Here is a 72,089-nt window from a genome sequence, read left to right as displayed (position 1 = left end):
GGTCCACACACTCGGTTCATAAGGTCCATGAACACAGCTGGTGCATTAGTTAAACCAAACGGCATGACCATAAACTCGTAATGACCGTAACGTGTTTTGAAAGCAGTCTTTGGAATATCATCTTCTTTCACCCTCATTTGATGATACCCGGAACGTAAGTCAATCTTTGAATAAACAGACGAGCCTTGTAGTTGATCAAATAAGTCGTCGATTCTCGGTAGTGGGTAGCGGTTCTTGATGGTAAGTTTGTTCAACTCTCGGTAGTCGATACACAACCTGAATGTACCATCTTTCTTCTTGACAAACAAAACAGGAGCTCCCCACGGTGATGTGCTTGGTCGAATGAAACCACGCTCTAAAAGTTTTTGTAATTGGCTTTGCAGTTCTTTCATCTCGCTGGGTGCGAGTCTGTAAGGAGCACGAGCTATTGGTGCAGCTCCTGGTATAAGATCTATTTGAAATTCAACGGATCGCTGTGGGGGTAATCCCGGTAATTCTTTCGGAAATACATCGGGAAATTCTTTTGCAATGGGAACATCATTGATGCTCTTTTCTTCAGTTTGTACTTTCTCGACGTGCGCTAGAATAGCATAGCAACCTTTTCTTATTAGTTTTTGTGCCTTCAAATTACTAATAAGATGTAGCTTCGTGTTGCCCTTTTCTCCGTACACCATTAAGGGTTTTCCTTTTTCTCGTATAATGCGAATTGCATTTTTGTAACAAACGATCTCTGCTTTCACTTCTTTCAACCAGTCCATACCGATTATCACATCAAAACTCCCTAACTCTACTGGTATCAAATCAATCTTAAATGTTTCGCTAACCAGTTTAATTTCTCGATTCCGACATATATTATCTGCTGAAATTAATTTACCATTTGCTAATTCGAGTAAAAATTTACTATCCAAAGGCGTCAATGGACAACCTAATTTAGCACAAAAATCTCTACTCATATAGCTTCTATTCGCACCCGAATCAAATAAAACGTAAGCAGATTTATTGTCAATAAGAAACGTACCCGTAACAAGCTCCGGGTCTTCCTGTGCCTCTGCCGCATTAATATTGAAAACTCTTCCGCAGCCTTGTCCATTCGTGTTCTCCTGGTTCAGGCAATTTCTAATAATGTGGCCCGGTTTTCCACATTTATAACAAACTACATTGGCATAACTTGCTCCGACACTACTTGCTCCGCCATTACTCATTCCGACACCATTTGTTCCTTTCGTTCTATTAACCCCTGGTCCGTAGACCTCACACTTCGCCGCGCTATGACCATTTCTTTTACACTTGTTGCAAAATTTGGTGCAGAACCCCGAGTGATTCTTTTCACACCTTTGGCATAGCTGCTTCTGATTGTTGTTGTTGTTGCGGTTATTATTATTGTTGGGATGATTGTTGTGGTTGCTGTTGTTGTTGTTGTTGTTGTTGTTGTTGTTGTTGGGCCGTTTGTTGTAGTTGCGATTGATGTTGCGATTGTTGGGATAATTGTTGCGATTATTGTTGTAATTGCTGTTGTTGTTGTATTGGTGATTCTTATCACCGTTTTCCTCCCACTTTCTTTTGACTTGCTTCACATTGGCCTCTTCAGCAGTTTGTTCTTTAATTCTTTCTTCAATCTGGTTCACTAGTTTATGAGCCATTCTACATGCCTGTTGTATGGAGGCGGGCTCGTGTGAACTTATATCTTCTTGAATTCTTTCCGGTAATCCTTTCACAAACGCGTCGATCTCCTCTTCCTCATCTTCGAATGCTCCCGGACACAATAGGCACAATTCTGTGAATCGTCTTTCGTACGTGGTAATATCAAATCCTTGGGTTCGTAACCCTCTAAGTTCTGTCTTGAGCTTATTGACCTCGGTTCTGGGACGGTACTTCTCGTTCATCAAGTGCTTGAATGCTGACCACGGTAGTGCGTACGCATCATCTTGTCCCACTTGCTCTAGATAGGTATTCCACCATGTTAATGCAGAACCTGTGAAGGTATGCGTAGCGTACTTCACTTTGTCCTCTTCAGTACACTTACTTATGGCAAACACCGATTCGACCTTCTCGGTCCACCGTTTCAATCCGATCGGTCCTTCGGTTCCATCAAATTCCAAAGGTTTGCAGGCAGTGAATTCTTTGTAGGTGCATCCTACACGATTTCCTGTACTGCCAGATCCAAGGTTATTGTTGGTATGTAGCGCAGCCTGTACTGCGGCTATGTTTGAAGCTAGAAAAGTACGGAATTCCTCTTTATTCATATTCACGGTGTGTCGAGTAGTCGGTGCATTTCCTTCAAAATAGTCAAATGGAACAAGTTAATCATACAGAATATTAAGAGTAGTTAATAGTATTTCGTAGCATAATATGAACTCATTTATAAAAGCTTTTTCTTCATATTAGCGTTTTATAAGTTTAAATTTGGGTAGTACCTACCCGTTAAGTTCATACTTAGTAGCTAATATACAATTCAACTACTACAATTCTATATGAAAAACTGATTGTAATAATATTTCGCGTTCAAACTTTTGTACAATATTTTACAAACTTACAATACCGCTTATTTTACATAAAGCATGAAATATAGCACACAATAACTTTGATACAAGATAGTTGTGAAGATAATTCTAGCTAGTACACAAGTCGTTCAGCAAAGGCAATAAAGACACTTAATTCATACTTCCAGAAACAAGTCATGCATTCTGGTTTTACTAGGACTACTTCCCATCCTTGGTCTTGTGGAACATAACCGTTATGGCTGTTGATAAGACAGCGTGTTGTAACATCGTCAAAGGGACGAGGGTTACGTAATGTCCAATAGTCCCGTAACAATCTAAAAACCTCATTTCTTACCCCAATTACCGACTCCGTCACTTGTGGGAATGTTTTGTTTAATAGTTGTAGCCCGATGTTCTTGTTCTCACTTTGGTGAGAAGCGAACATTACTAATCCGTAAGCATAACATGCTTCTTTATGTTGCATGTTAGTCACTTTTTCTAAATCACGAAGTCCAATATTCGGATATATTGAGTCAAAATAATTTCTTAACCCATTGCGTAAAATAGCATTTGGGTTCCCCGCAATATATGCATCAAAGTAAACACATCGTAACTTATAGATTTCCCAATGTGATATCCCCCATCTTTCGAACGAAAGCCTTTTATAAACCAAGGCATTCTTGGAACGTTCTTCGAATGTCTTACAAACTGATCTCGCCTTAAATAGTTGTGCCGAAGAATTCTGACCGACTCTAGACAAGATTTCATCAATCATGTCTCCGGGTAGGTCTCTTAAAATATTGGGTTGTCTATCCATTTTGTGTTTTTATACTGTAAAATAGACAAGAGTTAGATTCATAAAAAAAATACTTATTAATACAAGCAATTTTTACATATATCATATAGCATAAGCACACTATATTACTTATATTACACCACACGAATACAACTATCTTATTCCGACTCGCTTGTTTCTTCTTCTTCGGTTTTGGTTCGTTTTGCCAAGTTTCTAGGGATATATGATGTTCCCCTAATACGAGCCATCGTTATCCACATTGGTTTAGAAAAACCTGGTGGTTTAGAGGTTCCCGGGTCATTGTTACAACTTAAGGACTTCGGGGGTTGACGATACATATAAAGTTCATCGGGGTTGGAATTAGATTCCTCTATTTTTGTGCCCTTTCCCTTATTATTTTCTTTTGCCTTTTTAAATTCAGTTGGGGTAATTTCTATAACATCATCGGAATTCTCGTCAGAATCCGATTCATCGGAGAATTGGTAATCCTCCCAATATTTTGCTTCCTTGGCGGAAACACCATTGACCATAATTAACCTTGGTCGGTTGGTTGAGGATTTTCTTTTACTTAACCGTTTTATTATTTCCCCCACCGGTTCTATTTCTTCATCCGGTTCCGATTCTTCTTCCGGTTCCGATTCTTCTTCCGGTTCCAACTCTTCTTCCGGTTCCTCTTCGGGAACTTGTGAATCAGTCCACGAATCATTCCAATTTATATTTGACTCTTCATTATTATTAGGTGAGTCAATGGGACTTGTTCTAGAGGTAGACATCTATCACATAATATCAAACGCGTTAAGAGATTAATATATCACATAATATTCACATGTTAAAAATATATAGTTTCCAACAAAATTTGGTAAGCAATCATTTTTCAAGTAAACACGGTCGAAGTCCAGACTCACTAATGCATCCTAACAAACTAGATAAGACACACTAATGAAAAATTCTGGTTCTCTAAGACCAACGCTCGGATACCAACTGAAATGTCCCGTTCTTATTGATTAAAAACGTTCCATATTAATTGATTTCGTTGCGAGGTTTTGACCTGTATATGAGACGTTTTTCAAAGACTGCATTCATTTTTAAAACAAACCATAACCTTTATTTCATAAATAAAGGTTTAAAAGCTTTACGTAGATTATCAAATAATGATAATCTAAAATATCCTGTTTACACACGACCATTACATAATGGTTTACAATACAAATATATTACATCGAAATCAGTTTCTTGAATGCAGTTTTTACACAATATCATACAAACATGGACTCCAAATCTTGTCCTTATTTTAGTATGCAACAGCGGAAGCTCTTAGTATTCACCTGAGAATAAACATGCTTTAAACGTCAACAAAAATGTTGGTGAGTTATAGGTTTAACCTATATGTATCAAATCGTAACAATAGACCACAAGATTTCATATTTCAATACACATCCCATACATAGAGATAAAAATCATTCATATGGTGAACACCTGGTAACCGACATTAACAAGATGCATATATATAAGAATATCCCCATCATTCCGGGACACCCTTCGGATATGATATAAATTTTGAAGTACTAAAGCATCCGGTACTTTGGATGGGGTTTGTTAGGCCCAATAGATCTATCTTTAGGATTCGCGTCAATTAGGGTGTTTGTTCCCTAATTCTTAGATTACCAGACTTAATAAAAAGGGGCATATTCGATTTCGATAATTCAACCATAGAATGTAGTTTCACGTACTTGTGTCTATTTTGTAAATCATTTATAAAACCTGCATGTATTCTCATCCCAAAAATATTAGATTTTAAAAGTGGGACTATAACTCACTTTCACAGATTTTTACTTCGTCGGGAAGTAAGACTTGGCCACTGGTTGATTCACGAACCTATAACAATATATACATATATATCAAAGTATGTTCAAAATATATTTACAACACTTTTAATATATTTTGATGTTTTAAGTTTATTAAGTCAGCTGTCCTCGTTAGTAACCTACAACTAGTTGTCCACAGTTAGATGTACAGAAATAAATCGATAAATATTATCTTGAATCAATCCACGACCCAGTGTATATGTATCTCAGTATTGATCACAACTCAAACTATATATATTTTAGAATCAACCTCAACCCTGTATAGCTAACTTCAACATTCACATATAGAGTGTCTATGGTTGTTCCGAAATATATATAGATGTGTCGACATGATAGGTCGAAACATTGTATACGTATCTATGGTATCTCAAGATTACATAATATACAATACAAGTTGATTAAGTTATGGTTGGAATAGATTTGTTACCAATTTTCACGTAGCTAAAATGAGAAAAATTATCCAATCTTGTTTTACCCATAACTTCTTCATTTTAAATCCGTTTTGAGTGAATCAAATTGCTATGGTTTCACATTGAACTCTATCTTATGAATCTAAAAAGAAAAAGTATAAGTTTATAGTCGGAAAAATAAGTTACAAGTCGTTTTTGTAAAGGTAGTCATTTCAGTCGAAAGAACGACGTCTAGATGACCATTTTAGAAAACATACTTCCACTTTGAGTTTAACCATAATTTTTGGATATAGTTTCATGTTCATAATAAAAATCATTTTCTCAGAATAACAACTTTTAAATCAAAGTTTATCATAGTTTTTAATTAACTAACCCAAAACAGCCCGCGGTGTTACTACGACGGCGTAAATCCGGTTTTACGGTGTTTTTCGTGTTTTCCAGATTTTAAATCATTAAGTTAGCATATCATATAGATATAGAACATGTGTTTAGTTGATTTTAAAAGTCAAGTTAGAAGGATTAACTTTTGTTTGCGAACAAGTTTAGAATTAACTAAACTATGTTCTAGTGATTACAAGTTTAAACCTTCGAATAAGATAGCTTTATATGTATGAATCGAATGATGTTATGAACATCATTACTACCTTAAGTTCCTTGGATAAACCTACTGGAAAAGGGAAAAATGGATCTAGCTTCAACGGATCCTTGGATGGCTCGAAGTTCTTGAAGCAGAATCATGACACGAAAACAAGTTCAAGTAAGATCATCACTTGAAATAAGATTGTTATAGTTATAGAAATTGAACCAAAGTTTGAATATGATTATTACCTTGTATTAGAATGATAACCTACTGTAAGAAATAAAGATTTCTTGAGGTTGGATGATCACCTTACAAGATTGGAAGTGAGCTAGCAAACTTGAAAGTATTCTTGATTTTATGTAACTAGAACTTGTAGAATATATGAAGAACACTTAGAACTTGAAGATAGAACTTGAGAGAGATTAATTAGATGAAGAAAATTGAAGAATGAAAGTGTTTGTAGGTGTTTTTGGTCGTTGGTGTATGGATTAGATATAAAGGATATGTAATTTTGTTTTCATGTAAATAAGTCATGAATGATTACTCATATTTTTGTAATTTTATGAGATATTTCATGCTAGTTGCCAAATGATGGTTCCCACATGTGTTAGGTGACTCACATGGGCTGCTAAGAGCTGATCATTGGAGTGTATATACCAATAGTACATACATCTAAAAGCTGTGTATTGTACGAGTATGAATACGGGTGCATACGAGCAGAATTGTTGATGAAACTAAACGAGGAGGTAATTGTAAGCATTTTTGTTAAGTAGAAGTATTTTGATAAGTGTATTGAAGTCTTTCAAAAGTGTATAAATACATATTAAAACACTACATGTATATACATTTTAACTGAGTCGTTAAGTCATCGTTAGTCGTTACATGTAAGTGTTGTTTTGAAACCTTTAGGTTAACGATCTTGTTAAATGTTGTTAACCCAATGTTTATAATATCAAATGAGATTTTAAATTATTATATTATCATGATATTATCATGTATGAATATCTCTTAATATGATATATATACATTAAATGTCTTTACAATGATAATCGTTACATATATGTCTCGTTTAAAAATCATTAAGTTAGTAGTCTTGTTTTTACATATGTAGTTCATTGTTAATATACTTAATGATATGTTTACTTATCATATTATCATGTTAACTATATATATATCCATATATATGTCATCATATAGTTTTTACAAGTTTTAACGTTCGTGAATCACCGGTCAACTTGGGTGGTCAATTGTCTATATGAAACATATTTCAATTAATCAAGTCTTAACAAGTTTGATTGCTTAACATGTTGGAAACATTTAATCATGTAAATATCAATATCAATTAATATATATAAACATGGAAAAGTTCGGGTCACTACATCAGCTGGTTGTGAAGACATAGCAAGGACTGTTGTGACAGAAGACCCGGCCAGAAGTGTGCGGTGAAATGTCTCGTTCATATCGATTATAAATGTTTCATATTAATTGATCTCTTTGCGAGGTTTTGACCTCTATATGAGACGTTTTTCAAAGACTGCATTCGTTTTTAAAACAAGCCATAACCTTTATTTTATCGACAAGATTAAAATGACACCACCTAGATTATCAAGAAATGATAATCTAAAAATATCACACATACACACGACCAATACATATTGGTTTACAATATTAATATGTTAAAACAAAGTAAATCTTGAATGCATTTTTAAACAATATTATACAAGAATGCTGACACCGAATCTTGTCCATATTTTAGCATGCAACAGCGGAAGTTCTTAATAATTACCTAAGAATAAACATGCTTTAAACGTCAACAAAAATGTTAGTGAGTTATAGGTTTAACCTATATATATATATATATATATATATATATATATATATATATATATATATATATATATATATATATATATATATATATATATATATATATATATATATATATATATATATATATATCAAATCGTAATAACATACCACAAGATTTCATATTTCAATATACATCCCATACATAGAGATAAAAATCATTCATATGGATTGAACACCTGGTAACTAACATTAACAAGATGCATATAAGAATATCTCCATCATTCTGGGACATTCATCGAACATGATATAACTCGAAGTAGTAAAGCATTCGGTACTTTGGATGGGGTTTGTTAGGCCCAATAGATCTATCTTTAGGATTCACATCAATTAGGGGTGCACTAATTCTCAAAATTAGTGATGTTTCCTAATTCTTAGGCTACCAAGAAAAAAGGGGCATATTCGGCTTCGATCATTCACCCATATAATGTAGTTTTGATTTCTTGTGTCTATTCCGTAAAACATTTATAAAACTGCATGTATTCTCATCCCAAAAATATTAAATTTTTTTAAAAGTGGGACTATAACTCACTCTCACAGATTTTTACTTCGTCGGGAAGTAAGACTTGGCCACTGGTCGATTCACGAACCTATAACAAATATGTACATATATATCAAAGTATGTTCAAAATATAATTTACAACATTTTTAATATGTTTTACTGTTTTAGGTTTATTAAGTCAGCTGTCCTCGTTAGTAACCTACTACTAGTTGTCCACAGTTAGATGTACAGAAATAAATCGATATATATATTATCTTGAATCAATCCATGACCCAGTGTATACACGTCTCAGGCTAGATCACAACTTAAAGTATATATATTTTTGAAATCATCCTCAACCCTGTATAGCTAACTCAAACATTACTGCATATAGAGTGTCTATGGTTGTTCCAAATAATATATATACATGGGTCAATATGATATGTCAAAACATTTGTATACGTGTCTATGGTATCCCAAAATTACATAATATATTAGAATACATGTATAATACAATATAAGTTAGCTAGGATATGATTAATATAGATTTGTTACCAATTTTCACGTAGCTACAACAAGCAAAATTATACAATCTTGTTTTACCCATAACTTCTTCGTTTTAAATCCGTTTTGAGTGATTCAAGTTGCTATGGTTTCATATTGAACTTAAGATTATGAATCTAAATATAAAAATTATAAGTTTATAGTCAAAAATACAGGTTACAAGTCAATATTATAAGAGGTAGTCATTTCAGTCGAAAGAGCGACGTCTTGATGACCATTTTGAAAAACATACTTACACTTTGAGTTTAACCATGATTTTTGGATATAGTTTCATGTTCATAAGAAAAATTATTTTCCCAGAAGAACAACTTTTAAATCAAAGTTTATCATAGTTTTTAATTAACTAACCCAAAACAGCCCGCGGTGTTGCTACGACGGCGTATATCCGGTTTTACGGTGTTTTTCGTGTTTTCAGGTTTTAAATCATTAAGTTAGCATATCATATAGATATAGAACATGTGTCTAGTTGATTTTAAAAGTCAAGTTAGAAGGATTAACTTTTGTTTGCGAACAAGTTTAGAATTAACTAAACTATGTTCTAGTGATTACAAGTTTAAACTTTCGAATAAGATAGTTTTATATATATGAATCGAATGATATTATGAACATCATTATTACCTCAAGTTTTGTGGAAAAACCTACTGGAAATGAAAAAAATAGATCTAGCTTCAAAGGATCCTTGGATGGCTTGAAAGTTCTTGATGTAGAATCATGACATAAAAACAAGTTCAAGTAAGATTTCTACCCGAAATAAGATTGTTATAGATATAGAAATTGAATCAAAGTTTGAATATGAGTATTACTTTGTATTAGAAATATATGTTACTGTAAATAAGAAAGATTTCTTGAGGTTGAATGATCACTTGAAATGGATTTGCAAGATTGAAAGTAAGCTAGCAAACTTGAAAGTGTTGTTGGTGTGTTCTTGAGTAGTTGTTTTGTAACTTGGTTTATGTATGGATTTATGAACTAGATTGAGCTAGGTTTTATTGAAGATGATGAAGAACACTTAGAACAATGGAAGAGCACTTGAGAGAGTTTAGTTTGATGCATAAAAATTGAAAAATGAGAGTGTTTGTGTGAGTGCTAGAAAATGTGATCTTCATGGTGTCATATAGTCTCCATTAGTTTGTTATTTTGTTAGATATTTCTTGCTAGATGTTAAATGATGGTTCCCAGATGTGTTAGGTGACTCACAAGGGCTGCTAAGATCTGATCATTGGAGTGTATATACCAATAGTAAATACATTTAGAAGTTGGGTATTGTACGAGTACGAATACGGGTGCATATGAGTAGAATTGTTGATGAAAATGAACAAGGATGCAATTGTAAGCATTTTTGTTAAGTAGAAGTACTTTTATAAGTGTCTTAAAGTCTTTAAAAAGTGTATGAATACATATTAAAACACTACATGTATATACATTTTAAGGGAGTCGTTAAGTCATCGTTAGTCGTTACATGTAAGTGTTGTTTTGAAACCTTTAAGTTAACGATCTCAAGTAATGTTGTTAACTTAATATTTATTATATCTAATGAGATGTTAAATTATTACATTATCATGATATAATGATGTATGAATATATATTAATATGATATATATACATTTAAATGTCGTTACAACGATAATCGTTACATATATGTCTCGTTTCGAAACCCTTAAGTTAGTAGTCCTGTTTTTACATATGTAGTTCATTGTTAAGAAAATTAATGACATGTTTATTTATCATTTATCATATTTAAACATAGTGTAATAATATCTTAATATGATTCATATGTAATTAGTAAGGCGTTGTTATAACAATAATCGTTATATATATCGTTTCGAGTTTCTTAATTCAATAAACTCATTTTTATGTATATCACTCATTGTTAATATACTTAGTGAGATACTTACTTATCATAATCTCATATTAACCATATATATGTCTATATATATAACATCATGTAGTTTTTACGAATTTGTAACGTTCGTGAATCGCCGGTCAATTTGGGTGGTCAATTGTCTATATGAAACCTATTTCAATTAATCAAGTCTTAACAAGTTTGATTGCTTAACATGTTGGAAACATTTAATCATGTAAATATCAATTTCATTTAATATATATATATATATATATATATATATATATATATATATATATATATATATATATATATATATATATATATATATAAACATGGAAAAGTTTGAGTTACTACAGTACCTACCCGTTAAATAAATTTCGTCCCAAAATTTTAAGCTGTTGAAGGTGTTGACGAATCTTCTGGAAATAGGTGCAGGTATTTCTTCTTCATCTGATCTTCACGCTCCCAGGTGAACTTGGGTCCTCTACGAGCATTCCATCGAACCTTAACAATTAGTATCTTGTTTTGTTTAGGTTTTTTAACCTCACGATCCATTATTTCGATGGGTTCTTCGATGAATTGAAGTTTTTCGTTGATTTGGATTTCGTCTAATGGAATAGTGAGATCTTCTTTAGCAAAACATTTCTACAAATTCGAGACGTGGAAGGTGTTATGTACAGCCATGAGTTGTTGAGGTAACTCAAGTAGGTAAGCTACTGGTCCGACACGATCAATAATCTTGAATGGTCCAATGTACCTTGGATTTAATTTCCCTCGTTTACCAAATCGAACAATGCCTTTCCAGAGTGATACCTTAAGCATGACCATCTCTCCAATTTTAAATTCTATATCTTTTCTCTTAATGTCCGCGTAGCTCTTTTATCTACTTTGGGCGGTTTTCAACCGTTGTTGAATTTGAATGATTTTCTCGGTAGTTTCTTGGATTATCTCTGGACCAGTAATTTGTCTATCTCCGACTTCACTCCAACAAATCAGAGACCTACACTTTCTACCATAAAGTGCTTCAAATGGCGCCATCTCAATACTTGAATGGTAACTGTTGTTGTAGAAAAATTCTGCTAACGGTAGATGTCGATCCCAACTATTTCCAAAATCAATAACATATGCTCGTAGCATGTCTTCAAGTGTCTGTATCGTCCTTTCGCTCTGCCCATCAGTTTGTGGATGATAGGCAGTACTCATGTCTAAACGAGTTCCCAATGCTTGCTGTAATTGAAAGGACCCATTCATATACATTATAAACGATTCACAATACTAGATTACATCGCGAGGTATTTGACCTCTATATGATACATTTTACAAACATTGCATTCGTTTTTAAAAGACAAACTTTCTTTACATCGAAAATTGACAGACATGCATACCATTTCATAATATCCACTATCCAACTATAAATTGACTTAATAATAATCTTTGATGAACTAATGACTCGAATGTAACGTTCTTCAAAATATGCTATGAAAGACTCCAAATAATATCTTTAAAATGAGCAAATGCATAGCGGAAGATTTCTTTAATACCTGAGAATAAACATGCTTTAAAGTGTCAACCACAAGGTTGTTGTGTTCATTAGTTTATCATAATCATTCATTTTCATCATTTTAATATACCACAAGAATTTCATTTCCAGTTTTCATAAATATACGTCCCATGCATAGAGACAAAAATCATTCATATGGTGAACACCTGGTAACTGACAATAACAAGATTCATATAAGAATATCCCCTATCATTCCGTGAAATTCTTCGGACATGATAAAAATGAATTCGAAGTACTAAAGCATCCGGTACTTTGGATGGGGTTCGTTATGCCCAATAGATCTATCTTTAGGATTCGCGTCAATTAGTAGATCGGTTTACTAATTCTTAGGTTACCAAGCAAAAGGGGCATATTCGGCTTCAATAATTCACCCATATAATGTAGTTCAATTACTTGTTTCTATTTCGTAAAACATTTATAAAAATTGCGCATGTATTCTCAGCCCAAAAATATAAAGGGTAAAAGGCAAATGAAACTCACCATACTGTATTTCGTAGTAAAAATACATATAACGTCAATGAACAAGTGCAAGGTTGGCCTCGGATTCACGAACCTAAATTAAGTATATATTTATATGTTGGTCAATATTTGTATAGCAATTTAGGTCAGGTCATAGTGTACCACAATCCTAATGCTCGAGTCTAGTATGCAAAAGTCAACAAAAGTCAATTTGACTCAAAATAATTTCCAAAATTTATACAAGATTATTATATAGTTTAAATATCGTCATTTTATATTTTTAAAAGATTTTATTAGAGTAAATAATATAATTCATTTATTATTAAAATTTATATAATAAAAATATACTTTTATATATCTTAAGTAATAAAATTTATAAAGTTCATTTAATATAATATGATAGGTAGCATTAACGTAATTATATTACACCTAGTAAAATATCTTTGTATTACATATTTATTTGATAAAATAACATTGATAATAATAATAAGCAAAACTTGTATTATTTTGTAATAATAATAATTATTATTATTCTATTAATAAAAATATCAATATTTATATTTACTAAAAGTGATATTATGAATAAACGATAATTCTAATTATGATAACTTTAATATTTACGATACTTTTAAATATTAACTTTAAAATAATAACTCTATTTAAAATGGTAAAAAAATAATGATATATTATAATAACAATGACATTTCTATTAAAATGATAATTTTCGTTAAAAATAATAGTTTTAATACTAACGATACTTTTAATAATAATAATAGTAATAATAAGAACGGTAATTTTATCTAAATCAATATCTTACAATATTTTAATTTCATCATGATAAACATACACATTATTTCCTTATCGTTTCGTTTAATAGCTTTTAATCGACTTTTATATCGTGTTCATAATAATGTAATAATAGTAATCAAAAATATTAGGTGTTACTAATATTAGTTTTAATTACAATAATACTAATAATGATAATTACTATGACATTATTAACGATAATACTAATAATTATTTTAATGATAATAATAATAACAATAACAATAACAATAACCATTTTTAAATAATGATATATATATTAATAATGATAATAATAATAATGATAATAATAATAATAATAATAATAATAATAATAATAATAATACTAATTATAACTTTAACGATAATAACGATAGTAATAATAATAAAAATAACAATTTTTAATGATAAATCCTTTTATTGATAAAGATAATAATAATAATAATAATAATAATAATAATAATAATAATAATAATAATAATAATAATAAGATAAAACTAGAACGACGATAATAACGACGATAATAATAATCATTTTTAATAATACTACAAAAATTCGATTAACTATAACTTCAAATCCGTTCATCGAAACCATTCGATATCTAAAGGAAAAGTTCTTAATTTTTCACTAGCTTTCCAACGACATGCATATCTTATACCTTATCTCAACCGCATACGTAACTAATTCAGGATTCAACATATCCTATCTAATGGAAATATCAAAAGTACAAGCATGAATAATCGTATATTATCAAGCACTAGTCAGGGATACACTATTACTATGTAAAAATTAAATAATGAGTACTCACGTATCAATATTGACATTCAATATTGCAGGAAAGGTACGTAGATGCAACGGAGATGATAAACACTAGATTGACCTCACGAGCATACCCATGAACCATACCCATCACCTCTATAGCTATAATCCATAATTTCCTTAGTCCTATCCCACACGTAAAACCCATGTTGCAACAACTCGCACGTACCCATCGTCGTAGTACTTTATGTATAAATACTAATAATAATAATACCTAATACTCCTAATAATAATAATAATAATAATAATAATAATAATAATAATAATAATAATAATAATAATAATAATAATAATAATAATAATAATAATAATAATAATAATAATAATAATAATAATAATAATAATAATAATAATAATAATAATAATAATATAAATATAAATATAAATATATACGGAGTAATATAGATAGATATGTGATATGTGTGTGTAAACTGACTAAAAACCGATCGAATTTAAAGACTTCTCCTGACATCTATCCTCATCCGATCGCATGGGATATGTATGGGGAAGCCATGCGATCGCATGAGCCCCCAAGACAGCTGACATCCATTGTTTTACTCTGCCGACACTCTTAATTATTATTATATATAATTAATTATTTAATTTATATAATTATTTATATACTATATTATATTTACATATATGGTAAAAATGTAATTTTTACCCAAATGACACGGACGTTGTCACTCGACTCAAGTACCACTTTCGGTATATCGAACGCACTTTCGTACGTTTAGAAAACTAGCTTTTTACGTGACGCGACGTGTACCCTTATCAAAATATAGTCTTAAATCATTAACAAACAATATTACACAAAGTGTAACTTATGCATTTGAGTGTTGTGGTTATTTTCTTCTATAAATCAAAGTCTCGTTTGTTTATTAAAATACGTTTAATAATATCAAAACATTTTAAGTTATACATTAACGCGTTTGTAAAATATATATATATTCTTACTTAAAATAATTTTGTATATCTCATATATAATTGAAATATCTATCTAATAATATAATGTTTAGTTTTTTAAAACTAATTACTTTTCAAAGTTCATTTCAAAATCTTTTAAGTAATGGAAAGTATTATGTCGTAACACATTTACGTTTTCAAAACAATATGTAATTTATAAGACAAAACTTTAATTAAGTTCTTTAAAACTTATGAACGAATTATCTTATAAAACATTTTAATAATAAAGTTCTTTTAAACCAAACTATTTTTGTACGTTTGAAACAGTATTAAATAAATATGAAAACTTTGTTTTTCCAAAATTAAATATATTTAAGAATCATTTTACTAAAGAGGTTATAATTGTTATATCGTAAACGTTTTAAGAAAATAAGATTAAATATACTCTTAATAGGTTTCAAGCATTTAACGTTTGTTGGTGCAACGTGATATAAAGTCTAAAGGTTAGATAAACGTACGAAATCATCTTAATGTAAAATGTCAATATCCAATGCCTAAGTTATTTACATTCCATATTCCAACTTTAAGATGAAGGTTAAAATAGTTATCTTATTAAAATAACGAGGAAAAAAATGTTGTAAAGTATGAATTGAAAATCAAATAGGAATCTTCACTAACTCTTGTCTAGTTCCTGTTAATTGACACTTTGTTCTTATTTGTAAAATCACTTTACCATTTTCCGAATATGGTTAAAAAAGGAAAGGTTTCCTAAATCAAAGTGGACCTCTCTCAACAGAGACTCGTAATCATACAATGTATCTGATAACTCAAACATTTGATATCATCTTCTAATTCCATCGATAATCATTTTGAAACAAATACAATCATGTAAAATATTAAATCTAAAATTTTGTTTACGTTTTAAGTTATAATATATATACACATACATATATAATCATATTCATTTAATGGTTCATGAATCGTTGGAACTTGGTCGAGGTTTAAATGAATGTATGGGCACAATTTAAAATTCTTGAGATTCAACTTAACAAACTTTCCTTATCGTGTCGGAAACATATAAAGATTAAAGTTTAAATTTGGTCGGAAATTCCCGGGTCGTCACAGTACCTACCCGTTAAAGAAATTTTATCCCGAAATTTGATTGGGATGGTCATCGCTGCCAACAAATATGTTTTCATGACGCATATAAGCTGAAAATTAGGGTTTTATCATCATTGAGTAATATGGATAAAAACCTTTTGATTTTGTGAAGAGTACGAGTGAAGCTATCACCAAAAGAGTGAAATGAGTAGGTATAGATTCATCATATCTTTTGACGTGGATAGGATTGATTTTCAAGTTCAAGAGATTTGGAGAAAATCTTCGTAATAAGATTTGATTCTCCGGTAACCAAAGGAATTAGGATCTGCTTTAAATGCGATCATCTATTCTGATTTATCTGTCGGTTATTTTACTATAAATCTACCTCCTTCGTTTCCTTTTAACTCACACCTTCCATTATTTCTAACTCATACTTTAAAGCATTCATCAATATGCTCTATCCAGTTCTGCTTCTTGATATATTCCTAACCTTCATATCGGTCATTCTTCTATTTCATCTACCGCCGGAAGAATCTATTTACTTCTACTATACACTTGGTTTTATAGTGTTTTTAGTTCTCCCGTGTCTTTATATTGCTATATATATTGATATATACGGTTTATAATTTCTGGGTGGTTGTTAGGTTTTATATCTTCCTTTATATTTCGATGTTCCTGCTTCTGACTTCTATAATTCTTGTCATTCTCATTTAATGCTTTCTTGGAGATTTATACTCCCATTTCTATTTCGAAGCTTTGTCCTTTCATTTCTTCTTCTTGCGATTAAGCATCGCTTATAATGGGCCAGAATTCGCAGATATAAATTTCGGAATGAATATTGTTAATATTCTAAGAAGGAAATGGTAATGGCACGATCTTGATTTATTAAATTACCAGAATACCCTGGAAAAGACCGAATCTTCAAGAAATTATTTTATTGATATTTAGAGGTTAAATAGAATACAAGAGTCGTGTAACATGGTACATGATGACGTTATGATCTGTGAATCATCACGTTCCATTTAGAAACTCAGCATAACTTACTGTAATATAATCACTTTGATCAAGTGTCATTATATTATACTAATTCATGCTTCAGTTCCCAATACTACTTCAAAAATATTCTTATTTTAAACTCGAAGGTTTCAGAATTTAGAAACTAAAATAGTTTCTTTTATGATTTAACACAGATAATGCGAGGAGATAAATGATTTCAGATAAGAATAGCTATGAAAATATCTTCAGAAATATGGAGGATATTTATAGTGAAAGATACGATGATATCTTAGAATTTCTAATATCAAAGGATGATGAAGAATATTGTCTATTGGGGTTTAGTGTCAGGAGCGAGGTATTCGTTAATGACTTCAGCAGACACTGAATCATTTGGATTCTTTGAAGTCAGGTTCAGTCTTTGTGATTTGTCCACAGCCTCCTTCATACTTTGCTCAATCCGTTTTTCAGTTCCAAAACTTCTGTTTTTCTGAGCTTTGCCAATACACTATTCTTTATCATCAAACTTTTTACTGTTAAGATCGTTTATAGTTGTTGCTGCTTCGTCAGCATTTCAAGAACTAGTTCACAGTTCAAGGTGTTTTTCAGAAACTTCACATTCAAAGTATGTAAGTCTTGGAGATAGACGTTGTACGTACACATATAACTATTGGCGTAGACATGCTGCGAGATTTCAAAATACTGATTGCTAATTCCCGATGATTCGTATAGCAATTCTCGTTACAAGATACGAAGTAGTAAATGATGGGGTTTCGATAAATATAATGATTCTTCAGAAATTCAAAGATCCGTGAAGTTGTGAATAAGTTTATTGCTAATGTGGTGGAATATGAAAGGTTCCCTAGTAACAATAAAAGAGCACGCATATATCAGGGTTATAATAAGGTTGTGTCGAATGAAGAGTCGAAGTTGACTTGCTGGAGCTGTGACAAAACTGACTACTTTGGAAAGGAATTGAAAAGTCATTTTTGCTAATAAATGTCAAAGGATTTGACACAGATATGTGTTGAATTATGACTTTGGTTTCGAGAGCTTTTTAAGTACATAACTGTGTGTAATATGTGGTTGGATCATCATCTCAATTGCTCATTATTTGAAGTGTCTTCAGAAATTTTCGAAGGGTTTGAACATAGATTGTAATCGTTAATATACATTTGATGTTCTAACACAGTTTTGAAGTCAAAGTATAGCTTTGAAAGATGTTGGAATCTAAAAGTGATGGTACCGGTTATATCTTGAATTGAATTCTGAGGTTTCAAAATCAGAATATGTAATTGGGTCTGAATGAGTATGGTTGTTTTGATTTCTATAAAGGAATGTATATTATTGTGAAAGTAGGAAGTATAGTTGATAATTTACTTAAATCTGATTCGAAGAATGTATCATATTAATTGTGAATATATATCTCTCGGGTATTACCTACTCGTTAAAAAAAAATTCACAATTAATATTTTGTACAAAAGAATTTTATTATAGTCTTTATGAAAATATATGTGTATATATTCTCTTCAGATGTAACATAGATTTCAATGAGTCAATTCTAAATTAAACTCATTCGATTTATGGTTGAAACCAGAATTGAATAATCCCTTGAAGGCTTTAGAGATTACATAAGTATTTCTTCAATAATATTGAAATTATGAATCAATACTTCTTTATTTGTTGAGATGTGATGTTGGTTTTCCTTAAATTCTTGGGAACTTCGCAAAGTACGAATGATGTTATCTAAAAAGTTTCGGTTACATCAATGATGAAGTGTAAAATCAAATATATACTTGATTTATTAGGAATTGGAATTTGTTGAATTGAGACAGAGATTGTAGTTAACGATGGTTAAGTTGCGGGCGAAGGACGTACATTATTGCATATTTGTAATATGAATTAACCGAGTAGTTAAGATTCACACACAATAGCTTAGCACGGAAAGATCTATTTTTATTTCAATATATATATATATATATATATATATATATATATATATATATATATATATATATATATATATATATATATATATATATATATATATATATATATATATATAAAATAAACATATAATTTCTTCAGAGGGAATGAGTTAATTCTTCATAACTTGTTAATACAATATACGCGTTATTGATTCGTAATGATGTCCACAGTGATTCTTGAGCTGACGGAGTTTGTGATGTTACAGGTGTTGTTGATTCTGATGTTGACAGTACTGACGATGCTGTTGACGCTGACGGTACTATTGATGCTGTTGGTAAAACAAGTTTAGCTTATTAATCACACACCATTTTTGTCAGAGTTTCTACTCTTCCTTCTATCATTTTGGTTCTGTTAACTAATTTATGGTTAAGGCTAGATTAGATAATCTCTAAGACTTTAGAGATTACATAATTGCCGCGGAGTGTTTCTCCAATGAAGTTATGAGTTAATACTTTGTCAGTTATTGTTGTTGGTACCCCTTGGTATCTATGGTGCGTATGACGTTGATGCTCGTGGGACAGATTGTGAAGTTGAGGTTAATGACGCGGTTGTGGTTGGAGGTGGTAATAGTACTGTTAACGTTGATGATGGTGGTACTGGTTATGCTGTTGGTGCTGCTGCTGGTGTTTGTAATCTCTGCACCATATTCTCCAAAGCCACTACCCGAGCGCGAAGCTCGTTGACTTCTTCTATTACACCAGGGTGATTGTCGGTTCGGACGAGTGGATAAATAAAATCTAGAATTTGATGTAATATATAATCGTGACGAGATACTCTGGAAATGAGAGAGAAAATGGAGTTTCAGACAGGTTTGCCGGTAAGTGCTTCAGGTTCTTGGTCAAGAGGGCAATGTGGTGGATGGAAAGGATCGCCATCTTCTTGTCTCCAATGATTGAGGAGGCTACGAACCCATCCCCAATTCATCCAGAATAGGTGATGACTTATTGGTTGATCCATTCCAGTCACACTGCTTTTGGAGCTTGAGTGAGATTCCATTTCGGAATCCGAGTGACTTGAACTGATGACAAATTCCATTTCGCACGATTGGATAAAGGATTTTTCGATACAAATGATTTTCCGGCTATCGGGTGGTATTCTATTTAGATAAGATATCTATATATATAGATCAAAATATTTCGTAGATTACGGAGGAATTTGCGGGATATGTCAGGCAAAGTTTAAAGTAACGGATACGATAAGATATGATTTAGCAGATACGCTAAGATATGAATTTTGTCTATACACTACTCATGCAATTAATGTAGCAAGATGTGTCTAGACTAATAATGATAAGTAGGTAATTTCCTAAGGATGATAAGCAGTTGATTTTCGACTAAAAATGATAAGCAAAACTTTTGACATGCAGACACGGTCGAAGTCCAGACTCACTAATGTATCCTAACGACTTATCAGTTAGACACACTAATGCAGACCTGGTTCGCTAAGACCACCGCTCTGATACCAACTGAAAGGACCCATTCATATACATTATAAACGATTCACAGTAGTTGATTACATCGCGAGGTATTTGACCTCTATATGATACATTTTACAAACATTGCATTCGTTTTTAAAAGACAAACTTTCTTTACATCAAAAATTGACAGGCATGCATACCATTTCATAATATTCACTATCCAACTATAAATTGACTTAATAATAATCTTTGATGAACTAAATGACTCGAATGCAACGTTCTTTCGAAATATGCCATGAAAGACTCCAAGTAATATCTTTAAAATGGGCAAATGCATAGCGGAAGATTTTTTTAATACCTGAGAATAAACATGCTTTAAAGTGTCAACCAAAAGGTTGGTGAGTTCATTAGTTTATCATAATCATTCATTTTCATCATTTTAATAGACCACAAGAATTTCATTTCCAGTTCTCATAAATATACGTCCCATGCATAGAGACAAAAATCATTCATATGGTGAACACCTGGTAACCGACATTAACAAGATGCATATAAGAATATCCCCTATCATTCCGGGAAATCCTTCGGACATGATAAAAACGAATTAAAAAGTACTAAAGCATCCGGTACTTTGGATGGGGTTCGTTAGGCCCAATAGATCTATCTTTAGGATTCACGTCAATTAGTAGATCGGTTTACTAATTCTTAGGTTACCAAGCAAAAGTGGCATATTCGGCTTCGATCATTCACCCATATAATGTAGTTTCAATTACTTATGTCTATTTCATAAAACATTTATAAAAATTGCGCATGTATTCTCAGCCCAAAAATATAAAGGGTAAAAAGGCAAATGAAACTCACCATACTGTATTTCGTAATAAAAATACATATAACGTCAATGAACAAGTGCAAGGTTGGCCTCGGATTCATGAACCTAAATTAAGTATATATTTATATGTTGGTCAATATTTGTATAACAATTTAGGTCAGGTCATAGTGTACCACAATCCTAATGCTCGAGTCTAGTATGCAAAAGTCAACAAAAGTCAATTTAACACAAAATGATTTCCAAAATTTATACATGATTATTATATAGTTTAAATATCGTCGTTTTATATTTTTAAATATTTTTAAAAGATTTTATCAGAGTAAATAATATAATTCATTTATTATTAAAATTTATATAATAAAAATATACTTTTATATATCTTAAGTAATAAAATTTATAAAGTTCATTTAATATAATATGATAGGTAGTATTAACGTAATTATATTACACGTAGTAAAATATCTTTGTAATACATATTTATTTGATAAAATAACATTGATAATAATAAGCAAAACTTGTATTATTTTGTAATAATAATAATTATTATTATTCTATTAATAAAAATATCTATATTTATATTTACGAAAAGTGATATTATGAATAAACGATAATTCTAATTATGATAACTTTAATATTTACGATACTTTTAAATATTAACTTTAAAATAATAACTCTATTTAAAATGGTAAAAAAATAATGATATATTATAATAACAATGACATTTCTATTAAAATGATAATTTTCGTTAAAAATAATAGTTTTAATACTAACGATACTTTTAATAATAATAATAGTAATAATAAGAACGGTAATTTTATCTAAATCAATATCTTAAAATATTTTAATTTCATCATGATACACATACACATTATTTCCTAATCGTTTCGTTAAATAGCTTTTAATCGACTTTTATATCGTGTTCATAAGAATGATAATAATAGTAATCAAAAATATTAGGTGTTACTAATATTAGTTTTAATTACAATAATACTAATAATGATAATTACTATGACATTATTAACGATAATACTAATAATTATTTTAATGATAATAATAATAACAATAATAATAACCATTTTTAAATAATGATATATATATATATATATTAATAATGATAATAATAATGATAATAATAATAATAATAATAATAATAATAATAATAATAATAATAATTAGATAATAATAATAATACTAATTATAACTTTAACGATAATAACGATAGTAATAATAATAAAAATAACAATTTTGAATGATAAATCCTTTTATTGATAAAGATAATAATAATTATATTAATAATAAGATAAAACTAGAACGACGATAATAACGACGATAATAATAATCATTTTTAATAATACTACAAAAATTCGATTGACTATAACTTCAAATCAATTCATCGAAACCATTCGATATCTAAACGAAAAGTTCTTAATTTTTCACTAGCTTTCCAATGACATGCATATCTTATACCTTATCTCAACCGCATACGTAACTAATTCAGGATTCAACATATCCTATCTAATGGCAATATCAAAAGTACAAGAATGCATAATCCTATATTCTCGAGCACTAGTCAGGGATACACTATTAGTATGTAAAAATTAAATTATGAGTACTCACGTATCAATATTGAGATTCAATATTGCAGGAAAGGTACGTAGACGCAACGGAGACGATAAACACTAGATTGACCTCACGAGCATACCCATGAACCACACCCATCACCTCCATAGCTATAACCCATAATTTCCTTAGTCCTATCCCACTCGTAAAACCCATGTTGCAACAACTCACGCGTACCCATCGTCGTAGTACTTTATGTATAAATACTAATAATAATAATAATACCTAATACTCCTAACAACAACAACAATAATAATAATAATAATAATAATAATAATAATAATAATAATAATAATAATAATAATAATAATAATAATAATAATAATAATAATAATAATAATAATAATAATAATAATAATAATATAAATATATACGGAGTAATATAGATAGATATGTGATATGTGTGTGTAAACTGACTCAAAACCGATCGAATTTAAAGACTTCTCCTGACATCTATCCTCATGCAATCGCATGGGTTATGTATGGGGAAGCCATGCGATCGCATGAGCCCTCAAGACAGCTGACATCCATTGTTTTACTCTGCCGACACTCTTAATTATTATTATATATAATTAATTATTTAATTTATATAATTATTTATATACTATATTATATTTACGTATATGGTAAAAATGTAATTTTTACCCAAATGACACGGACGTTGTCACTCGACTCAAGTACCACTTTCGGTTTATCGAACACACTTTCGTACGTTTAGAAAACTAGCTTTTTACGTTACGCGACGTGTACCCTTATCAAAATATAGTCTTAAATCATTAACAAACAATATTACACAAAGTGTAACTTATGCATTTGGGTGTTGTGGTTATTTGCTTCTATAAATCAAAGTCTCGTTTATTTATTAAAATACGTTTAATAATATCGAAACGTTTTAAGTTATACATTAACACGTTTGTAAAATATATATATATATATATTCTTACTTAAAATAATTTTGTATATCTCATATATAATTGAAATATCTATCTAATAATATAATGTTTAGTTTTTCAAAACTAATTACTTTTCAAAGTTCATTTCAAAATCGTTTAAGTAATAGAAAGTATTATGTCGTAACTCATAACACATTTACGTTTTCAAAACAATATGTAATTTATAATACAAAACTTTAATTAAGTTCTTTAAAACTTATGAACGAATTATCTTATAAAATGTTTTAATAATAAAGTTCTTTTAAACCAAACTATTTTTGTACGTTTGAAACAGTATTAAATAAATATGAAAACTTTGTTTTTCCAAAATTAAATATATTTAAGAATCATTTTACTAAAGAGGTTATAATTGTTATATCGTAAAACGTTTTAAGAAAATAAGATTAAATATACTCTTAATAGGTTTCAAGCTTTTAACGTTTGTTGGTGCAACGTGATATAAAGTCTAAAGGTTAGATAAACGTAAGAAATCATCTTAATGTAAAATGTCGATATCCAATGCCTAAGTTATTTACATTCCATATTCCAACTTTAAGATGAAGGTTAAAAAAGTTATCTTATTAAAATAACGAGGAAAAAAAATGTTGTAAAGTATGAATTGAAAATCAAATAGGAATCGTCACTAACTCTTGTCTAGTTTCTGTTAATTGACACTTTGTTCTTATTTGTAAAATTACTTTACCATTTTCCGAATATGGTTAAAAAAGGAAAGGTTTCCTAAATCAAAGTGGACCTCTCTCAACAGAGACTCGTAATCATACAATGTATCTGATAACTCAAACATTTGATATCATCTTCTAATTCCATCGATAATCATTTTTAAACATATACAATCATGTAAAATATTAAATCTAATATTTTGTTTACGTTTTAAGTTATAATATATATACACATACATATATAATCATATTCGTTTAATGGTTCGTGAATCGTTGGAACTTGGTCGAGGTTTAAATGAATGTATGGGCACAATTTAAAATTCTTGAGATTCAACTTAACAAACTTTGCTTATCGTGTTGGAAACATATAAAGATTAAAGTTTAAATTTGGTCGGAAATTCTCAGGTCATCACAGTAATGTCTGCCAAAACCTTGAAACAAATATGCCATCCCTATCAGAGATAATAGAGATTGGTATTTCATGTCTGGAGACAACTTCCTTCAAATATAATCGCGCCAACTTCTCCATTTTATCATCTTCTCTCATTGGCAAAAATTGTGCTGATTTGGTGAGACGATCGACTATTACCCAAATAGTATCATAATCACTTGTAGTCCTTGGTAATTTAGTAATGAAATCCATGGTAATGTTTTCCCATTTACATTCCGGGATTTCAGGTTGTTGAAGTAGACCTGATGGTTTTTGATGTTCAGCTTTGACCTTAGAACAATTTTAGCATTCTCCTACATATCTTGCAATATCAGCTTTCATACCCGGCCACCAAAAGTGCTTCTTGAGATCTTTGTACATCTTTCCCACTCTGGGATATATTGAGTATCTGGTTTTATGTGCTTCCTTAAGTACCATTTCTCTCACATCTCCAAACTTTAGTACCCAAATTCTTTCAGCCCTATACCGGGTTCCGTCTTCCCGAATATTAAGATATTTCTCCGATCCTTTGGGTATTTCATTCTTCAAATTTCCCTCTTTTAAAACTCCCTGTTGCGCCTCCTTTATTTGAGTAGTAATGTTAGTATGAATAATTATATTCATAGCTTTTACTCGTATAGGTTCTCTATCCTTTCTGCTCAAGGCGTCGGCTACCACATTTGCCTTCCCCGGGTGGTAACGAATCTTAAAATAGTAATCATTCAACAGTTCAATCCACCTACGCTGTCTCATGTTTAGTTGTTTCTGACTAAATATATGTTGGAGACTTTTGTGGTCGGTATATATAATACTTTTGACCCCATATAAGTAGTGCCTCCAAGTCTTTAATGCAAAAACAACAGCGCCCAATTCCAAATCGTGAGTCGTATAATTCTGCTCGTGAATCTTCAATTGTCTGGATGCATAAGCAATTACTTTCGTTCGTTGCATTAATACACAGCCAAGGCCTTGCTTTGAGGCATCACAATATATCACAAAATCATCATTCCCTTCAGGCAATGACAATATAGGTGCCGTAGTTAACTCTTTATTCAACAATTGAAACGCTTTCTCCTGCTCATCCTTCCATTCAAATTTCTTCCCTTTATGCGTTAATACAGTCAAGGGTTTTGCTACTTTAGAAAAATCTTGGATGAACCTTCTGTAGTAACCAGCCAGTCCTAAAAATTAGCGTATATGCTTCGGAGTTTTTGGGGTTTCCCACTTTTCAACGGTTTCAATCTTTGCTGGATCTACTTGAATACCTTCTTTGTTTACTATGTGTCCGAGGAATTGAACTTCTTCCAACCAAAATGCACACTTTGAAAACTTAGCGTACAGTTTTTCTTTCCTTAACAACTCTAGCACTTTTCTCAAATGTTCTTTGTGCTATTGGTCAATTTTTGAGTAAATAAGTATGTCATCGATGAAAACAATGACAAACTTGTCAAGGTATGGTCCACACACTCGATTCATGAGGTCCATGAACACAGCTGGTGCGTTAGTTAACCCAAACAGCATAACCATAAACTCGTAATAACCGTAACGCATCCTAAAAGCAGTCTTTGGAATATCATCCTACTTCACCCGCATTTGATGGTACCCAGAATGTAAATCAATCTTCGAATAAACCGACGAGCCTTGTAGTTGATCAAATAAGTCATCGATTCTCGGTAGTGGGTAGCGGTTCTTGATGGTAAGTTTGTTCAACTCCCGATAGTCGATACATAACCTAAATGTACCATCCTTCTTCTTGACAAACAAAATAGGAGCTCCCCACGGTGATGTGCTTGGTCGAATGAAACCACGCTCTAAAAGTTCTTGTAATTGACTCTGAAGTTCCTTCATTTCACTGGGTGCGAGTCTGTATAGAGCACGATCTATTGGTGCAGCTTTCGGTACAAGGTCTTTTTGAAATTCAACAGATCGGTGTGGAGGTAGTCCCGGTAATTCTTTCAGAAATATATCGGGAATTTCTTTTACGACGGGAACATCATTGATCTTTTTTTCTTCGGAATTGACTTTCTCGACGTGTGCTAGCACAGCATAGCAACCCTTTCTTATTAGTTTTTGCGCCTTCAGGTTACTAATAAGATTTAACTTCGCGTTGCTCTTTTCTCCGTACACCATTAAGGGTTTTCCTTTTTCTCGTAAAATGCAAATTGCATTTTTGTAACAAACGATCTCTACTTTCACTTCTTTCAACCAGTCCATACCGATTATCACATCAAAACTCCCTAACTCTACTAGTATCAAATCAATCTTAAATGTTTCGCTAACCAGTTTAATTTCTCTATTCCGACATATATTATCTGGCGAAATTAATTTTCCGTTTGCTAATTCGAGTAAAAATTTATTATCCAAAGGCGTCAATGGACAACTTAATTTAGCACAAAAATCTCTACTCATATAACTTCTATCCACACCCGAATCAAATAAAACATAAGCAGATTTATTGTCAATAAGAAACGTACCCGTAACAAGCTCTGGGTCTTTCTGTACTTCTGTCGTATTACTAATGAAAACTTTTTCGCGGCCCTGCCGATTAGTATTCCCCTGATTCGGGAAATTTCTAATAATGTGGCCCGGTTTTCCACATTTATAACAGACTACGTTGGCATTACTTGCTCCGACACTACTTGTTCCGACATTACTCGTTCTGACATTATTTGTTCCTTTAGTTCTGTTATACATTTGTCTGTAGACCTCACACTTTGTCGCGCTATGACCATTTCATTTACACCTATTGCAAAATGTTGTGCAGAACCCCGGGTGATACTCTTCACACCTTTGGCATGGCTGTTTCTGATTATTGTTGTTGTTGCAGTTGTTATTGTTGTTGGGACGATTATTGTAATTGTTGTTGTTGAGACGTTTGTTGTAGTTTTTGTTGTTGGGATTGCGATTGTTGTTGTTGCGATTTATGTTGCGGTTGTTGGGATAGTTGTTGCGATTGTGGTTGTAATTGTTGTTGTTATTGTACTGGTGACTCTTGTCACTGTTTTCCTCCCACTTCCTCTTGAGTTGTTTCGTGTTGGCTTCTTCGGCCATCTGCTCTTTAATTCTTCCCTCAATCTGATTTATGAGTTTATGAGCCATTCGACTTGCCTTTTGTATGGAAGCGGGCTTGTGTTAACTCACATCTTCTTGAATCCTTCCTGGTAATCCTTTTACAAATGCGTCGATGTTCTCTTCTTCATCTTCGAACGTTCCCGGACACAATAGGCACAACTCTGTGAATCGTCGTTCATACGTGGTAATGTCGAACCCTTGTGTTCGTAACTCTCTAAGCTCTGCCTTGAGCTTATTGACCTCGTTTCTAGGACGGTACTGTTCGTTCATCAAGTACTTGAATGCTCACCACGGTAGTGCGTAAGCAGCATTTTGTCCTACCTGTTCGAGATAGGTGTTCCACCACATTAACGCAGTACCTGTGAAGGTATGCGTGGCGTACTTAACTTTTTCCTCTTCAGTACACTTGCTTATAGAAAACATCGATTTGACCTTCTCGGTCGACCGTTTTAATCCAATTGGACCCTCGGTTCCATCGAATTCCAGAGGTTTGCAGGCAGTAAATTCTTTGTAGGAGCATCCTACATGATTTCTTGTGGAATTAGTTCCACTGCTAGATCCAGAGTTATTGTTATTTTGTATCGCAGCCTGTATTGTGGCTATGTTTGCTGTAAGGAAAACACAGAAATCTTCCTCGCTCATGTTCAAGTTCTGACGAGTCGCCGGCGCCATTTTCTTCAAAAATAGCCAAAAGAATTGAGTTAATTATATATAATTTAAGAGTAGTCAATAATATTTCGTAGCATAATATGAACTTATTTATAAAATCTTTTTCTTCATATTAGCATTTTATAGTTTTAATTCGGGTAGTACCTACCCGTTAAGTTCATACTTAGTAGCTACTATACAATTCAACTACTACGATTCTATATGAAAAACTTTTTACAATAATATTTCGCGTTCAAACTTTTATACAATAATTTACAAACATACAATACCACTATTATACATATAGGATGAAATATAGCACATAATAACTTTAATACAAGGCAGTTGCGAAGACAAATCTAGTTAATACGCAAGTCATTCAGCAAAGTCAATAAAGACATGTAATTCATAAGTCCAGAAACAAGTCATGCATTCGGGTTTTACTAGTATTATTTCCCATCCTTGGTCTTGTGGAAAATAACCGTTGTGACCGTTGGCTAGATAGCATGTTGTAACGTCGTTAAAAGGACGAGGGTTACGTAATGCCCAACAGCCTCGTAACAATCTAAAAACCTTGTTTCTCACCCCAACTACTGAGTTCGTCACTTGTGGGAACATTTTATTTAAAAGTTGCAACCCAATGTCCTTTTTCTCAATTTGTTGAGAAGCGAACATTATTAACTCGTAAGTATAACATGCTTCTTTATGTTGCATGTGTAGTGACCCGAACTTTTCCATGTTTATATATATTAATTGAGATTGATATTTACATGATTAAATGTTTCCAACATGTTAAGCAATCAAACTTGTTAAGACTTGATTAATTGAAATATGTTTCATATAGACAATTGACCACCCAAGTTGACCGGTGATTCACGAACGTTAAAACTTGTAAAAACTATATGATGACATATATATGGATATATATATATAGTTAACATGATACTATGATAAGTAAACATATCATTAAGTATATTAACAATGAACTACATATGTAAAAACAAGACTAATAACTTAATGATTTTTAAACGAGACATATATGTAACGATTATCGTTGTAAAGACATTTAATGTATATATATATATATATATATATATATATATATATATATATATATATATATATATATATATATCTATATATATATATATATATATATATATATATATATCATATTAAGAGATATTCATACATGATAATATTATGATAATATAATAATTTAAAATCTCATTTGATATTATAAACATTGGGTTAACAACATTTAACAAGATCGTTAACCTAAAGGTTTCAAAACAACACTTACATGTAACGACTAACGATGACTTAACGACTTAGTTAAAATGTATATACATGTAGTGTTTTAATATGTATTTATACACTTTTGAAAGACTTCAATACACTTATCAAAATACTTCTACTTAACAAAAATGCTTACAATTACATCCTCGTTCAGTTTCATCAACAATTCTACTCGTATGCACCCGTATTCGTACTCGTACAATACACAGATTTTAGATGTATGTACTATTGGTATATACACTCCAATGATCAGCTCTTAGCAGCCCATGTGAGTCACCTAACACATGTGGGAACCATCATTTGGAAACTAGCATGAAATATCTCATAAAATTACAAAAATATGAGTAATCATTCATGACTTATTTACATGAAAACAAAATTACATATCCTTTATATCTAATCCATACACCAATGACCAAAAACACCTACAAACACTTTCATTCTTCAATTTTCTTCATCTAATTGATCTCTCTCAAGTTCTATCTACAAGTTCTAAGTGTTCTTCATATATTTTACAAGTTCTAGTTACATAAAATCAAGAATACTTTCAAGTTTGCTAGCTCACTTCCAATCTTGTAAGGTGATCATCCAACCTCAAGAAATCTTTGTTTCTTATAGTAGGTTATAATTCTAATACAAGGTAATAATCATATTCAAACTTTGGTTCAATTTCTATAACTATAACAATCTTATTTCAAGTGATGATCTTACTTGAACTTGTTTTCGTGTCATGATTCTGCTTCAAGAACTTCGAGCCATCCAAGGATCCGTTGAAGCTAGATCCATTTTTCTCTTTTCCAGTAGGTTTATCCAAGGAACTTAAGGTAGTAATGATGTTCATAACATCATTCGATTCATATATATAAAGCTATCTTATTCGAAGGTTTAAACTTGTAATCACTAGAACATAGTTTAGTTAATTCTAAACTTGTTCGCAAACAAAAGTTAATCCTTCTAACTTGACTTTTAAAATCAACTAAACACATATTCTATATCTATATTATATGCTAACTTAATGATTTAAAACCTGGAAACACGAAAAACACCGTATAACCGGATTTACGCCGTCGTAGTAACACCGCGGGCTGTTTTGGGTTAGTTAATTAAAAACTATGATAAACTTTGATTTAAAAGTTGTTATTCTGAGAAAATGATTTTTATTATGAACATGAAACTATATCCAAAAATTATGGTTAAACTCAAAGTGGAAGTATGTTTTCTAAAATGGTCATCTAGACGTCGTTCTTTCGACTGAAATGACTACCTTTACAAAAACGACTTGTAACTTATTTTTCCAACTATAAACCTATACTTTTTCTGCTTAGATTCATAAAATAGAGTTCAATATGAAACCATAGCAATTTGATTCACTCAAAACGGATTTAAAATGAAGAAGTTATGGGTAAAACAAGATTGGATAATTTTTCTCATTTTAGCTACGTGAAAATTGGTAACAAATCTATTCCAACCATAACTTAATCAACTTGTATTGTATATTATGTAATCTTGAGATACCATAGACACGTATACAATGTTTCGACCTATCATGTCGACACATCTATATATATTTCGGAATAACCATAGACACTCTATATGTGAATGTTGGAGTTAGCTATACAGGGTTGAGGTTGATTCCAAAATATATGTAGTTTGAGTTGTGATCAATACTGAGATACGTATACACTGGGTCGTGGATTGATTCAAGATAATATTTATCGATTTATTTCTGTACATCTAACTGTGGACAACTAGTTGTAGGTTGCTAACGAGGACAGCTGACTTAATAAACTTAAAACATTAAAATATATTAAAAGTGTTGTAAATATATTTTGAACATACTTTGATATATATGTATATATTGTTATAGGTTCGTGAATCAACCAGTGGCCAAGTCTTACTTCCCGACGAAGTAAAAATCTGTGAAAGTGAGTTATATTCTCACTTTTAAAATCTAATATTTTTGGGATGAGAATACATGCAGGTTTTATAAATGATTTACAAAATGGACACAAGTACGTGAAACTACATTCTATGGTTGAATTATCGAAATCGAATATGCCTCTTTTTATTAAGTCTGGTAATCTAAGAATTAGGGAACAGACACCCTAATTGACGTGAATCCTAAAGATAGATCTATTGGGCCTAACAAACCCCATCCAAAGTACCGGATGCTTTAGTACTTCTAAATTTATATCATATCCGAAGGGTGTCCCGGAATGATGGGGATATTCTTATATATGCATCTTGTTAATGTCGGTTACCAGGTGTTCACCATATGAATAACTTTTATCTCTATGTATGGGATGTGTATTGAAATATGAAATCTTGTGGTCTATTATTATGATTTGATATATATATATAGGTTAAACCTATAACTCACCAACATTTTTGTTGACGTTTTAAGCATGTTTATTCTCAGGTGATTATTAAGAGCTTCCGCTATCGCATACTTAAATAAGGACGAGATTTGTAGTCCATGCTTGTATGATATTGTGTAAAAACTGCATTCAAGAAACTTATTTTGTTGTAACATATTTGTATTGTAAACCATTATGTAATGGTCGTGTGGAAACAGGATATTTTAGATTATCATTATTTGATAATCTACGTAAAGCTTTTTAAACCTTTATTGATGAAATAAAGGTTATGGTTTGTTTTAAAAATGAATGCAGTCTTTGAAAAACGTCTCATATAGATGTCAAAACCTCGCAACGAAATCAATTAATATGGAACGTTTTTAATCAATAAGAACGGGACATTTCAGTTGGTATTCGAGCGTTGGTCTTAGAGAACCAGAATTTTGCATTAGTGTGTCTTATCGAGTTTGTTAGGATGCATTAGTGAGTCTGGTCTTCGACCGTGTTTACTTGAAAAATGATTGCTTAACAAATTTTGTTGGAAACTATATATTTTTAACATGTGAATATTATGTGATATATTAATCTCTTAACGCGTTTGATATTATGTGATAGATGTCTACCTCTAGAACAAGTCCCATTGACTCACCTAATAATAATGAAGAGTCAATTGTAAATTGAAATGATTCGTGGACTGATTCACAAGTTCCCGAAGAGGAACCGGAAGAAGAGTCGGAACCGGAAGAAGAATCGGAACCGGAAGAAGAATCGGAACCGGATGAAGAAATAGAACCGGTGGGGGAAATAATAAAACGGTTAAGTAAAAGAAAATCCTCAACCAACCTACCAAGGTTAATTATGGTCAATGGTGTTTCCGCCAAGGAAGCAAAATATTGGGAGGATTACCAATTCTCCGATGAATCGGATTCCGACGAGAATTCCGATGATGTTATAGAAATTACCCCAACTGAATTTAAAAAGGTAAAAGAAAATAATAAGGGAAAGGGCATAAAAATAGAGAAATCTAATTCCAACCCCGATGAACTTTATATGTATCGTCAACCCCCGAAGTCCTTAAGTTGTAACAATGACCCGGGAACCTCTAAACCACCAGGTTTTTCTAAACCAATGTGGAAAACGATGGCTCGTATTAGGGGAACATCATATATCCCTAGAAACTTGGCAAAACGAACCAAAACATGGAAGAAGAAACAAGCGAGTCGGAATAAGATAGTTGTATTCGTGTGGTGTAATATATGTAATATAGTGTGCTTATGCTTTATGATATATGTAAAAATTGCTTGTATTAATAAGTATTTTTTTTTATGAATCTAACTCTTGTCTATTTTACAGTATAAAAACACAAAATGGATAGACAACCCAATATTTTAAGAGACCTACCCGGAGACATGATTGATGAAATCTTGTCTAGAGTCGGTCAGAATTCTTCGGCACAACTATTTAAGGCGAGATCAGTTTGTAAGACATTCGAAGAACGTTCTAAGAATGCCTTGGTTTATAAAAGGCTTTCGTTCGAAAGATGGGGGATATCACGTTGGGAAATCCATAAGTTACGATGTGTTTACTTTGACGCATATATTGCGGGGAACCCAAATGCTATTTTACGCAACGGGTTAAGAAATTATTTTGACTCAATATATCTGAATATTGGACTTCGTGATTTAGAAAAAGCGGCTAACATGCAACATAAAGAAGCATGTTATGCTTACGGATTAGTAATGTTCGCTTCTCACCAAAGTGAGAACAAGAACATCGGGCTACAACTATTAAACAAAACGTTCCCACAAGTAACGGAGTCGGTAATTGGGGTAAGAAACGAGGTTTTAAGATTGTTACGGGACTGTTGGACATTACGTAACCCTCGTCCCTTTGACGACGTTACAACACGCTGTCTTATCAACGGCCATAACGGTTATGTTCCACAAGACCAAGGATGGGAAGTAATCCTAGTAAAACCAGAATGCATGACTTGTTTCTGGAAGTATGAATTACGTGTCTTTATTGCCTTTGCTGAACGACTTGTGTACTAGCTAGAATTATCTTCACGACCATCTTGTATCAAATTTATTGTGTGCTATATTTCATGCTATATGTAAAATAAGCGGTATTGTAAGTTTGTAAAATATTGTGTAAAAGTTTGAACGCGAAATATTATTATAATCAGTTTTTCATATAGAATTGTAGTAGTTGAATTGTATATTAGCTACTAAGTATGAACTTAACGGGTAGGTACTACCCGAATTTAAACTTATAAAACGCTAATATGAAGAAAAAGCTTTTATAAATGAGTTCATATTATGCTACGAAATACTATTAACTACGCTTAATATTCTGTATGATTAACTTGTTCCATTTGACTATTTTGAAGGAAATGGCACCGACTACTCGACACACTGTGAATATGAATGAAGAGGAATTCCGTACTTTTCTAGCTTCAAACATAGCCGCAGTACAGGCTGCGCTACATACCAACAATAACCTTGGATCTAGCAGTACAGGAAATCGTGTAGGATGCACCTACAAAGAATTCACTGCCTGCAAACCTTTGGAATTTGATGGAACCGAAGGACCGATCGGATTGAAACGGTGTACCGAGAAGGTCGAATCGGTGTTTGCCATAAGTAAGTGTACTGAAGAGGACAAAGTGAAGTACGCTACGCATACCTTCACAGGTTCTGCGTTAACATGGTGGAATACCTTTCTAGATCAAGTGGGACAAGACGATGCGTACGCACTACCGTGGTCAGCATTCAAGCACTTGATGAACGAGAAGTACCGTCCCAGAACCGAGGTCAATAAGCTCAAGACAGAACTTAGAGGGTTACGAACCCAAGGATTTGATATTACCACATACGAAAGACGATTCACAGAATTGTGCCTATTGTGTCCGGGAGCGTTCGAAGATGAAGAAGAGAAGATCAACGCGTTTGTGAAAGGATTACCGGAAAGAATCCAAGAAGATATAAGTTCACACGAGCCCGCCTCCATACAACAGGCATGTAGAATGGCTCACAAACTAGTGAACCAGATTGAAGAAAGAATTAAAGAACAGACTGCTGAAGAGGCCAATGTGAAGCAAGTCAAAAGAAAGTGGGAGGAAAACGGTGATAAGAATCACCAATACAACAGCAACAGCAATTACAACAATAATCGCAACAATTATCCCAACAATCGCAACATCAATCGCAACTACAACAAACGGCCCAACAACAACAACAACAACAATCATCCCAACAACAATAATAACCACAACAACAACAACAATCAGAAGCAGCTATGCCAAAGGTGTGAAAAGTATCACTCGGGGTTCTGCACCAAATTTTGCAACAAGTGTAAAAGAAATGGTCATAGCGCGGCGAAGTGTGAGGTCTACGGCCCAGGGGTTAATAGAACGAAAGGAACAAATGGTGTCGGAACGAGTAATGGCGGAGCAAGTAGTGTCGGAGCAAGTTATGCCAATGTAGTTTGTTATAAATGTGGAAAACCGGGCCACATTATTAGAAATTGCCCGAACCAGGAGAACACGAATGGACAAGGCCGCGGAAGAGTTTTCAATATTAATGCGGCAGAGGCACAGGAAGACCCGGAGCTTGTTACGGGTACGTTTCTTATTGACAATAAATCTGCTTACGTTTTATTTGATTCGGGTGCGGATAGAAGCTATATGAGTAGAGATTTTTGTGCTAAATTAAGTTGTCCATTGACGCCTTTGGATAGTAAATTTTTACTCGAATTAGCAAATGGTAAATTAATTTCAGCAGTTAATATATGTCGGAATCGAGAAATTAAACTGGTTAGCGAAACATTTAAGATTGATTTGATACCAGTAGAGTTAGGGAGTTTTGATGTGATAATCGGTATGGACTGGTTGAAAGAAGTTAAAGCAGAGATCGTTTTTTACAAAAATGCAATTCGCATTATACGAAAAAAAGGAAAACCCTTAATGGTGTACGGAGAAAAGGGCAACACGAAGCTACATCTTATTAGTAATTTGAAGGCACAAAAACTAATAAGAAAAGGTTGCTATGTTGTTCTAGCACACGTCGAGAAAGTACAAACTGAAGAAAAGAGCATCAATGATGTTCCCATTGCAAAAGAATTTCCCGATGTATTTCCGAAAGAATTACCGGGATTACCCCCACATCGATCCGTTGAATTTCAAATAGATCTTGTACCAGGAGCTGCACCAATAGCTCGTGCTCCTTACAGACTCGCACCCAGCGAGATAAAAGAACTGCAAAGCCAATTACAAAAACTTTTAGAGCGTGGTTTTATTCGACCAAGCACATCACCATGGGGAGCTCCTGTTTTATTTGTCAAGAAGAAAGATGGTACATTCAGGTTGTGTATCGACTACCGAGAGTTGAACAAACTTACCATCAAGAACCGCTACCCACTACCGAGAATTGATGACTTATTTGATCAATTACAAGGCTCGTCTATTTATTCAAAGATTGACTTACGTTCCGAGTATCATCAAATGCGGGTGAAAGAAGATGATATTCCAAAGACTGCTTTCAGAACACGTTACGGTCATTACGAGTTTATGGTCATGCCGTTTGGTTTAACTAATGCACCAGCTGTGTTCATGGACCTTATGAACTGAGTGTGTGGACCATACCTTGACAAGTTTGTCATTGTTTTCATTGATGACATACTTATTTACTCAAAGAATGACCAAGAACACGGTGAACATTTGAGAAAGGTGTTAGAAGTATTGAGGAAGGAAGAATTATACGCTAAGTTTTCAAAGTGTGCATTTTGGTTGGAAGAGGTTCAATTCCTCGGTCACATAGTGAACAAAGAAGGTATTAAGGTGGATCCAGCAAAGATAGAAACTGTTGAAAAGTGGGAAACCCCGAAAACTCCGAAACACATACGCCAGTTTTTAGGACTAGCTGGTTACTACAGAAGGTTCATCCAAGACTTTTCCAGAATAGCAAAACTCTTGACTGCATTAACGCATAAAGGGAAGAAATTTGAATGGAATGATGAACAAGAGAAAGCGTTTCAGTTATTGAAGAAAAAGCTAACTACGGCACCTATATTGTCATTGCCTGAAGGGAATGATGATTTTGTGATTTATTGTGACGCATCAAAGCAAGGTCTCGGTTGTGTATTAATGCAACGAACGAAGGTGATTGCTTATGCGTCTAGACAATTGAAGATTCACGAACAAAATTATACGACGCATGATTTGGAATTAGGAGCGGTTGTTTTTGCATTAAAGACTTGGAGGCACTACTTATATGGGGTCAAAAGTATTATATATACCGACCACAAAAGTCTTCAACACATATTAAATCAGAAACAACTGAATATGAGGCAGTGTAGGTGGATTGAATTATTGAATGATTACGACTTTGAGATTCGTTACCACCCGGGGAAGGCAAATGTGGTAGCCGATGCCTTGAGCAGGAAGGACAGAGAACCCATTCGAGTAAAATCTATGAATATAATGATTCATAATAACCTTACTACTCAAATAAAGGAGGCACAACAAGGATTTTTAAAAGAGGGAAATTTAAAGGATGAAATACCCAAAGGATCGGAGAAGCATCTTAATATTCGGGAAGACAGAACCCGGTATAGGGCTGAAAGGATTTGGGTACCAAAATTTGGAGATATGAGAGAAATGGTACTTAGAGAAGCTCATAAAACCAGATATTCAATACATCCTGGAACGGGGAAGATGTAAAAGGATCTCAAGAAACATTTTTGGTAGCCGGGTATGAAAGCCGATGTTGCTAAATACGTAGGAGAATGTTTGACGTGTTCTAAGGTCAAAGCTGAGCATCAGAAACCATCAGGTCTACTTCAACAACCCAAAATCCCAGAATGGAAATGGGAAAATATTACCATGGATTTCATCACTAAATTGCCAAGGACTGCAAGTGGTTTTGATACTATTTGGGTAATAGTTGATCGTCTCACCAAATCAGCACACTTCCTGCCAATAAGAGAAGATGACAAGATGGAGAAGTTAGCACGACTGTATTTGAAGGAAGTCGTCTCCAGACATGGAATACCAATCTCTATTATCTCTGATAGGGATGGCAAATTTATTTCAAGATTCTGGCAGACATTACAGCAAACATTAGGAACTCGTCTAGACATGAGTACTGCCTATCATCCACAAACTGATGGGCAGAGCGAAAGGACTATACAAACACTTGAAGACATTCTACGAGCATGTGTTATTGATTTCGGAAACAGTTGGTATCGACATCTACCGTTAGCAGAATTTCCCTACAACAACAGCTACCATTCAAGTATTGAGATGGCGCCGTTTGAAGCACTTTATGGTAGAAAGTGCAGGTCTCCGATTTGTTGGAGTGAAGTGGGGGATAGACAGATTACGGGACCTGAGATAATACAAGAAACTACCGAGAAAATCATCCAAATTCAACAAAGATTGAAAACCGCCCAGAGTCGACAAAAGAGCTACGCGAACAGTAAAAGAAAAGATATAGAGTTTGAAATTGGAGAAATGGTCATGCTTAAGGTTTCACCTTGGAAAGGCGTTGTTCGATTTGGTAAACGGGGGAAACTAAATCCAAGGTACATTGGACCATTCAAGATTATAGATCGTGTCGGACCAGTAGCTTACCAACTGGAGCTACCTCAACAACTCGCGGCTGTACATAACACTTTCCACGTCTCAAATTTGAAGAAATGTTTTGCTAAAGAAGATCTCACTATTCCGTTGGACGAAATCCAAATCAATGAAAAACTTCAATTCATTGAAGAACCCGTCGAAATAATGGATCGTGAGGTTAAGAGACTTAAACAAAACAAGATACCGATTGTTAAGGTTTGATGGAATGCTCGTAGAGGACCCGAGTTCACCAGGGAGCATAAAGATCAGATGAAGAAGAAATACCCGCATTTATTTCCAGAAGATACGTCAACACCTCCAACTGCTTAAAATTTCGGGACGAAATTTATTTAACGGGTAGGTACTGTAGTGACCTGAACTTTTCCATGTTTATATATATTAATTGAGATTGATATTTACATGATTAAATGTTTCCAACATGTTAAGCAATCAAACTTTTTAAGACTTGATTAATTGAAATATGTTTCATATAGACAATTGACCACCCAAGTTGACCGGTGATTCACGAACGTTAAAACTTGTAAAAACTATATGATGACATATATATGGATATATATATATAGTTAACATGATACTATGATAAGTAAACATATAATTAAGTATATTATCAATGAACTACATATGTAAAAACAAGACTACTAACTTAATGATTTTTAAACGAGACATATATGTAACGATTATCGTTGTAAAGACATTTAATGTATATATATATATCATATTAAGAGATATTCATACATGATAATATCATGATAATATAATAATTTAAAATCTCATTTGATATTATAAACATTGGGTTAATAACATTTAACAAGATCGTTAACCTAAAGGTTTCAAAACAACACTTACATGTAACGACTAACGATGACTTAACGACTCAGTTAAAATGTATATACATGTAGTGTTTTAATATGTATTTATACACTTTTGAAAGACTTCAATACACTTATCAAAATACTTCTACTTAACAAAAATGCTTACAATTACATCCTCGTTCAGTTTCATCAACAATTCTACTCGTATGCACCCGTATTCGTACTCGTACAAGACGCAGCTTTTAGATGTATGTACTATTGGTATATACACTCCAATGATCAGCTCTTAGCAGCCCATGTGAGTCACCTAACACATGTGGGAACCATCATTTGGAAACTAGCATGAAATATCTCATAAAATTACAAAAATATGAGTAATCATTCATGACTTATTTACCTGAAAACAAAATTACATATCCTTTATATCTAATCCATACACCAATGACCAAAAACACCTACAAACACTTTCATTCTTCAATTTTCTTCATATAATTGATCTCTCTCAAGTTCTATCTTCAAGTTCTAAGTGTTCTTCATATATTTTACAAGTTCTAGTTACATAAAATCAAGAATACTTTCAAGTTTGCTAGCTCACTTCCAATCTTGTAAGGTGATCATCCAACCTTAAGAAATCTTTTTTTATTACAGTAGGTTATCATTCTAATACAAGGTAATAATCATATTCAAACTTTGGTTCAATTTCTATAACTATAACAATCTTATTTCAAGTGATGATCTTACTTGAACTTGTTTTCGTGTCATGATTCCGCTTCAAGAACTTCGAGCCATCCAAGGATCCGTTGAAGCTAGATCCATTTTCATATTTTCTAGTAGGTTTATCCAAGGAACTTAAGGTAGTAATGATGTTCATAACATCATTCGATTCATATATATAAAGCTATCTTATTAGAAGGTTTAAACTTATAATCACTAGAACATAGTTTAGTTAATTCTAAACTTGTTCGCAAACAAAAGTTAATCCTTCTAACTTGACTTTTAAAATCAACTAAACACATATTCTATATCTATATGATATGCTAACTTAATGATTTAAAACCTGGAAACACGAAAAACACCGTAAAACCGGATTTACGCCGTCGTAGTAACACCGCGGGCTGTTTTGGGTTAGTTAATTAAAAACTATGATAAACTTTGATTTAAAAGTTGTTATTCTGAGAAAATGATTTTTATTATGAACATGAAACTATATCCAAAAATTATGGTTAAACTCAAAGTGGAAGTATGTTTTCTAAAATGGTCATCTAGACGTCGTTCTTTCGACTGAAATGACTACCTTTACAAAAACGACTTGTAACTTATTTTTTCGACTATAAACCTATAATTTTTCTGTTTAGATTCATAAAATAGAGTTCAATATGAAACCATAGCAATTTTATTCACTCAAAACGGATTTAAAATGAAGAAGTTATGGGTAAAACAAGATTGGATAATTTTTCTCATTTTAGCTACGTGAAAATTGGTAACAAATCTATTCCAACCATAACTTAATCAACTTGTATTGTATATTATGTAATCTTGAGATACCATAGACACGTATACAATGTTTCGACCTATCATGTCGACACATCTATATATATTTCGGAATAACCATAGACACTCTATATGTGAATGTTGGAGTTAGCTATACAGGGTTGAGGTTGATTCCAAAATATATATAGTTTGAGTTGTGATCAATACTGAGATACGTATACACTAGGTCGTGGATTGATTCAAGATAATATTTATCGATTTATTTCTGTACATCTAACTGTGGACAACTAGTTGTAGGTTGCTAACGAGGACAGCTGACTTAATAAACTTAAAATATTAAAATATATTAAAAGTGTTGTAAATATATTTTGAACATACTTTGATATATATGTATATATTGTTATAGGTTCGTGAATCAACCAGTGGCCAAGTCTTACTTCCCGACGAAGTAAAAATCTGTGAAAGTGAGTTAATATTTTTGGGATGAGAATACATGCAGGTTTTATAAATGATTTACAAAATAGACACAAGTACGTGAAACTACATTCTATGGTTGAATTATCGAAATCGAATATGCCCCTTTTTATTAAGTCTGGTAATCTAAGAATTAGGGAACAGATACCCTAATTGACGCGAATCCTAAAGATAGATCTATTGGGCCTAACAAACCCCATCCAAAGTACCAGATGCTTTAGTACTTCGAAATTTATATCATATCCGAAGGGTGTCCCGGAATGATGGGGATATTCTTATATATGCATCTTGTTAATGTCGGTTACCAGGTGTTCACCATATGAATGACTTTTATCTCTATGTATGGGATGTGTATTGAAATATGAAATCTTGTGGTCTATTATTATGATTTGATATATATATAGGTTAAACCTATAACTCACCAACATTTTTGTTGACGTTTTAAGCATGTTTATTCTCAGGTGATTATTAAGAGCTTCCGCTGTCGCATACTTAAATAAGGACGAGATTTGGAGTCCATGCTTGTATGATATTGTGTAAAAACTGCATTCAAGAAACTTATTTTGTTGTAACATATTTGTATTGTAAACCATTATGTAATGGTCGTGTGGAAACAGGATATTTTAGATTATCATTATTTGATAATCTACGTAAAGCTTTTTAAACCTTTATTGATGAAATAAAGGTTATGGTTTGTTTTAAAAATGAATGCAGTCTTTGAAAAACGTCTCATATAGAGGTCAAAACCTCGCAACGAAATCAATTAATATGGAACGTTTTTAATCAATAAGAACGGGACATTTCAGCATGTTAGAAGCTCTTTCTATAGAACAGAGTCCTATGTTGGGATGTGTTGAGTCAAAATAGGTTCATAACCCGTAGCGTAAAATTGCATCTGGGTTTCCCGCACTAAATGCCTTAAAGAAAACTTGGCGTAACTTAAAGTCTTCCCAATGTGATATACCCCATCTTTCAAAGGAAAGCCTTTTATAAACTAAGGCATTCCTGGAATGTCTTTCAAATGTTTGACAAGTTAATTTCGCCATAACTAATTGTGCTGATGAATTCTGACCGACTCTAGACAAGATTTCATCAATCATATCCTCTGGTAGGTCTTCTAAAATATTCGGTTGTCTACCCTTAATGTCCATTTTGTGTTTTTATACTGTAAAATAGACAAGGATTAGATTCGTAAAAGATAATTAACAAACAATACAAGCAATTTTTGCATAGAACATAAAAGTACAAGCACACTACAATACATATAATACACAACATGATTACAACCCTCTAATCTGAATCACTGGTTTCTTCTTCTTCAGTCTTGGTTCGTTTTCCTAATTTTCTAGGGATATATGGTGTTCCTCTAATACGAGCCGTCGTTTTCCACAATGGTTTAGAAAACCTGGTGGTCTAGAGGTTCCCGGGTTATTGTTACAATTTAGGAAATACGGATGTTGCCGATACATATAAAGTTCATCGGGGTTGGAATCAGGTTTCTCTATTTTTACACATTTTCCCTTATTATTTTATTTTTCTTTATTAAATTGGGTCGGGGTAATTTCTATACCATCATCGGAATTCTCATCGGGATCCGATTCATCAAAAAATTGATAATCTTCCCAATATTTTGCTTCCTCAACGGAAACACCATTGACCATTATTAATTTTGGACCATTGGTTGAGGATCTTCTTTTATTTAATCGTTTTACTGTAGGTATTAATATTTCATTCTCCGAAACCTCTTCTTCTTCCGGTTCCTCTTCTTCCGGTTCTTCCTCTTCCGGTTCCTCCTCTTTCGATTCTTCCTCTTCCGATTCTTCCTCGGGAATTTGTGAATCTTTCCAAAATATATTCGACTCTTCATTATTATTAGGTGAGTCGATGGGATTTGTACTAGAGGTAGACATCTATCACACAATATCAAACACATTAAGAGATTAATATATCACATAATATTTACATGTTAATAATATATAGATTCCAACAAAAAGTGTTAATCAATCGTTTTTAAAGAAAACACGGTCGAAGTCCAATGCATCCTAACAAACTCAGTAAGACACACTAATGCAATTTTCTGGTTTTCTAAGACCAACGCTCGGATACCAACTGAAATGTCCCGTTCATATCGATTATAAACGTTTCATATTAATTGATCTCTTTGCGAGGTTTTGACCTCTATATGAGACGTTTTTCAAAGACTGCATTCGTTTTTAAAATAAACCATAACCTTTATTTTATCGACAAGATTAAAAGAACACTACCTAGATTATCAAGAAATGATAATCTAAAAATATCACACTTACACACGACCAATACATATTGGTTTACAATATTAATATGTTATAACAAAGTAAATCTCGAATGCAGTTTTAAACAATATTATACAAGTATACTGATACCGAATCTTATCCATATTTTAGCATGCAACAGCGGAAGCTCTTAATAATTATCTGAGAATAAACATGCTTTAAACGTCAACAAAAATGTTAGTGAGTTATAGGTTTAACCTATATATATATATATATATATATATATATATATATATATATATATATATATATATATATATATATATATATATATATATATATATATATATATATATATCAAATCGTAATAATAGACCACAAGATTTCATATTTCAATAAACATCCCATACATAGAGATAAAAATCATTCATATGGATTGAACACCTGGTAACCGACATTAACAAGATGCATATAAGAATATCTCCATCATTCCGGGACATCCATCGGACATGATATAAAAACTCGAAGTACTTAATCATCCGGTACTTTGGATGGGGTTTGTTAGGCCCAATAGATCTATCTTTAGGATTCGCGTCAATTATGGGTGCACTAATTCTCAAAATTAGTGATGTTCCCTAATTCTTAGGCTACTAAGCAAAAAGGGGCATATTCGGCTTCGATCATTCACCCATATAATGTAGTTTTGATTTCTTGTGTCTATTTCGTAAAACATTTATAAAAATGCATGTATTCGCATCCCAAAAATATTAAATTTTTTTAAAAGTGGGACTATAACCCACTCTCACAGATTTTTACTTCGTCGGGAAGTAAGAATTGGCCACTGGTCGATTTATGAACCTATAACAAATATATATATATATATATATATATATATATATATATATATATATATATATATATATATATATATATATATATATATATATATATATATATATATATATATATATATATATCAAAGTATGTTCAAAATATAATTTACAACATTTTTAATACGTTTTACTGTTTTAAGTTTATTAAGTCAGTTGTCCTCGTTAGTAACCTACTACTAGTTGTCCACAGTTAGATGTACAGAAATAATTCAATATATATTATCTTGAATCAATCCACGACCCAGTGTATACACGTCTCAGGCTAGATCACAACTCAAAGTATATATATTTTTGGAATCATCATCAACCCTGTATAGCTAACTCAAACATTACTGCATATAGAGTGTCTATGGTTGTTCCAAATAATATATATACATGGGTCGATATGATATGTCAAAACATTTGTAAACATGTCCACGGTATCCCAATATTACATAATATATTAGAATACATGTATAATACAATATAAGTTAGCTAAGATATGATTAATATAGATTAGTTACCAATTTTCACGTAGCTACAACAAGCAAAATTATACAATCTTGTTTTACCCATAACTTCTTCGTTTTAAATTCGTTTTGAGTGATTCAAGTTGCTATGGTTTCATATTGAACTTAAGTTTATGAATCTAAATATAAAAATTATAAGTTTATAGTCAAAAATACAGGTTACAAGTCAATATTATAAGAGGTAGTCATTTCAGTCGAAAGAACGACGTCTTGATGACCATTTTGAAAAACATACTTACACTTTGAGTTTAACCATGATTTTTGGATATAGTTTCATGTTCATAAGAAAAAATTTTTTCCCAGAAGAACAACTTTTAAATCAAAGTTTATCATAGTTTTTAATTAACTAACCCAAAACAGCCCGCGGTGTTACTACGACGGCGTATATCCGGTTTTACGGTGTTTTTCGTGTTTTCAGGTTTTGAATCATTAAGTTAGCATATCATATAGATATAGAACATCTGTCTAGTTGATTTTAAAAGTCAAGTTAGAAGGATTAACTTTTATTTGCAAACAAGTTTAGAATTAACTAAACTATGTTCTAGTGATTACAAGTTTAAACCTTCGAATAAGATAGTTTTATATATATGAATCAAATGATGTTATTGTAACATCCAGCCTTTTTCTGTTTACTTTCCGTTTATTTATTTAGAGTCCGTTATATGATTATAACATCTTCCGTTAAAATGCACTTTAAATTATCTCGTTTAGGTAATTCATGCACCCACTTTGAAACTTGAGGGACTAAACTTGCCAAGAGGGCAAAGAGATGACTAGGTCAACTAGTCAACTCCATCCTCCTCCATTCATTCATCTTTCACTTTCTCTCTTACTTTCAACTTCTCTATCAAATAACCAACTTAAAGATTCATCATATATTTTCGATCTAGCAAGCATCAACCAAAACAAATCACATATTCGGAATCCTTGCATCTTCCTCTTTGAATCCATACCAACTTTATTACATTTGGGTAACTTTCTAAAATCACTAGATTTTGTGTTCTTGATAATTTTGACTTATAAAAGTGTTAATTAGTATCTATGGCTCAAGTCTAACATGAATATGTGATTTATATGCTTGATCTTGTTGTTTTGAGTAACTAGCATGAACTTGATATATGGGTGTGTTTGATCTTGAGATTTAGTTGTTTAAATGTTGTTAGATGTTAAAAGTGAATGTATTAAATGTGTTACTAGCATCACTAGCTCCAATTTGATGTGTAGGTTGACTTGAAAAGACTTCATAAACTTAATTGCAAAAGTTGTGATTTTGAGTTGGGGTTTGATAGAAGTAAAGTGGATTTTTGATGCACCAAATGCTATGCAATGTTGTTTGTAAGTGTTTAGTTGTATTGTATGCGTAATTACCTACGAAACGGCGTATTGTATGTGTGCATTTAATTCCCGAATCATCAAAGTGCATCTATGAACTTGAAGGCATTTATGGTGAACATTTAATGAACTATCAACTTGGAAATTCAATTTTTTCAAATGATGCTTTTGATTGATGAAATGTGTTTACTTGTGTTCCTCGTCAAATTACCTTTCCAATGATATAAGATACGTGTTCTAAGTGTTTACGGTTTGTGAATTGTGTTTAATTGAAGTTTGGATTTAAACTTGAACAATTGAAACTGACCAGGCACCAGTTCACGTTGATTGGTGCGGTGCGGCACTCCTTGGTCGCGGCGCGGCATTTGCCGTGTTGGGTTTCTGATCAAGCTTACATTTATTCGAAAAATGTTTGCTATGCTACGCATCTCCGATTCACATGTAACTTGTTCTAACATGCTTATATATGATTAAAAACCTCAGAAAAATAGTTCGGGACCCGACCCGAACGTGTTGACTTTTTCGTTGACTTTGACCCGACCCAAGGTTGACTTTTAATGAAACTTAACCTAATGTTTGTGCAATCGTTCTAACATACTTTACTACTTGTATCTTGCATGAAACTTGACAAATTGGTTCACATGCTATATAATCGAGTCATAACGAGCCATAGGACTAATTGAACACTTTGACCAATCGTGTTTACCGTTATTGATACGACCTACTTGTTTAGGTCAAGACTAGCATTCGTTCTTGCACACGTTTACTTGTGAAGTACTTTTATACGCTTGCACTCAAGGTGAGATCATAGTCCCACTTTTACTCTTTTATACTTATACGTGGGATGAGAAAACATAAACGATTTATACTTTTATACTTTAAACACAAATACGAAAGCAAAGATACATATGAATTAGAACAAAAATCCTCAAGTCCAATTATCATCAGTTACACTTGTAGGGTGTAAGCGTGAACTTATGTTGTGTGGCCATACGGGTTTAACGAACCCTCGTTCGGAAGGTTCGCTACCGTTAGCGAATGAAATATAATTTTATCTGAATAGTGTGGGTTCTAACACTATATACAGAGGTAAGATTCAATTAAGCCTTGATAATTGGATGCTCGTGATACAAACACATCTTTTGAGATGTATACGCTTGATAATCGGTTTATACAAAAATCTTGTGGTTCAAAACATACTTTATACATACACCTATTATTTCACCAATGTTTTCGTTGACAGATATTTCTATGTTTTTCTCAGGTCCTTGAATACTAGGTGATACATGCTTCCGCACTATACTTTTTGATACTTGCTTGGATGTCTAGTATACATGCATACGTGGAGCGTCTTTTGACTTATTCTTAGTTTGTGTCGCATATGTTTCAATTGTACTTTAAACATTGTAATGTAACTAGGCATGGAACTACCTTTGTAAACTTGAAACACTTTTACATTTGAAATGAATGTGACATATTTTGGTCAAACGTCATTTTAAAGACTTATGACCACGTATCGGGACCTAAGTAGACGGCGCCGTCAATGACGATTTTGTCGGGTCGCTACAGTTATGAACATCATTACTACCTAAAGTTTTGTGGATAAACCTACTGGAAATGATAAAAATAGATCTAGCTTCAAAGGATCCTTGGATGGCTTGAAAGTTCTTGATGTAGAATCATGACATGAAAACAAGTTCAAGTAAGATTTCTACTCGAAATAAGATTGTTATAGATATAGAAATTGAATCAAAGTTTGAATATGAGTATTACCTTGTATTAGAAAGATATCTTACTGTAAATAAGAAAGATTTCTTGAGGTTGGATGATCACTTGAAATGGATTTGCAAGATTGAAAGTAAGCTAGCAAACTTGGAAGTGTTATTGGTGTGTTCTTGAGTAGTTGTTTTGTAACTTGGTTTATGTATGGATTTATGAACTAGATTGAGCTAGGTTTTGTTGAAGATGATGAAGAACACTTAGAACAATGGAAGAACACTTGAGAGAGTTTAGTTTGATGCATAAAATTGAAAAATGAAAGTGTTTGTGTGAGTGCTAGAAAACGTGATCTTCATGGTGTCATATAGTCTCCATTAGTTTGTTGTTTTGTTAGAAATTTCTTGCTAGATATTAAATGATGGTTCCCACATGTGTTAGGTGACTCACAAGGGCTGCTAAGAGCTGATCATTGGAGTGTATATACCAATAGTAAATACATTTAGAAGTTGGGTATTGTACGAGTATGAATACGGGTCCATACGAGTAGAATTGTTGATGAAAATGAACGAGGATGTAATTGTAAGCATTTTTATTAAGTAGAATTAATTTGATAAGTGTCTTGAAGTCTTTCAAAAGTGTATGAATACATATTAAAACACTACATATATATACATTTTAACGGAGTCGCTAAGTCATCGTTAGTCGTTACATGTAAGTGTTGTTTTGAAACCTTTAAGTTAACGATCTCAAGTAATGTTGTTAACCCAATATTTATTATATCTAATGAGATGTTAAATTATTACATTATCATGATATAATGATGTATGAATATATCTTAATATGATATATATACATTTAAATGTCATTACAACGATAATCGTTACATATATGTCTCGTTTCGAAACCCTTAAGTTAGTAGTCCTGTTTTTACATATATAGTTCATTGTTAATAAACTTAATGATATGTTTACTTATCATTTATCATATTTAAACATAGTGTAACAATATCTTAATATGATTCATATGTAATTAGTAAGGCGTTGTTATAACGATAATCGTTATATATATCGTTTCGAGTTTCTTAATTCAATAAACTCATTTTTATGTATATCACTCTTTGTTAATATACTGAGTGAGATACTTACTTATCATAATCTCATGTTAACCATATATATGTCTATATATATAACATCATGTAGTTTTTACGAATTTGTAACGTTCGTGAATCGCCGGTCAATTTGGGTGTCATTGTCTATATGAAACCTATTTCAATTAATCAAGTCTTGACAAGTTTGATTGCTTAACATGTTGGAAACATTTAATCATGTAAATATCAATTTCATTTTATATATATATATATATATATATATATATATATATATATATATATATATATATATATATATATAAACATGGAAAAGTTTGGGTCACTACATGCTGCTGGGTGATAGAAGAGTAGAAGACCCAACAAAGGAGGATGAGCTACGAGTTAAAACTGATAATGATTCTGATGCTGCTGATTTTACTGTCTGGGTTAGTGGCAACTCAACCTTTGTCTTATCTCCACTACCTGCAGTCGTTCGTGCTGATTTTGATAGGACACTGGGTGATCTTCATTCCTATAAACTAGTAGGTCCTTCTGGCACAGCAGAATTACCATATGAATATCCTCCATCTTCCCTGAAGAAAAATGATAAACATACTACTTGGGAAGATGAACCAGTTGCACACAAGAAGCCTGATCTTAGAAAGATGAATCTTATTGAAAGGGAGGCTCATAGGCTCAAAATTTCTGTTGATGAACTGCTAAGCATACTTGCAGCAAGGAGAACAGAAAGAATACGCCAAATCAGAATGATGTACCATCCTCTTGATCAATAATTCTATATTAATGCTATGGATTGCAACATTGACATTGGCATGTACTTAAGGAATAGTGGCCGGGGACTCCATAATGATAGGGAAAAGGCACTATTTTATAAAGTTGTGTAACTGGACATGGATTTAGAACAATACTGCAACCTCATGGTTACTGATGAGGGCAGGCAGTTGATTCAACCGACACGTTCCTTGAACATCACTGTGAATGAATACATCACAAGTATTCAAATGGAACAACAAAGAAGGGATGATGTTGATTTTGTTAAAAGGATGAGGCTTCAAGAACATGAAGCTAAATTGGCTGCTGATAGGACGCAAGAAGCTGAATCAATCAAATTAGCAAAAGCTATAGTTAAAGCTCAGGACAAGGCTCTAGACAAGCTTGAAGCTGCTGAAAAGGTACCTGAAGTAACTCCACTGGAGACTGAAAGAACAAGGGAATTATCTGATCATTTCTTGAGAAGCAGATATGTTGATGTGATGACCAGAAGATCTAATCCTGGTAAGATCATCAAATGTCATAGAGGAACTCAGAGGACCTTCAGTATCAGTGGAGACAATAATGTTCATGAGAAGGTAGATTCTAGAGATTTGAGAACTTTTGGATTTGATGAATGAATGGAAATGATGCAGTACTTTATTGGGAACGGTAAAAGTAATCTCAAGGATGTACTGACTCTTGAGTTATAAGACCTATTTGACAAGGCAGCTAAGTATGGTAATGCACCAGCAGTTATAGTAGAAGAAGTACAAGAAGAAGAAGAAGAAGAAGAAATCTACTAATGGGTCATTCAGAAGAGATCCAATCATCATTCCAAAAAACTTTGAACCCTTCAAGCCTATAGATCTGCCTGAACTGTTTCCTGGTTCCTGGAAAGCATTTAAGGGAAAAAAGAAGAGTTATCTGAAGAAGAAAGAGAAAAAAAATAAAGATAAAGATAGATATTCTTCCGTTGTTAAATTATATCTTTTATTACTTCATATTCATTGTACTGGTATGTAATTACTGTATATATTTTTATGATGAATGTGAAATGAGTTTATCTTCAAAATTATATCAACTTATAAGATATAGATAACTCAGCAAAAGGTCCACAAAATAAACTTAAAGGGACAAATTTACTACTTATTTTCATTAAGTTATTTAGTGTTACTTTAGTGTTTTCTTTATATGTTATAGGTTTTGCCATCATCAAATAGGGGGAGATTGTTGAGTCCCTAAAGTAATTAAGGATTTATATGTTATAGGTTTTTTCATCATCAAATAGGGGGAGATTGTTGAGTCCCTAAAGTAATTAAGGATTTAATCATGACAAAATGGCAATTATGTACACTAAAATGTTATGTGCAACAATCATAGGTTTTTTTATGTATAGATAGCATTTGTTGCTGTGTCAGGTGTTCTCGTATGCTGCATGGTTTACCAGCACAAGGTAGACAGTAATCTTCATTCAGCACAGGATGAATGCCCAGCAAATCATGAAGATCAAGTGAACTAGTAAAGAAGAACCAGCATAGCTGGTAGCTGCATACAACACTTAGATAGCTATGTTCCATTGCAAGCATAGTAGTTTCCTGAGTGGTCTACATCAATTATACTATTCAACAGAAGTCGAAGACAAAGTTGAACAGAAAAGGACATGTATCGGCGGCTGACAAGTGACCTTACAAGACCACGTGGGAATGCAGAAGTTTAACGGATGTACAGACATGTGTAATACTTTGTCAACGCCTAGGGAACTCACTATTCTATTTTTTATTCAAATAGTGGTGCCAAACCGAATTTGAGTGTTCCTGCAAATAGCTACCAAAGAGGAAAGAAGAGAGCACACTCTCTGATGTAGTTGTCCCCACAAGTACATACATCCTATGTACCAGTGGACAATAGATCAATTGCACGGATAATAGGGCTACTATAAAAAGAAGTATTCACTATTGTAATAGTGAGTGGTGTGAGTTTATTTAAATAGAGTCCAAATGTGTAATAGCTTAGATATCCTCTCTAGTTATAACTTAGGTGAATCTGTAATCAACCAACTGTTATTCCACTAAGAACAGTTGTGATTCTTTGTGATTTATATCAATAAAGAATAACCGTTGAAAATTACCTTTGACTCTTATTTAATTATCTGTTTGAATACTTAACCTTTACAATACTAAAGTTAATCAAAGAATTGTATTCACCCCCTCTACAATACTCCCGTTGTTAATCAGGGGACCAACATATATATTTACGGTGACAAAATCTGATCAAGTAAGTTGTCTTTATATTTTAAAGTTTAGATATTTGAATAAGACTGCATTAATGTTTGCATCCCTGTATGTTTTTTAGTTTGCTTGCTATAAATACATTGTACAGATTCTGCTCCTCCCTTTTGTTGGTTGTTGGTCATTATTCGACCCTGCTTCCAACACCGACTTGGTGTCTCTGTCGAGGTGATGTGACAACATCTTTGAATTAGCTTTATTATGTTACTACATTCGTATGGTTTGTAAACCGAATCCAGTGACCGATCTTCAACTGCTGCTCAACTTGAATGAGGCTAGTAAATAATATAACTTTTTAATTAGTTACTCTTCCTCTTTTTATGTATATCGATTTAATCTTTTGATTTTGTTACGAAGGACAATTATTTAACAAACGAAACATCGATCAATGAACTGAGAATGTATATAAAGGAGCCCTTTTCGGTAACTTATATCCGACAGCAGTAAGATAGATGCAAGATGGAAAAGTTGGTTATTAGATCACAAGATGGAAGAGTTGGTTGTTGGATCACAAGATGGAAGAGTTGGTATAATGTACGCTTTAGCTTTTTGAATCACAGTTAAGATTAGTTGTTAATTTGTATACGTATATTTATTTTATTTTTCCTTATACATACCTATTTTATACTCCACTATTTAAAATTTGTATGTTTCTTTTATGTACTAACAAGGACCAAGGTATCAACTCATTTAATATGGTACACAAGCAAACGCGGTCATGTTTTGTAAGTAGTTGTACATAATGTTGTTGCTTAGGCCATCAATATTTGACATTCCCCTTAGTAAAGAATGATATCCTTCAACAACATAAAGGTGAAAGCTAACATGTTCTAGCAATGGATGTATAGTTTTGTAACTGCAAATTGCTACCCATGAAGATTAGTTTAGTTTTGTATCAGGTTCAACGCAAATACCACCGCGAAGTGCGATAGACCATTTCACTAGATTTGATTTGCTTCTGCAACCTTTAGCACTCGTAGGTTTTACTTAACTTTGTCATTGAAGCAAGTGTTTTAATTTTATGTATGATTTTGACTTTCGGTGTTTATTGAAGGTGATTGCAGTGGTTGGTACTTCGCCATCTGTAGAAGCTGGAGGTACTGCCTTCAAGTATTCCTTTACCATAAGTACTGTTGTGGATACTATTGTATTCATTTATGACGACCCGGGAACTTCCGACCAAATTTAAACTTAATCTTTATATATTTCTGACACGATAAGCAAAGTTTGTAAAAAAAAATAAAAAATTGAATTTCAAAAGTTTTGAACTGTTTTCTTATATGCATTTACCCTGTGACTATTCCCGACGATTCACGAACTTTTAACTGTAAACAAAAATGTATATATAAATAATTATATATATAAATAATTATATATAATAAGTTAACTATATTATTGAATTATTATGTGATTTAGTATTTATGGAAGATAATTTAAAATAAAAATTTGTTATTTTGAATATATAAAGTATATTGAAAATAAATGATTTCGAACATAACTTGTCAACGTTATCAAAGTATTAAAGGTATAATGTTATACTTTGAGTTTAATTGCTTGACATATATAATTAGTTATCTAATTAGAATTTAAAACATAAATTGTATATATAGTTGTATATGTATAAAGCTATATATGAATTCTAATCATAATTAATATTAAATTGTAATATATACATATTAAACATTCGATAAATAATATATGATAGGATAATATTACATAATTAATAAAATGTAATATATTAAATGTAATTACAAGTTAAACATATGATTGTTATACTAATATTATTATTACATCCATTATTATTATTATTATTAATATTATTATTATTATTTGTATTTAGTTTATCATTAATTTAATTATAATTATTAATAAAAATTATATAAAATCAGACGTACTCTTTTGGGAATTCAAATTTAGTGCACATCTCAATCCATACTATAGTAAATTTTGTTTCTATCTCAAATTGGTTACACATCTACATCCAATCGTACAAATCAAGTTGAAAATTGTTATTTGTTTTATAGTCTAATCGAATATTTCCCTGTGGAGTCAATCATACTACAAAACAGCTGTTAATCGAGTCTTTTGGATTGTAATAACATCACTTACTTTCTATAGCACTACCTACTAACACAAATTAGCTACCACATATCTTATAAGTTCACTATAATAACTCAATCACACACATATATAAAAAGTCAGAAAGATTGCTTGACGATTCACGAAAACAATATCCACGAGATGATCATTCATAGGAAGCCATACCACATTTAATCATCACCTTCTATGCTTCTTATTCCTGTCGACCAAAGCCACCCTTCACCTTGATGATCTTCAAACAACCACCCTTTACCACTAACATCGATCACCATTATCATTAAACATCCACTTGTTGCTGCTAGCCGAAGATAATCACAGCCTTACACCATAACCTACCATCACCATCTCGGCAACCCCTATCCGCCACTATTCATCATCATTGAAGAACACCAATCACACGCCATCATTCAACCACCTCACCATCTCTATCACTTTAAACGGTAAAATCGAAACCCACTTCTTATACTATATTTTTTTTTTCATTACAACACCTTCTCCTACTCTTTAACCACAATCTCACCATATTTATTGAAACTAAAAAAAACAACAACAAATGAAACACGATACTTAATGTTAATGATGAACGAGACCACCTGCTCGTTTTTTTTCTTGCTGTTATTTCTGTTTCTTCAGCCCTCATAAACTATCATAAATCACATCACTCTTGCTATATATTTCGAAGGGCAACACCACCAAAACACCATGTTTCTGATTCATTTTCTATTCGGTCCAAGTACACACTACTAATTGCACCAGCCCACAATCAAACCGCTACCATCATCTTATTACTACTGCTGCTACTATGTTGAATACTTCAGTCCGGTTTGCTTACTAGCTGAACCCACCATTAAATAATACCCTTCAACCTGCAAACACCCTTCTATAATAGTATACTGTAACTAGAAAATTGATATAGCCAAATGCTTACCTTATTAATAAATTGTACCTGGATATATATATATAGCCGTACATCAAACCAAAAATTACGAGAATTCAACAATTAACCAATAAGTATGTTACATGACTGATAGATTGAAAATAACAATTCAAACGAAGCTAATAAACAGGATACTACTACCTGTCGAGCTGCTTGTTGCCACCTCCTTGCTATAACCAACAACCACTACTATACCTCTTTTTCTCCACTTTCTTTCTTATTCATGAACCATCAAACCCCTGTAACTACTTCTGTTATGTTTCTATTTTCAACCAAATACACCATCATCAAAACTCATTCCTATTTCTTTCTACCATTCGATTAACTACTGCTGCCTTGATTTTTCTGTTACATAAACCGAAAACCCTTTTCACCATAATCAAAACATCAAGAATCTCATAAATTACAGCTCCTGTTCGAATAAATAAACATACGGATAAAATAGAGGGATTTTAGAAATTAAGGAAATATCACTAAACGGATTACTTACTGGAAGCAAATGATTGACCGATTACTTGATTGGTGAGGGATAGCGATTTGCGAGAATAAGGAAAATTGATGATGACTGTGAAAGGTGATGATAATGAATCGATGAACTGTTAAACATATGTGATCTTGGTTTGATTTATCTGTTGATGAATCAAGGAAACCCTAAACCTGGATACTGATGGCTGCGTTTCACTTCTGCTAATGACGATCTACTTTTTGAGCCGACAAACAGAAAACGTACGAGATATAATTGAATCAGTTAACCTGATTTTTGTACTGGATCTCTAATTCATTGGTTGTTTGGGCCGATTTATGCTATTGGATTGATATTAGAGTAATATGCTATTGGGCTACGGGATTGGGTTTAAAATGGGACCAAAACTCAAATCTTATTAGGTATTATTAACATTTGATATATTATTATTATTATTATTATTATTATTATTATTATTATTATTATTATTATTATTATTATTATTATTATTATTATTATTATTATTATTATTATTATTATTATTATTATGATTATATCATTATTATCATTAAACATAATTTTATTATTATTATTAATATTATTATTTATTATTATCATTATCTTTATTACTAGTATTATCATTATTATAGATATCATTATTACTAATATTATTAATATCATTATTATTATTATTATTACTACAAATGAAATGACTAGTAGTATTATCAACAATTAATAAATATAATTAATATTGTTATCAACACTATTTTAATATTATTAAAGTCATTATTTTATCAAATCAAACGTTATTTATATAAAAATATATCAAATACAAATATAATAACTATATAAATAGTACACTACTATTTTAAATAACTAATATATAATTAATATATATACAAGCGGGTTTGATTGTTATTACATGTTAATTATATGTATTAATATATATTTATATATATATATATATATATATATATATATATATATATATATATATATATATATATATATATATATATATATATATATATATATATATATATATATAAATGATATAGGTTCGTGAATCCGAGGTCAACCCTACTCTTGTTAAATGACGTCATATGTATTTTTACTACAAAATACATTAGGTGAGTTTCATTATTCCCTTTTTAAATACTTTTGCAATATATATTTTTGGGACAGAGAATACATGCGTTGCTTTTATAAATGCTTTATGAAATAGACACAAGTGATCGAAACTACATTCTATGGTTGGATTATCAAATCAAATATCACCCTATATAGTCTGGTAATCTAAGAATTAGGGAACAGAAACCCTAATTGACGCGAACTCTAAAGATAGATCTATCGGGCGCAACAAGCCCCATCCAAAGTACCGGATGCTTTAGTACTTCGAAATTTATATCATGTCTGAAGGAGGATCCCGGAATGATGGGGATATTCTTATATACAAATTATGAATGTCGGTTACCAGGTGTTCAATCCATATGAATGATATTTTTGTCTCTATGCATGGGACGTTTATTTATGAGAATTTGAAATGAAATTCTTGTGGTCTATTAAAATGATGGAAATGATTATTTATGTTAAACTAATGAACTCACCAATATTTTGGTTGACACTTTAGAGCATGTTTATTCTCAGGTATGAAAGAAATCTTCCGCTATGCATTTGCTCATGTTTGAGACATTACTTGGAGTCATTCATGATATATTTCAAAAGACGTTGCATTCGAGTCGTCGAGTTCATCAAGATTATTATCAAGTCATTTATTAGTTTAGATATATTATGAAATAGTATGCATGCCGTCAACTTTTGATGTAATGAAAGATTGTCTTTTCAAAAACGAATGCAATGTTTGTAAAATGTATCATATAGAGGTCAAGTACCTCGCAATGTAATCAACTGTTGTGAATCGTTTATAATCGATATGGACTTCGTCCGGATGGATTAGGACGGGTCTTTACAGTAGTTTTTTAAAGGTTTCTTTTATTAGAGTTCATATTATTGAAAAATTATATGGATTGAAATAAATTTTTCATTAACAAATGTTATGTATTTATACACAATACATAAAGATCCTAAACTTAAGAAACAAGTTTAGGAGATAAACATGGAAACAATATTTTAACAGAAAATAAATACTAATACCTAATTTCAATACTCCCCCTCAATTTGGAGCATGGAGATTTCGAATGCCCAACTTGTCAAGTAGAAAGCGAAGCTGTTTAGCACTCAACCCTTATGTAAGAATATCATCTACTTGCATCTTTGTGTCGATAGGGAATGGAGAAATTTCCTTTGACTCAACTCGTTCTCGTACAAAATAGCAATCCATTTCAACATGCTTTGTGCGCTCATGAAAAACTGGATTGTTAGCAATATGACGTGCAGATTGGTTATCACAAAATAATGGAGTTGGCTTAACAGAATTGATATTGAAATCCTTGAGAAGCCAACGCACCCATAAAACCTCACTAACTGTGGAAGCCATGGAGCGGTATTCTGCTTCTGCTGAAGAGCGAGACACAACTGATTGTTTCTTAGATTTCCAAGAGATCGGAGCACCACCAAGAAGTAGTATATACCCAGTTCGTGACCTACAAGTGGAAGGACAACAAAGCCAATCTGAATCACAATTGGCAGATGAATTAAATCGACCATTTCGAGGTAGTAGAACACCCTGTCCCACGGTAGTTTTTAAATAACAAAGGACCTGATTTATAGCATCCATGTGAGGTTGTCTTGGATCAGCCACAAACTGTGAGAGAATGTTAACCGAATACGCAATGTCAGGTCGTGTAGCTTGCAAATAAAGTAGTCGACCAACCAAACGACGATAACATGTAGCATCAATTTTTGGTGCATCCTCACACTGATCTAACTTATGATTTTGTTCAATCAAAAAAGCACTAGGTGTGCAACCATCAAAATTGAAATCAGCAAGGATGTCCAAAGTGTATTTCCGTTGACTCAAAACCAATCCTTCGGACGTCTTAGCTACTTCAATCCCAAGGAAGTATTTAAGGTTTCCAAGATCTTTGATACTGAACTTTGTATCCAAATGAACTTTTGTTTGCTCAATTTTTTCAGTACTATTCCCTACTATAACCACGTCGTCGACATAGATAAGAGCGGCCACAAATATATTTTAACTTTGATAGATGAACAGTGAATGATCAGCTTTGGATTGATAAAAACCAAGAGTAATAAGAGCATGAGTGAACTTATGATACCAGTTTCGTGAAGCTTGTTTCAACCCGTAAATTGACTTCTTTAGTCGACAGACACGCGTTTCTCCTTCTTTAGCAAAACCTTGCGGTATCTTCATATAAATTTCTTCATCTAAGTCACCATGCAAAAATGCATTGTTTACATCTAATTGTTGGATGTGCAAATTATTTTTGACTGCCACTGTGAGTAATACTCGAGCCGTGACTAACTTAGCAACTAGGGCAAAAGTATCATGATAGTCGACACCTTCCATCTGTGTGAAACCCTTGGCAACAAGACGTGCTTTGTATCTCTCTACCTCTCCATTCGACTTATATTTGTACACCCACTTTGAGTCAATGGCTCGTTTGCCAACCGGGAGTTTTTTAAAACTCCATGTGCCATTCTGTTCAAGAGCTTTAATTTCACTTTGCATTGCCTCTTTCCAATATTTGTTTGTAACAGCCTGATGAAAGGACTTTGGCTCATCGTTGGAGTTGATGGTAGCTAAGAAAGCCTTATAAGATTTAGAAAAGCATTCATATGAAATCAAATTATAGATAGGATGTACCATGGAGGAGTCTTGATGTGGTACGGTTTGCACATTGTCAACCGAAGGGGGAAGTTGTACCACAAAGTCATTCAAATATCGGGGTTGACTCTTGTGTCACTTTGGTCTATCGTGTTGTTCTGTCGGATCTAACAAGTCATGGACTGTGTTGTTAACTACAGGGCTCGACCTATCCGAAGTGAGTTCTTGGTCCGAGTTTTCATTATTATTTTCTCCATTAGGAATGGGTTCTTGGCCCAATCCTTCATTATTACTTTCAATATTATGAAGGTCTTCATTTTGATCAGTGATTCGATGAGTTGGTATATCGCAAACAAATAGGTCATTTGAATCATCACACTGATTTGGTGTGACTATCAACTGTGTAGATGAAACTTTCAACGGGAACTCGTTTTCAACAAATCTAGCATCTCTTGAGACAACCATTTTCAAGTCCTTGAGGTCATATATCTTGTAGCCTTTTGTTCCTCCTGGATATCCTAAAAATGTACCTGGTCTCCCCCTTACTTCGAACTTCTCTCGATTGGTCATGGTGTTCTTGTAATATACAAGACAACCAAAAACTTTCATTGAGCTGTAATCAGGTTTTTGATTAAAGACAAGTTCGTAAGGGGTTTTGTTCATGATAACTTTAGATGGTAGGCGATTAATAATGAATGTGGTGGTTAACACACACTCTTCCCAAAACCTTTTAGGTAATCCAGCCTCATACATTAATGCCCTAGCAGTCTTAAGTATGTGTCTATGCTTTCTTTCCATGACTCCATTTTGTTGTGGAGTATGCGGGCACGTAGTTTCAAGTAAAATTCCATTCTCGTTGTAGAAACGTTGCATGTCATTAATTGTGAACTCACCTCCATTGTCACTACGAATTCTTTTAATGGTTTTACCGAATTGAGTTTTTACCATATTATGAAAGTTCATCAAACAACTGCTAGCTTCATATTTGAATCTTAAAAGGTAAACCCAAACGGATCTACTGAAATCGTCGACTATGGTTAAAAAATAATTAGCACCGGATAGAGATGGGACACGATACTTCCCCCAAATATCACAATGTACTAACTCGAAGCAATCATTAGTTTTAATGCTAATAACTTGAAAAGGAAGTCTAGTGTGTTTTGCTTTAGAACAAGAATCACACACTTGATTAAAAGTATTATTACTAAGAAAGTCTATTTGAATGAGTTTGTTACCGGAAGCGTGACCCAATCTTTTGTGCCAAGTACTCATAGTCGTCATCAAGGCTTTCTTCTTTCCAATCATCTTCATTCGGTATAGACCATTCTTGCACTTACCCGCACCAATCAATTTTCTCGTGTAAAGTTTATGCATCACACAAAAATCTGGGAAAAAGGTTATAGCGGACTGAAGGTCTTTGCTTAGTCTACTAACAGACAAAAGATTGCAATTAAACTTAGGAATATGTAAGACTCCTCTTATTCTAGTTCCTCCCGCTAATAGGCATTCTCCTTTTCCATTTACGGGGATAGCATCCCCATTAGGAATTATAACGGGTGCTCCAAAGTGCTCTTTAATTTTGTTTTCAAGGATATTTTCATCATAAGTGATGTGTTTCGTTGATCCCGAATCAATTACCCAATCACTTTCAACATTACCTACCATACCATCGAATTTGTTTGCCTATTACGTGTAAAAAAAAAAATACACAGACTTGCAAATTAAATAGGAATAATGGATGATGATAATGAAATTGACCTCTCTGCATGTGAATCAATTCAAGAATTAATCTATTTGATTCTTGTAATTTCCTTCTGTACACGTAGTCGAAAAGTAATCGAAAGCAACAATGATTAATTTGTTTTGTTTCCTTCGTTTTTTTATGAAGGCTCGTCAACAACGGAGTATGGAGTATGAATTTTCTTGTATTTTTTTTACAGCCACACAAAAAGCTCACCAAAATTCTAATATCCTTTTCTTTGTGGTGTTCTCGTATGTGACTAGAAACAAAGTGGGGACCACAATCAATGGAAACAAGCAACCAGTCACCACTCTTCTTTCTTCAGTTTGTCGACCTCCACAAACCCCCAAAGGGGTCTCAACCAATTTTCTTGCGTAACCTACAAATCCCCAAACATGGGGTTACTTTGGATTTTTTCTTTTTATTTTTTTAAACCTGCTCTTGATACCATATAGAAAAATTATATGGATCGAAATAAATTTTTCATTAACAAATGTTGTGTATTTATACACAATACATAAAGATCCTAAACTTAAGCAACAAGTTTAGGAGATAAACATGGAAACAATATTTTAACAGAAAATAAATACTAATTCCTAATTTCAATACATATTGATTTTGATAAATGTTGAAGGTTATATTTTAATTCTGAATTTAAAGGCTTTGATCATTGATATAATACGATGAGCAAATCGATGTATGTCATTATCATGGTATGTCATTGGTTGGTGACTTTAATATATCTATATTGTGTTGCTGCAGTTGTTACTTTTTGAAGGTTTAAAGGTAAGTTTGACTATTTTTAATCAAATTGTTATTACTTTGGGTCAGAGTTAGTTCCTTCAGATTTTGAGTTGTAATTAGTATGGCAGCAGACATGTATCATTTTTAGTTTTAAGATAATGTTGATGTTGATGATTTTTAAACTCTATGTTACTGCTGCTGCTATTTTAAATATCTAAAGGTTAGTTTGACTTGTATTGGTCAAATAGTTTTTCAGTTTGGGTAAAAAATGGAACATTCAGATATTGGGTTGGTATTCGAATTGTAGAAGACACAGATCATTTTGTTTTAATAGATTGTTCATCAGTATGATTGTTGGTTAATAGTACTTTATAAAAACTAGACCAGTTAATCAGCATGATTGTTGATTAATATTACTCTATTTATAGCATATACAGCAAAATGGTACATTTAGATATCTGTTCTAAAACTTGTAGTATTTTAAATTAATTTCTTATCATTCTCTAGTAAAGGCCTGTAATTATTGTATGTGTAATTGATCTGTAACCAAGTGGCAGTCAATTGAAAAGTATTTCTTGCATTAACATATACAACCACAATTTCATTATTGTTTTATGTTAATCGTGTTTTTGTTAACATATGATGCTTTGGCGCGCAACAACTATTTAAAGTAAAAAGTTACCGTAATAGATTGTATCCAACCAAACTTTCATTCCATTGATTTCCAATAAGACTCTGTTAAATAATTCACAACAAAAACTATAGATGAAACATCTTCATCCTTAGTTACTTCCACCCAAATGTCGTATATATGTTAATCTAATAGGACCAAAATATCAAATGTCTTATAAAATAGCTTATCAAGACTTAGAAACAAAGAGTCCTATGCATTCCATTTTTTAGGACCATAGATTATTTCTGAATTTCATGTGATATGACCGAAATATTAAGTGTCGTATAAGAGTATTTTATAAAACCCATAATTTCAATGTCCTATCAAGTTATATATAATATTAGGACCGTAAAACTAATCGTCCAATTAAATATACTTTTTAGGACCCTATATAAAATTTGAAAATCATGAAATAGGATTGAAATATCAAGTGTCGTATAAAAGTACTTTATAGAACCCATAATTTAAGTGTCCTGTAAGTTATATATGATATTATGACCATAATACCAAGCATCCTATTAATTATACTTTTTAGGACCCTAAATAAATTCCGAAAATCATGGAACGGAACCAAAGTATCAAGTGTCCTATAAGAGTACTTTATAGAACCCATAATTTAGGTGTCCTGTAAAGTTATATATGATATTATGACCCTAAAACTAAGTGTTCAATTAACTATACCTTTTAGGAACCTAGATATATTTCATTAATCATGAAATATGACACCATTACTAGAAGGTCATATTTATTCCATTTTTAATACCCTTTTTAAAAATGTCAACTTATAATAGGAGCCTGATATGAAAGTGTTCTAAATAGTAGTTTGTTAGGACCCCATGGATATTAATGAAATTTATAATAGAACCCCTAAAAGTGGTGTCCTAATAAGTAGTTTTTAGGACCCTCACTCTGGGACGCCAAAGAAAAGGGTCTTATAAAGCCATTTTTCTTGTAGTGGCATCACACCACCCATAAAAAGAGAATAGGTGAAATACCGTCAGTCTTGTATATGGGAAAAAGCCATTATCCCTGCTGAATTGCTAGTTCCAACAAAGCGCATCACCGCCTTCAATGAGTCAAGCAATGATGAAGATTTGCGCACTAATCTAAGCTTGCTAGAATAGCGCAGAGAAGTGACAGCAATATGAGACACAATTAACAAATAAAAAATCTCTATGTATTATGATAAATGCGTCAATCCAATGTCATTCAAAGTAGATGATGTATGATGCAACAATGAAGCAAGTGGATCATATATGATTGCAGAAATCACTGGAGAGCAAGTACCCCCTTCTTGGTATGCAACCAACTTAAAAAGATGCTATTTATGATTGTCAGGCTGCAACACTTGGGATTGATTACCCCGCTTTATCAACATCTACATTTTTTATTTTACTTAAAAATGTTGCTTTTATTTGTAAGACAATTGGTATTCCTTCTTTTTAGTTGCAATAATTTGTCATGTGGTTATGACATATGAATTTTATATAATTTATTATGAATATATTCAATTGTTTGATTACAAATGTTTTTTTACCTATCGACGCAATATATGATAGCAATTACGTGAACATGTCTCTTAAGGGATGATCTCTAGCTCCGAGGTGGCAGAATCGTATTTGGTTACAAGGCTAGACTTTAGGCTGGGTAACAGATATTGGTTTGTCTAGACCAACACACTCTCGCAGACTAGAAGACTGTAAGTCATGACTATAAATGACAAGCATTGGGATTTCTTGCCCACATCACCCGAGCGTTGGTTCACTTGGTAGACTCTAAACTTTACAATTAATAAAGTAATGAAAAGCGCATACTATGTGCACAATAGTATGTTGCAAGTTAACGTATTCGGTTTGGAGTATAAAAGAACGCACACTGGATTGTGTACAAATAATTATCTCTAAGCTCAAAAGAAGTGTAGAATACGAACGCTTAAAACACGATCAATATACTAAGCAAAATATTGATTTATTTTACTTATATATAAGATCCGTATCACAGATGGGATATATGCTAACACTAACAAAATAGTACAATAAAAAGATAAAAGGTGCATATAGCACTAAGTTCAGTGGCACGCAGACCATTACAAGAAACTTAAATTAGAAACAAGAAAATAAAAAGGGGTGTCTTATCAGTGACGGTGCCGTAAACTTAATGGTTACAATATTTTGAACCCTTGTCCGCTGCGATTAGGCGAATTGCACTATGAAAACAGAAAGTAAAGTGGCCTATAGTGGTCCTGTACAAAAAAAAAGGTGGGGAATACAACCTTAAGGTTTAAAGCACCTAAAGAAGTGCGCTCAAAGAGTAGTGAGCACATGAGGCCAGGAGCACCTAACAAAGCATGCTCTTGGTGCACTCAAGACCCGCACACTCCAAGCAAAAAAAAAGAAGCCAAAGGATGCCTAACAATGCGCATCCATTAGCCCCAACCACTGTGGACATACAGTCCGCACACTAGAATTTCATTGAAACATGATCCTGCAAAGAAACAGTACGATCCAAACTTGCATCGATCAAAGGTTGGATGGTTATATTCTCCAATGCTGCACTTGTCTCCTTTGCCTTTGCGTACGCACCTTTTTCAAGTTGATCACTAATGACTTGAGGAATGGGGAATGGAATTTCAATGTTCTCTGAAATCAATGCCCAAAAGTTAACTCTGGAAAGTGCACTAGCTGCTTTGAGGACATCGCCATACAACTTGCTCACATTAGAAGCATCAAGGATGTCGCGATAGTGTGTAGCACAGATTCAAGATCATCATAGCTCTTCTTCATGGCATCGCGATCTGCGGCTACTTCTTCAGTGTACGAAAAAAGGTCCTTGTTCTCAAAATCAAGTTGGTCAACTTTGGAGTTTGTGGTAGCTAACTCTTCCTGGAGCATCCGATTTTCCTCCCTATAATCAATATTCCGTGCCAACGCGTCATCTTTCTCCTTTTTAATGGTCCCCATGGTAGCCTCCACTATCTTCAATGCTTCATTGACTATCTTTAGCTCAACCTCTAGCCCCTGCACCCTTTTGTTAAGCTCTGCATATGCTTCATTTTCCTTGCGCCAAAGTTGCCCGACGTGATGTAGTTCGGAACGATATGTGCGTTCACTATGCAGCCTGTCACAATCTCATGCCCAAGTCATAAACGATAGTTGTGTGTCAAAGCATATCTTCTGCTCGAAGGTCATTTTTTCCGATTCTTCACTTTTCTTGGGCACATTCTTGCATGTAGTTTTTCTGCTCAAAAGCAGCACGCCTGGACACATTTAAAAACAAATCCAGATTGTCCACTTGGATTTTAGTATAAGGGTTGTTGTTCAACCTTAGACCAGAAGAAGTAGAAATTAATGGCCCGGTGTCACCCTCATGAGTGGTGGAAATGGGGGCTATTGGAAAAAGTGACAACATTGGAGCATGAGTTGTGGGAACAGTAGGCAAGGATGCAGTAGCAATGAATAGAGGATCAGTTTGAGCGCATCTTCCTCATAAAGACTAATAATTAGCGAACAACAAAAAAGATCCGAGTCTAAACAAGTAAAATATCGCACATGCAAATGTTTGTGTAAAGCAATTTGTCATACCTTCGATTGACAAAGTATTGTCAGGGTTCGAAGTTGTCTTTTTATTTTTCAGGGTAGGAGGATTGAGACGCATAGAGGACCTCCGCTTCCGAGGCACCTCCTCTGCTGGATTCGCTTCACTTTCTTTGTCCATGTCAACATTCACAGAAGATCCCTCATTAATATCAACTTTCACTACAAGAAATTTGGCTTTATAGGACCTTTTTTATTTGGGGTCCCAGAGCTAGGGTCCTAAAAAACTACATATTAGGATACTAATTTCAGGGTCCTAAACAAGGGTCCTATAATGGGAATAAAAAGGACCTATTATTAATGATGTCATATATGTTGATTGACAGAATTTATCTAGGGTCCTAAATGGTATAACTGATAGGATGCTTATTTTTAGTGTTATAATATCATACAGGACACTTATATTATGAGTTCTATAAAGTACTCTGATTGGTCAGATCATGATAAATATCGATGAAACAAGTGTTAGAATGAGATTCAGATGAATAGTTAACATATTCGGTATTAGAGAAGTTTAGTTACAAGTATTTCCACAACTTCTTAAAGCAGGTTACAATGCAATGCTTATGTTTTAGGATCATTTATGTTCTATATATAGCCCTCTTCTAAAGAACCTTCTAATTAGCACATTTCACATTATGCAAATCTGTGTTCATAAATGAAGTCAAGAAGAAGAATTTTAAGAAAGTGAAGAATTTAAAAGAAGAGTTTATGATATATTGCAATGTGATTCGAAAAAGTGTCACTTGCAGACCAATGGACTTGGAGCTTCTTACTTTGTTAAACACTAAGTATGTCATGTTGATCGATGTTCTAGTTGTCTACTGAATTCTGGATGTTGACGTGATCCACATTGGTTTTATTATGGTGAATATCAAGGATGAGGTCATGCTATACAGACGTCTTGGTCGTCCACTTCCCTATGGTATCAGACATTCAGACAGACCAACTTATTTAGATGTAATGAGTTTAGCAATGATATTGAGTTGTGCAATGGTTCACATTATATTGTGAGGCGTGTGCCCATAGTTTGAACATGTTCTTTGATGTTTAACACTCGGTTAAGACATTTGTGTGATTTTCAAAACCATTAACTATGTATGTAATAATGTCGACTATGTTTAACTTATGTGAATGTTGATGTGTATTTAAAGTGTCAGAATTATATCATGTTTATTTACAATGACAGGTTTAAATTTATTTAATTGTGCTATGCTTCAGCAGTCTGATACAGAAAAGTCAAGCTCAATGTCAATTGCAGACTCTGAATACATTGTTGATAGGAAAATATAGCTTACACCTAATCGACCTTTTCAAGTTGAATCAAAAGTGTAGACCAATCCAAGGTTTAGTGAAAACATGTATGAAAGGTTAAATTGGTCAGCATTTCTTAGAATTGAAAAGATTTATTATCAACCACTTCTGAAGGAGTTATACTCAAAGTTTGTGTTCTCTGAAGAATATTAGCTGAGTGAATGTTTAATACTACATACAAGTGGAAGCTGAGTGAATTTACAAATGTATTTAAACTGCCAGCCGAAGGGATAAAATTCTTCAGTCAGTCCTCGGATGTTCAGGATGCATCTCATCACTTCAACACAGATAACATTGTGAAGACTATCTGCAAAACGGGTTTTGAATACATGAATAGACTTCCTGTAAGGATTAAAGATGATGATGTTCTTGACTCACTAAGAGTTCATCGTGAAATCATCAAGAGAAATATTATGTTTAGAGTAGAAGGAGATAAGCCTCGGGGATTGATGACGTATCTACAAGTCTAGTTTAAGCCTCATGATCATTGATTCAACTGTCTATCAGTTGAAAATTTTCTCACGAATGATATATCCGATGCTATGTCTGTTTAAGGTTTTAATGTTGTTTGAACTCACTCATGAAATGTGATGTGTTTATGTAGACTGTAATCGATCCTTTATGAACGCATTATTAGATTTATGCATATTATGATTATCCTCATTTCAATGTTAAAATGCATAAATATCTAATCCTTATGGGTTACAGGCTACCTTTTTATTTGAGAAATTTGTGTTTGAATTTCAAAGTAATTAGCAGTGAAATTTTATATTTGTTCATGATGTATAAAAATTAATGTTTGTTATCAAAGTTGCGTAGCGTCTAAGTCTTGTGCAGACAAATAGACCCAGATATGTAAGAAGCTTGCAACAACTGTTGAAATGGGTCGAGAAGCTAATTGGTGAAAGTGTGCCTAGTAGTAAGCCAGAGGTGATGAGGGTATTGACCCGATTTGGTTGAGAAATTTATTGAGAGAAGATATACAGGCCCTGTATTACTATGAGTTGATGTTAAAGGAGTCTAAGAGAGAACATGCATTGCAGTTCAAGAAAGTTGTTTCTGTTCTGTTTTCTCATAACAGTGGTTCTTAAATGTTTAAGAATAGCAATAGCAATTTATATTTATGTGCCTGTTGGTGTTTGAATGGCTAGTTAACTGAATATGATGCAGGAGCCGTTAGTCAGAATGAGCTTATGAATGTTGGGCTTCGTATTGGAATTGGACCCGTGACATTGGAAGACTATTTTGCTCTGCTGGATTTTGGGTCCAAGTAATTGCAACAACCCACAATGGAGTTTTCTTGAAGATAAGGGAACGATTTGTTCCCTGGAGTTTGTTACGAGTTTAGAGGCTCCTAGTTATCTTAAGTTGTTTTAATGTTTATCTCTATTTGAACTTCTGGTATTTAGTTAGATTTTGTTATCATATGAACTCAGTTGATGTTTATTATTGTTAGGCAATAAAGTAAAGAACCGAGAAGGGTTTTTTAAACTTGTGTTCAATCTTCAGATTACTGTTTAAGCCACGATCTATTCCATTACAATACTTTTTATTTTTGATTATGGATTTAGTATATGTTTTTTACATAGATATGCTAGGCCTTAGGGGAAGTTTGTTGGTGCCAATTCGTATATGTCCTCAACCATCAATAGTATTCATAACATTTATTTCAGTTATGTGGTTCCAGAACAGTATATGTAATGGACACTTGAACATTAATACATATTTATGTAGGCTTTAACGTTTACTAATGTTTGTTTGTTCGTTATATTTATGAATGTTAGAATACAAATGATGTGCGTAGAGGTGTATACGAAATAGTTATATTTTTGTTATGAAATACTATTAAATACGATACATTTTTACACAAGTTATTTATTTATTTATAAAGTGGATATACCTAAACCTTGCTACAACACTTATAGGCAGTGTACCTAATCGTATAGTAGTGTAGTTTTTAGTAAGTCCGGTTCGTCTACAGGGAACTAGCCAAGTTTAACGCTATATTTTTAAAACTAAATTTGTATATAAATATAATATATATATATATATATATATATATATATATATATATATATATATATATATATATATATATATATATATATATATATATATATATATATATATATATTATAAGTAGTATTATTATTATAAAAGGGGGTTTTTATCGTTTAATGACCGGTTTGTCGATTTTAAAACTTTAGTCGCAGTTAAAACCTAATGTAAAATATTAAAAATAAAACTTAATTTAAACCATAAAGTAAATAACGATAAATGAAATTGCGATAAATAAAAGTGCGATAAATAAAAAGTACGATAAATAAAATTGCAATAATTAAAAAGTACGATAATAAAAAGTGCGATAAATAAAATGACAGTAAATAAAAGTGCGATAAAATATGAAATAAAGGAATTATGCTTATTTAAACTTCCATAATCATGATGTTTGACGTGTTGTTTTTAGTTTAGTACCATGGGTTAATTGTCCTTTATCCTGGAATGTTTGATATGTCCATACGGTTTTGTCCATAATCGTCCATCAGTCATAAATATAAAGTGAGAGAGTCTTCGTCAAATTATCCTTATACCCGAACTCAAATATTCCAACTAATTGGGGATTCGAACTGTAACAAGGTCTTAATAGTTTGTTTAATGAATACACCAGGTTATCGACTGCGCGTAATCCAAGGTTTTACTACTTTGTTAACAATTACACCAATTACCCTTGAATGTAATCCACCCCTGTTTCAACGAGTCTATTGATTATTAATCCATCCCTGTGTCTGGTCAAATGAATAATTATTGGTATTTATAGATATCCCGCCCACTGTACCCAGTCAAGCGTATGTGGTTATATATAAATACGTCAAATTATAAGTCTATATATTAAATTAACGAGGTATCATTTAGTTAATATAAAGCCCATTAATAGACCATAGTCTAATTTCCACAAGTGTCGTTTTTTTATCCAAACCCCAATTATGGTACAAAGCCCAATTACCCCGTCTTTAATATTTTAGCCCAACATCACGATTATTTAAATTTAAATAAGCATAATAATAACTTAGCTATGAGACATTAATTTAAAAAGATTGAACATAACTTACAATGATTAATAATAGCGTAGCGTTACACGGACAGAATTTCGACTTACACACTTACAACATTTGCTAACAAACCCTTATTATTATTAATCTTAAATTAAAATTAAAATTATAATATATATATATATATATATATATCTATATATATATATATATATATATATATATATATATATATATATCTGTGAGAGAGAGATTGAAAATATGTGTATAAATTCGACTGAATTCGTTGCTTTTTATAGGATGTGGCCTGATACTGTTCACCATGCGATCGCATGGCCTTCTTTTACAGCTCACATGCTTTTGTTTGTTTATTTACCGACGGTTTATATATATATATAATATATATATAATTTTAAGAATTATTTATATATTATATTATATTTATGTGCATAGTTGACTTGTAATTTTTAGTCCGTTGCGTCGAGCGTTGAGAGTTGACTCTGGTCCCGTTTCTGGATTTTCGAACGTCCTTGCGTACAATTTAATATCTTGTACTTTGCGTTTTGCGGCTTGTACTTTTGTAATTTAGAGACGTTTCTCATCAATAAATTGAACCACTTTGATTGTACTTTGTACTTTTGAGCTTTTTGA

This window comes from Rutidosis leptorrhynchoides, chromosome 9 (genome assembly GCF_046630445.1).
Source record: "Rutidosis leptorrhynchoides isolate AG116_Rl617_1_P2 chromosome 9, CSIRO_AGI_Rlap_v1, whole genome shotgun sequence".
NCBI classification, from domain to species: Eukaryota; Viridiplantae; Streptophyta; class Magnoliopsida; order Asterales; family Asteraceae; genus Rutidosis; species Rutidosis leptorrhynchoides.
Note: the sequence above shows the minus strand (reverse complement) of the source record.